At 54.9% G+C, this 68,571-nt stretch overlaps 6 protein-coding genes across 6 annotated transcripts in view; 4 read left to right on the top strand and 2 right to left on the bottom strand.

Moving 5' to 3' along the window:
- Window positions 1-4,145, top strand: part of VOLCADRAFT_105563 (uncharacterized protein) — a gene marked incomplete at both ends in the record, with an annotated part of 8,991 nt that extends 4,846 nt beyond the window's left edge. The window contains 5 exons of the mRNA XM_002952538.1: window positions 1-50; window positions 510-1,251; window positions 2,239-2,363; window positions 3,646-3,726; window positions 3,954-4,145. The exon at window positions 1-50 is cut by the window's left edge and continues 17 nt beyond it. Of these exons, the coding sequence (XP_002952584.1) occupies window positions 1-50; window positions 510-1,251; window positions 2,239-2,363; window positions 3,646-3,726; window positions 3,954-4,145 (1,190 nt within the window). The remainder of the gene's footprint in view (window positions 51-509; window positions 1,252-2,238; window positions 2,364-3,645; window positions 3,727-3,953) is intronic.
- A 2,985-nt stretch (window positions 4,146-7,130) lies between these two features.
- dlc7 (flagellar outer dynein arm light chain 7) lies at window positions 7,131-8,376 on the top strand. The gene has a single exon (XM_002952537.1). The coding sequence runs from the start codon at window positions 7,225-7,227 to the stop codon at window positions 7,540-7,542; it is 318 nt and encodes a 105-aa protein (XP_002952583.1). The 5' UTR covers window positions 7,131-7,224; the 3' UTR covers window positions 7,543-8,376.
- Window positions 8,377-9,879: 1,503 nt separating this feature from the next.
- On the top strand, window positions 9,880-10,260 carry VOLCADRAFT_62668 (uncharacterized protein; the record flags this gene model as incomplete). The annotated part of the gene is made up of 2 exons (XM_002952536.1): window positions 9,880-10,062; window positions 10,150-10,260. 2 exons carry the CDS (start codon window positions 9,880-9,882, stop codon window positions 10,258-10,260), a joined length of 294 nt encoding a protein of 97 aa, XP_002952582.1.
- Window positions 10,261-20,215: 9,955 nt separating this feature from the next.
- On the bottom strand, window positions 20,216-29,311 carry mrp1 (ABC transporter; the record flags this gene model as incomplete). Its single annotated transcript, XM_002952465.1, has 23 exons — window positions 20,216-20,335; window positions 20,458-20,643; window positions 20,782-20,952; window positions 21,162-21,281; window positions 21,441-21,654; window positions 21,744-21,796; window positions 21,974-22,084; window positions 22,254-22,467; window positions 22,799-22,875; window positions 23,060-23,164; window positions 23,334-23,491; window positions 23,736-23,961; window positions 24,244-24,375; window positions 24,485-24,742; window positions 25,299-25,420; window positions 25,493-25,694; window positions 25,884-25,992; window positions 26,112-26,281; window positions 26,442-26,611; window positions 26,941-27,052; window positions 27,230-27,321; window positions 27,771-27,996; window positions 28,382-29,311. The coding sequence occupies 23 exons, from the start codon at window positions 29,309-29,311 to the stop codon at window positions 20,264-20,266; spliced, it is 4,230 nt and encodes a 1,409-aa protein (XP_002952511.1). The 3' UTR covers window positions 20,216-20,263.
- A 1,849-nt stretch (window positions 29,312-31,160) lies between these two features.
- Window positions 31,161-38,932, bottom strand: VOLCADRAFT_105559 (uncharacterized protein). Its single transcript, XM_002952464.1, has 11 exons — window positions 38,635-38,932; window positions 38,325-38,403; window positions 37,187-37,279; window positions 36,668-36,755; window positions 35,757-35,833; window positions 35,065-35,202; window positions 34,254-34,394; window positions 33,781-33,876; window positions 33,151-33,245; window positions 32,707-32,778; window positions 31,161-32,337 (listed from the first exon to the last, which is right to left on the bottom strand). The coding sequence occupies exons 1-11, from the start codon at window positions 38,853-38,855 to the stop codon at window positions 32,133-32,135; spliced, it is 1,305 nt and encodes a 434-aa protein (XP_002952510.1). The 5' UTR covers window positions 38,856-38,932; the 3' UTR covers window positions 31,161-32,132.
- A 366-nt stretch (window positions 38,933-39,298) lies between these two features.
- VOLCADRAFT_105558 (uncharacterized protein) lies at window positions 39,299-66,542 on the top strand (the record flags this gene model as incomplete). The annotated part of the gene is made up of 35 exons (XM_002952535.1): window positions 39,299-39,367; window positions 39,964-41,136; window positions 41,451-41,570; window positions 42,061-42,166; window positions 43,700-43,714; window positions 44,659-44,941; window positions 45,311-45,383; window positions 45,841-46,200; window positions 46,447-46,524; window positions 47,064-47,163; window positions 47,493-47,569; window positions 48,245-48,402; window positions 49,274-49,400; window positions 49,605-49,809; window positions 50,077-50,135; window positions 50,652-51,035; window positions 52,883-53,020; window positions 53,440-53,586; window positions 53,970-54,117; window positions 54,460-54,593; window positions 54,993-55,139; window positions 55,658-55,702; window positions 56,152-56,177; window positions 56,697-56,870; window positions 57,949-58,023; window positions 58,521-58,710; window positions 61,533-61,569; window positions 61,709-61,778; window positions 61,999-62,194; window positions 62,771-62,852; window positions 63,658-63,836; window positions 64,956-65,090; window positions 65,480-65,629; window positions 65,877-65,972; window positions 66,369-66,542. The coding sequence occupies 35 exons, from the start codon at window positions 39,299-39,301 to the stop codon at window positions 66,540-66,542; spliced, it is 5,730 nt and encodes a 1,909-aa protein (XP_002952581.1).
- Between the last annotated feature and the right edge of the window lie 2,029 nt (window positions 66,543-68,571).

Here is a 68,571-nt window from a genome sequence, read left to right as displayed (position 1 = left end):
AGGCAGATGAGCTGCAAGCGCTACAAGCGGCGGTGGCATTAGCTGAGGAGGTGGGTCACGTGTTAGAGGTGGCTCTACGCGCGTTGCGTGCGCATTGCATGGGATCATGGCTTAACCATGTCGCCCAGATGGTTGCTGTACCCTGATGAGCTTGTCTCTCTGATGGCGCGCTTGTAGTTGAGAAGCCGTCACGCTCTATACGCGTAATTATATAAAAACACTATCATTTTGATTTGCTATGTACTCACTAACTGTAATTACTTTCTTTAATCATAGACTATCCTTTCTTTCTTTTTCTTTTTCAAAGTAATGACTTGTAAATTAAGTGACTTCACCATAAAAAGGTATAGCCCTTGCCATACCTGTTCCGTAGCTGTACCTCCTCCGAATGCTTCTCTATCTTTGGGAATCGGGAATTCGGTCATCATCATCATCATCATCATCATCATAAATTCGCATCCTAATGCCGAAAACTACCATGGTGTGATATCTCGTTTACTCGTCTGCAGGCGCAGACTCGCAGCCAGGAGGAGGTGGCCCGGCAACGAGAGCAGGTTTCGGAGCTTCAGCAGGTTGCCGCTGCGAAGGCGGCGCTGGAGCAACGGGCGGCAGCCGCCGAGCAAGAGGTAGATTGGTTGCGCCGCCAGCTGGCGGCGACTAAGCAGGAGCTGCAGCAGAGCGAGGAGGCGAGACGGCGGCTGAAGCAGGAGATGCTGGACCAGGCCGAGGAGTTTCAGCAGCGGCAGGCGCAGGAACGCAGTGAGGCGCGGCAGCGCCACGAGCAGGAGCTGCAGCAGGCAGAGGCGGCGCGGCAGCGCCACGAGCAGGAGCTGCAACAGGCAGAGGCGGCGCGGCAGCGCCACGAGCAGGAGCTGCAACAGGCAGAGGCGGCGCGGCAGCGCCACGAGCAGGAGCTGCAACAGGCAGAGGCGGCGCGGCAGCGCCACGAGCAGGAGCTGCAGCAGGCAGAGGCGTTGCGGCGGCGCCACGTGCAGGAGCTGCAGGAAATAGCGCGGCAGCTGGAAGACGCGCGTCGGGAGGTGGCGGATCTGCGAGGGCAGCTGGCAGCGGCATCACAGGGCGGACGAGCCGCCAGGGGTGACGACGCCAGGGTCAGTGGCGCTGGCGGCGGTGGCGGTGGAGGCTTGCACGAACCTGGGCTGGGTTACATCGGTGCCGCTGCCGCTGCCGGGCATGATGGGCGGATGGCGGTGATGTCGGCCGCGGAGACAGCCGAGTCGGACCGAATTTGTGAGTCCCTTGGGGGGGGGGGGAAAGGGGTAAAGGACGAACCGCTGACACGATTGAATCAGACACCTGTCAGAGCTAGGGGGATTGCGAATATTCCACACAGGATTAGACAAGGCAGTTACTGCATTACAGGAGTACTTTTTGAAGTTACTTACGAAGGGAGGGAGGGGCATGAAAGGATGGGGGAAACGTAGGGGAAGCGTCGGAGGGCTCAAGGATTCGGTTTCGTGCGCTGTTGTGGTTTAGCTTTGGAATGGTGGTATGGCAAGGATTATAGCGGTGACCAAGGGCCATCAATGTGGTGTGATGTGGTGTGTGTTCCTGATTCATAATCGCTGTGAGTTTGGACCCGAAAGGGACAAAACCTGCTCTTGCGTCGTTCACGTCATGCCGCATTACGAACTGAGATTTGCGAGAGCGATTTTTTCACTTTGCGGTCGCGTCGTTCGGTGAAATGAAATGAAATGCGTGCTCCCTGGAGTCCCTGCTGTACGGGTCATGCGAATCCAGCCCTTTCCCGTTTGCATTTCGGTCACGTCCCCGTCGGGTTGCGATCTCTCTTCCCTTACGTCGCTCTTCACACCACATCCTGGTTTCCCGCCACGTCCTTCTACCCGCATAGCATGATGATGTCGCCGCAATGACATACATATAGCTATGATGCTGTGCTGGCAGGGGGCTCCCAGAATTCAGGTTCCAGCCAATGGCACATTATTACTAACCCTGCTCTTAGAGAAAAGTGTTCTGAGAGCCAGCAGCAATCAACGAGCCAGCAGCAATAGATACTTGTAGTAGTGCCTGGGTACAGCCTGGGTGGTCGAGGACTGGGTATATGCAATGCTTACACATGTATCCATGACAGCAAGTGTATACAGGCAAGTATATGCATCAATAGGCAGTTGTAATGTGCTACATCCCCATTTTCCGCATTTTCGCATAAGTGATTTCGCGCTTGCTGAATTTGTTCTGAAATGCCGTGCTTCCCAGACATCGAGCAGCTGGAGGCCACCACAGCTCGTTTGCGTGCCGATGTGATGCGTCAAATGGCCGAGAGGGTCGAGGAGCGGCGGGCTCTGGAGACGGAGGTGGAGTTGTGGAGGCAGCTGGCCAGGGTGAGTGGGTGCTTGTGTGTGTGGGGGGGGTGAAGAGGAAGAGGTAGTATGGCCAGAACGAAGGAGTCAAAAAGAGCTGTGTGGGTAGTGGGATGTGGAGAATAAGGAGGAAGAAGTGGGGAGGGGAGGGTTGGAGTGGAGTGGAGTCTGCTGGTGTACTGACTACATATATAGTATAGTGTGTAGTGTATATATAGTATATGTAATTACCACATGTGCTATCTTTACTAAATCCAGGCTAAATAACCTGTTTGTTTTCTGGTTAGCTAATATTGTTTGTATAATTCGCTTTCCCAAAGAACCAGTCAGTGTACATTTTTTTTGTAAAGTCCACCGGACTATGTATACTAGTGTAAAAAGCCGGCGTGTGGGGAATTTTCGAAGACTTCTATACCCGGGCCACGTGCCCCAGGACAGCACGGGACCGTTACCAGCGTTGGTTGGGACGGGAGGGCCCTGGCGGCTGCTGCTGCTGTATCCGCAATGCATGTAGTTTGGAGTGGGGGTGGGGGTTGGGGTGGGGGGTAAGGATTAGGAAAAAGAGCAGACCAACCACGCGTTCAGCACTCGTTCTCGCGTTCAGCACTGCACTGCACTGGAGAGTCACTTAGCCGAATCCAGTATAAGTGCTGTTATACTTGCATCTGGGCTGGGCGGGGTCTCTGATAGCAGCGCCGGTAGCCCGCGTGCATGCGGAAAGGGGGAAGGGTAAGACGAACCACGGTGACGATTGAAGCAGGAGGAGGAGACGGGTGTAGCGGTAAGGTAGCTGGGGGAGACTGGCACAGGTCGTCAGGTGGTTGATGGTCGGGGCCATGAGGCGGGAGGGAGCTCTCCGCGCCATTTCCTGCAGCACAGATGTCATTCAATCCTCCCCCATGAGGTTTTCTAAGGTGCCCAATATCCAATAAATAGTTGGGGACTGCGGGGGTGCAGCTTGCAGCTAGGAAGTGCGAGTCGCATTTTCCCCGTCCCCACAAAACCCTGATTCTTTTAGCTGCTTTCGAATTTTAAGCCTTCTCTTTCCCGCGCTTTCCTTCTTTGCTCCTTTTCAATCCCCTTGTTTTCGTCATGCACCACCGTCTTCCGGAATCCGGAACACACAAATGTACATACATATATACACACGTGGTGTGGTGTTATGTGGTGTAGAGAGCCCCGGCTCGTGTCAGCCTTGAGTATCCCCCGCACCACGCCTACCAGCAGCCCCAGCCGCCCCAGCAGCAGCCCCGCTTTGCGGCGGCCCCGACTGGACCGATGGACCCGAGCGGCGCCCTCACAGGTCGGGGTCGGGGGCTGTTGGCGGTCCCTGGCTGGTCCGCAGCTGGCCTGGGGGCGGACGGTGCGGGCGGAAGCGGCGCAGGTGCGGTCCGAAGACACCACCAGCAGCAGCAGCAGCAGCACCCACACCACAGACTCCAACAACAAGGGCCGTCACCGTCGCCGCTTGCCCCGCACCGCCATAGTCTGGACCCCGGGACAGAGCCAGCATAACATTGGTACTTGGGAGGTGCAGCGCAACCCCATGGCTACCAGCAGCATGTAGCTCGGCCGCCGCAACCACCACAGCCGCCAGGACTGCACCCGCAGCAGCAGCCAGAGCTACAGCCGCTTATCAGCAGCAGCAGCCAGAACCGCAATCGCCACATTTGTTGGTTTCGAAGCCCCAGTGACGGCGTCACAATGACGGCCTTTGTGGCGGCTTACTGCCGCCAGCGGGCGTCACCCCGCCAGCGGCCGTCGCCACACCAGCCTTTGCTGGCCGGCCTCCTGGCGACGTAATGTGACGTTGCAGCAAAAACACCGAGCACTGGCACCCCGCGGAGCTGGATATCTGAAATGAGCCGACGGCGGCGGCGACGGCGACGGCGACGGCTACCCACTCCCAGCCGCGCGTCCATGCGAGCTGGTGCAGATGGCTGATGCGGCGGAAGGTGACCTAGAGTTGTGAGGGGCTTTGGAGGCATATGATATGTGCTTGTGCATGATGGAGGTGACCATTAAAGCCGGAAGCCGAAAGCTATGTGCCAAGCAAAAACCCAAGGAATATTTACTTCCCGGGTCTACTTCTCCGAAATTCTTAATGGGAAATTTAGGTAGAGTCAACTTCAAGCTAACGGTCGTAGGTCTCCAACGTCCAACGTGCTGGTGTGGTGTACAGAGAGCTTAGAAAATAGTTGGCTGTCCCCCTTCAGCAAGGGGGGGGAGACATTCCCCCCGACCTTATTGGACATGTTTTGATGGAAGCGTAGAATGTGTCGACAGGTGTTAAGAGGCCTTGCGAGGGGGTGCCGCGGGGAGCTTTTGATGACCTCTTGGACTGCCTTTCAAGGGTTGGTCCGGGCAGGTGGTTGTGTTGGACCCACCTTTACCAGAAGTGTAAAAAGGCGTTGATAAGGTGCGTGGGGTGACAGACAGGCCGGGGGGGAGAAGAAAGGATATAGCGGAGCGTAGGAAGTCGCAGCCCACGCTGGAGGCTCACTTGTGTATTCGGTTTGTCTTCCGGAGGATTGGGGCCATGACCAGCATTGCGATACGCGCAGAGGCGCTAAGCGTTGCTGAAAAGTGGGTAGGCGCTTTGGCGACGGAAAATTTTGCAAGGGCTCCCGTGAGGAAAGGGGACTCGTGTGACGAGCATGGGACTCGAACCGGGTCCTGGTCGTATTGAAGTGCGCAGTGGACATTTTTTGCGCTTTCTACGCACATTTGCATAAACATGAATTAAAGCATGCATTAAGTGTGTACCGTCCAAACGTTGAGGCCCTTCACGTTGACATGTACTGCTACTTTGTCAATTGCTATAACTTTTTGTTTCATGTTGCACACATGCATGCTTCATGCTATATTTCTTTAAGAAATTTTAAGTGAGCTATAACATAACTTACGGTATGTCCTCTAAACTCTGTTGCTAACGCGTTGAGGGACAAAACAATCGAGTGCTGAACCTTCCGCCCCGCCGAACCTTCTCCACGGCCGCCTTCCGACTTCCTGAGGAGGGAAACTGATCCTCGCGACTTGAGATTGTTGTCATATGTGCATGGCGCTCGGACGATGCCGGCTCTTGCCAGCCTTTGCAGCACTTTCCCCGTATCTTGAACATGGTCCCTTCGGCGATTTCAATGCTGTCGAAGCCTGGTGGCCAGCGCAGTGGAGTACGTGTTGCTCGGGCAAGGTGCCGAGCCGCAAGACAGCATTACTGGATTGCGATTTGGTCGTCTTGATGACAGATTTGAACTGTAATACTGTATGTCGTGCGCGGGGGAGGGGGGCGGTTTTCCGTCCGTCACCCGTTCCAGGGCGGGAAAGAACATAGTGTTGCGAAGGGTGGAGGGATCGTGGCGCGACCTTTGGGTTCTTGCGTCTGCAGAAACTGCACCCCGATACACTGGCACGCGGGCGGGGAACGGCCGGGGAGCGTTGCGGCTCTCTGCACATGCGGCATGTTCTTCCGTTTTTCTTTCGGTGCCCTTTTCACTGGCATACTTCTTTGTGCTGTGTTGGCGGGGCTGCGCTTCTTGAGGGTGGCACCTACCGCATGCGGTGGGTGGGTGCAGTGAAGTCGAGGGCGCGAGGAGGTCCCCGCATGTGAGGCAAAGTTGGCTTCGCCTAGCCGGTCGACAAGGATTCCCGCTGTATGAGAGTACTGAGCGTGTCAGTAGATGTCTCAGGCCGCACCTTGGCGAATTTCCTTGACTATTGCAGGGCACTGGATGGCAAAGGAACGGCTGATTGATGATGCACCTGACGAAGCACCCTGTTCCCTGCTTTTGCCGTGGCCAGAAAGCTGTTGGTCCGCGCCTGGTGGACGCGGTGGCAGTCGCCAGGGCGAAGCATTGGCCCCTCCGCGACGTTGGGGGAGCCTGTACCTGGAGGGGACTGTACCTGGAGGCCCGAACCCAGGAAACCCTTTGGTTAAAGCTCTGCAACGCGATGGACACGCGATGCACTTGTTCGTACGCTTATCTACGAAACTGCGCCGCCCACTTGGCAAGAAAGGCAACCCGGAAAGCTGTTGCATTTTTTGTGAGGCTTCGTAATGAGCATGTTTTCATTTTGATACGTATTTACCGGCTTGCGGTGTCGAGGTTTTGTTGGGCGACTGACCAGACAAGAGGTGCGCTGATGTGCGGGTCTGGCCAGGGAAAAAGACGCGGGAAGTTGGAAGCTATTTTCCCGGTCCCCAGCTGAAGTTATTCCCGCATGTGGGTCGCGGTCGGTGACGGAACGTTGCACGATGGGTCTCTTGCCTTTCAACTGTAACAACATTACGGTGCGTGGAGAGCGGTCACAAACTTTTCGCATGATGAGTGAGATGCATGGCAAGCTAAGCACTCGGAAATTTTGGTATCAAGAGTCCGTGACCGGCAAATGGCGCTTGACAGGGGCTACTCGAACAGTATCCTACCTGGGCGTGCATTGTGCGTGAACGTGTAAGTGAGCACGGTTTGCAAAGGTGGACCTAGGATCCCACATATGTTGCCAGGATTGATTTTGATGAATGTCTCGCTTAGGGCTGCCTGGTTTGATCGCGTCTTTGAGTGATAGGGTTTTGAGATTGCGGTTGGCGGTTATGACCGTGCTTAGCCAAGGTCATGAGGTGCATATAATCCTTTTCAAGCCATAGTTGCTCTGTAGTCGTGTTAATATAAATAACGATTGAATTTCTAATAGCTTGTGCTGGCGTACCAACTGATTGGGACTCGCCGCAAGGCCCATGTGGATCCTTAACATACGCTGCTCAGGCCTATGCTGGAGTGAAAGTTAACTTCTGCTTTCCTACAAATTTTTCGTTTAGCTCTGGAAGTGTTTGCTTCTTGAGACATAGGCAAGAATACCCAACTTTTGTTCCGCGCTTGTAGCCATGGTAGACGTTGCGGCTGTTGACGAGACGTTTAAGCGTTTACAAAGCCATAAGGGTGTTCTAGGGATTATTGTTATCAACGCGGACGGCATCGCCATCCGCACGACCTTTGACAACGACTTGACCGTCCAATACGCGGCGCTTGTCTCACACTTCACTATCAAGGCGAGGTCGGCCGTCAGGAAGCTGGATGGTGACAATGACCTCAAGTTCCTGCGGATACGCTCTAAAAAGCACGAGATTATGATAGCGCCAGAGTTCGAAAAATCTCACGAATATTACCTCGTGGTAGTACAAGACCCGTCAAGAGAGACGTAGACATTAGACAAGGTTGGGCTGCGCGGCAGGGATGCCCGGGGAGCCACAGGCTTTCACTGGCTCACCTGCCTGGGGACTTCAGCTTTGACAGTAATTCGGTGCGTAGACGATGGACATGGGGCAGTTACGAGGCTGCGTGAACAAGGATTTGGTGTCGGAGCGACTTCCTATCTGGTTCCTTGACTTCCGGCTTTACGCCACAATGACGGTATGTACAAGGACGTTCCGGAGGTCTGCCTTTCAAGGCACTAGGGAGTAGGCACAGATGCCGGTGTATTTGTTGCCAGGTCTGATGGCTTGTGCTTGACCCAAGTTTGCCGCGGCGAATAACAAGCGTGAGCAGCTCCGGTTGATCCGGACTGACAAGGGGCAGCATGGGGATGTTTTGGCATGCTCTCTGACTTTTTATGCGGTTGATAGCTCCCTTCGCGGTGCTATTGCTCTACTGTAATATAAGGACCACTTTAAAGGCGTGCCCATCGCATACCCTCCGAAGGACAGGCCGTGGCCCTCCAAGGCGGTGAGGGCATTGCTTCCAAGCATTACAGGTCCAAAAGATCCTTGGTTACATGCTGCTTGCAGCTCGGATCGGCAAAACGTCACCACTGGGGCTACTTGCGCATTGTGGTTGTGGGTACCTCTTAGCCAGGAAGGCGATCGTTGGCGCGTGTTTTGTATCATAATCTTGTGCGGAGGTGTGCAGGCCAGCCAAGCTGCTGCTAGGTTTCTTTACTGCACCGTTGAGTGGGCACCATACCAGACACGCTATTCAAACTCCGCCTGTTAGGGGTCCACAGTGTGTGGTGATTTCAGCGAAGTAACGCTTCCGGCTCCACCGCTTGCAAATCATGGCGTCACGCGACAACAGCGGACATATTTAAACGGTCTGACATCGCGACGCGCTGTCTGGGTTTTGCAACCCGGTAACGAGACGCAGAACCGGATTTGCGCCCGCATTGCAGGTCGCAGTTGATGTTCAGGTGCGCGGATGCACAGCATAGCCTTTGCGAGTAAGGAGTTACGCAGTTCCAGGGTTTTAAGCAGTTCCAGGCTCAATGATTGGGTCCATGGCGACGTGCCTTGGCGATGGCGACATTTGGCGGATCCCGACGCAACGCCGAGGTCGCAATCGGCCTATGCGAGGTTGTCGTTATGACAACATGTCAGCGAGAACGTGCGCCAGAAGCATCCGTTTTTGGATAATGCACGTTTTCCAAGCTGAACGTGAGACATGCATTCAATTTTCACGGGAAAACGTTTTTAACCCATGAGCGGTACAAGCGCCCATACCAAGTGCGTATCAAATCCCTCCCAAGTTCATCCGAGCTCGCACGAGTTAAAAATGGCACTCTCTTTTGAGCGCCCTTGGACCACGGCCCCCATTACGGCGAGTTTATGGTTTCCATTTTCTCAGGGGGCACCTTGTCCTTCGTAAAAAATCGCTGCCTGCATACAAGACAGGGCATTTTACACTGTTTGCACGTATTAACACCATTCTTTTTGTGACGAGCGTGTCAAGACGCGTCAGTAACACACCTACCGAAGCATGCCGGATCCCTCGGGTATAGGGGATATTCCCCTGCTAAAGTACGCACTCTTCCCAAGCGCGTTCGCGGCATGATCCAAGGCAACGATGGAAATCCCCAGCGATAGGACCCGTGTTCCTGAGTTGTGCCCGCCTGGCCCGCCTGAGATGCTCTCGAGCGATATCGGTTACATACTTGGGCACACCAACAAAGCGTAAATCAAGCTGATGCTGTTTTCGGTAAGTAAAAACTTTCGTTTTATATATAGCAGGGTTATCTGTTTTCTTATTGCATTAGCGCATGAGGGGTGCACGACCAGTATGATTGCGGCATGCGAAAGGTGATGGACGTTGCTAGCGGCTGCAGGCAGGAGCCAGACGGACGCTCGGAGAGCTAAGTTAAGCTTGTCTGTGATACTGTACCGAAGCAATTCCTATATCCAGTTGATGGGGATGCTGTATTCCAAACAATTTTAGATAGCTTACTGCGCATTCGCTGCATGAGACCAGCGCAGAACGAATTACCATTAAGCCTGAAAGCTATGCTAGAAATTTGTGCAACACGGCAATATGTTTCTGCGCAGGACTTTGTCAGGCAGGACGCCAGTTACAAATGTACGGCGGAGTACTACAGGCGGTAGTTGCTGAAATTTTACAGAAAGACAGCCTTACCAATAATATGCACATCCATCCAAGTTTTAATCTAAAACACATATCTGCATTAACAGGCTTGACGCATAAGGATAGGTATGATACTAGAAACCTAGCTTCACGACTGGGCGCTGAGATTCCCTCAGCGCCCTAGTTACGCCATGAGTAGTTTCCTGTGCGCTTGCTTTTGGTCTCCACAGCCTAAAATTCCCGAGGAGTACCTGCGCCCTCAGGGACTGTACTCGCTCGAACGAGTAGACCTGAAGAAGCTGAAGCGCTTGATCCGTAACCAGCAACTTGCGCCATGCCACCCTGGTGCGGAGGAACCTACGACAGGGCAGGACGTAAGTTCAAGCGCAGTTAGTGACCGGTTGTCCCTTCTCGCATGGTCAGCACCCTCACCCTTAGTGCATATACATACGCAGCTGGAGGAATGCCCGATTTGTTTCCTTCATTATCCCGTCCTCAACAGCTCGTTATGCTGCCAGAAGCGGGTCTGTACAGAGTGCTTTCTTCAGGCAAGTGGTGGGCTTTGCTTATGAGGCGCTAAGGCATGCTTGATGCCTGGCAGAACATATCAAACCTATCTTTCAATGCCGCGCTGTTTCCTTGTTTCCGCCTTGCAGGTGCAAACCAGCACGCCTCCGCATCAGTTGAGTTCGTGTCCTTTCTGCAAGGTGACACGCCCAACAGGTTACCTTGTCAAGGTAAACGTATCGCGGTCTGTTCTTGTGCAAAACGTTATTGGGGTTCGGTATCTAACTTCTTGCCCGTTTACGGAACGTGTCGGCTGACATTTCGACCGCGTTCGCAGCTCATCGGTGCCAGAACTGCAGAAGAGAAGGAGCAGGAACGCGTTGAGGAGCAGAAAGTGATTGAAGCCAGAATTCGCGAACGGGAGGTGCGGCCTGGGGCGGGGCCAAGTTGTGTCCTCGGGAACGTAGTGATTTCTGGCAATAGCTTGTAGCACCTAAGGTTTAAAACGCATTGAACCCCCGCTGGTCTCTATTGGCTTCTGTCTGGGTGCTTTACGCGGTTTCTTGGTCGTGCCCAGCTTGCTTGCTTTAACAGCAGTCCTGCCAAATATCTGCTGCGGCACAGTGCCTGATCACCTTTTCCCTTTGACCCACTTGGAGCCTATTATAATTGGTTCCTGGGCACCGACGCCACCCCTTTTACCTTTGTGTCTACCTTTTTCCTTTTCAATACTACGCCATTTGTTGCGCTTCTCCTCCGAAGCGGCTCCACCTGCTCATGTTCCCTGGTTTCAATCCCTCAGCGCTTTACCTCCCCACGCCAAGTAATCATTCCATGTTCGCACTCGCCATCCCGCGGTAACCGGCGCCCTCCTCTGACTGGGCCCACCCTTACCGCGTGAGGCGAAGGCCCGGCTTCGCACTCGTGGACCAATACTCCCCTGTCCCGCACCGTCACTGCCCCATGGTGCTGCTGGCAGGAGGAGATACGGCGGGACCAGGAGCGCGCCTTACAGAGGCAGCAGCAACAACAGCACCCGCAGCACCAGCAACATACCAATGCAGCTGCCACTGCGGGGTCTGAGAACGGCAGCAGCGCTACCCAGCAGCAACAACAGCCATCTGCAGGTGTCATGGCTGCCGCCGCCGCGGCGGCTTCGGCCCTGGATCCTTTTGGAGGAGGAAATGCGGCCAACGCTGCTTCATCGGCGGCTGAAGGCCGGGCTGCTGCCGCACGAGGAGGATCCGCCGCTGCCGCGACGGCGGTGGCGGCGGCGGCAGTCGCTGCTGACCATTCCGCGCTTGGTATCAATGGCAGTGTTGGCGGTGGCGGTGGGGGTGGCAGTCATGGTGGGCACCACTACACGGTGCATTATCACAGCGGAGACCGCCACCGCTGGTCACAACCTGCTGGCACCCCTTCTGCAACAGGGGGACCTAATGCCACTGTAGTTGGAGGTGGAGGTGGAGGTGGTGGTGTGTATCCTACAGCTTCGGCTCGGCGAGCGGCAGCGGTTGCTGCCATTTCGGCTGCAATTCAACAGCACCAGCAGCAGCAGCAGCACCATCATCATCACCAGCAGCAGCAGCACCCCGGTGATCGGCACCGGTCGGAGGTAAGGGTCTGGGAGCGGGTGGGGGGGGAACTCAGGCTGTGTGGACACTGAGGTAATGGGTGTGGACACTGAGGTAGTGGGTGTACAGCTCCCAGCCTCCCCAGCCTCCCGCTGTGACTGTCGTCGTCATAAGACGACCGCTGGTGCCGTGAGCAGCGTTGTCGCAGTCCGCATGGGGTGTTGATGGTGTGGCAACAAAGGCTGTTGTGTTTTTGGTTGGGACGAGCAACGGCTGTGTGAACTGAGGGCTGCTGCTCTGAGCTCTTGGGCCCTGTGGGCTCCTCCCGTCCCTGTTACATGTGCATGCAGGCCGCCGTTGGGGCCGGTGGGCATCCTGAAGGTCCTGAGGGCACTGCGACGGCGGCGTATGGCAGCGGAGCTGTCGGTCATCACCCGCGCCGAAACCAATACCAGGTGAGTACCATGTGACATTGACATGATGGGGCGCCATGAGGGTCCGTAGTGGAGCTTTATGTAGGCGGGGCGGGGCGGGGCGGGGCGGAGCGGGGCAGTACTCGGATGTCTTGGGTAGTTTACAAAGAACGGAGAGGGGGAGGGAGGATGAACGTATTACAGATGGTTGTTTTGCCGTTTCATGAAACCCCATACCCTTTATCTTGATGATACATGATATTAACACATATAACAACAACAACAACAACAACAACAACAACAACAACAACAATCAAGTGTTCGTTGTTCGTTGCTCGTGGTAGTTGAACAGCTGGCCTTCGAGGACCAGTGTGCGAGTACTCGCTTTGTGTTGGTCTTTTCTGTGCAACCGTGTCTCGGCTTTTGCGGTGTGTCGTCTCAGGCCCGTGGTCCCCCGTGTGTCCCTTGCCTTGCTGGCTGCGTGGGGCCCTGGTTTTTTGTTGAGTGTGTAGTGGAGCCCCCTGAGTAGAGCCCCTGCCCCCGGTGGTGTTTTCTTTTTGATCTTGTTTTGGCGGTCAAGAGGGACGAGAACGCGTGAATAGGCAGGCCAGGCGAAGTGGCGCCTTTCGTGCGGCTCTCGCATAGATCGGTTCGCAGTCTTCTGCGCCGCTGTGTTGCCTAGCCAGGGGCTGGGAGAGTGTCCCGGTTGGCGTGAGTGAGGGATCGAGGCGCGCGCGGAGGAACAGACGGACGTAGAGCCGCGCGCCCATCCCTGCGCTGTGTTTCGGCCCGGTCAGGGCCCCCGGTGCTCGTCCTTTATCGGGCGAGCCGCCCACAGTGTAACACCCCATCAACAACAACAACAACAACAACAACAACAACAACAACAACAACAACAATCAACCCGTCTGGCTGTGCTTTGTCGACACGGGTTGGGCCATTTGTGCATTTCGGTTTTGCGTTTCTTCCCTTGTTGAGGTCCCGACCCTCCCCATCCCATCCCATCCCATCCCATCCCACCCCGGGACGGGACGGGACGAAATGAGGATGCGTGTCTATGGGCATGTGTTGCACGTATGTGATATGTGTGTGGTGTGTGTGCTTCCCTTCCCTTTGCCAGGGCGCGGGGGGTGGCGGTGGTGGTGGTGGTGGTGGGCGTCGCTACCGTCTCACCGACTACGTGCCGGCCGGGGTGGTGGACATCGCGATGGGCCTAGACGACATCAACGACCTCATGGTGGGTCACGACTTGGAGTGTTGTAGGGGCCCTTCGCGCTGCGAAGCGTGGGCTGTGTATGTGATATATATGTATATACGTGTGTGCGTATGTGTGGTTCTGTTGGAATGGACACATGCCCCGGTCCGGTGGGCCGGCAGGGGCTCGTTCGTCGCTTACGGTCCATCGGCCTTTGGGCCTGTGCCGTGGAAGTGGTCTCACTTGGTCCTTACGTGGCGCTGCGTGTGCCCTGTTATGCGCGTGCAAGCACAATCATAACAGTGCAGTCGTGACCAACCTGCAGCGGGGGCAGCGACGGATCTCGAGGAGGACCTTCAGGGGCTTAAGCGACCAAGGAATGCCTTGGCCGCCTTGTGCCGCGCGAATGTGTTGGTTGGCGGATCCCGCTCCTCTCTGTTCGCACCTAGCGCGCATTACAGTGCTACAGTGCTAACGGGGTACATCCTATCCACGCAAGCATTTCAGCCCTAAGCGCACAGGAGGTGTTTGGACACACAGCCCACCCGGGCAGTTACGATGCGGGGGGGTGTACATGGCAGGGAGAACATGTCCGGTAAGGCAGGTGAATAGTTGGTGAAAAGCCCGGAAGGTCGTGTCACTCGTTTGGTTGGGTGCGTGGGTGCGTGGGTATCTCCCCCCGTGCAGTTGGAGCAGGCGATGTACGAGTCATTGGCGGCGGCTGCGGCAGCAAGCTCACCCCCGGCCGCGGCCGCGGCGGCGGTGGCGCCGACTGCCGGTGGTGACGACGCCTCCAGCGCACCTGGAGCCGCCGCGGTTGACGGTCCCAATGCAGGTTTGGATAACGACGCTGCCCTGGCGGAGGCGTTGGCGGCCAGCCTGAGCGGCGTTGGCGGTACGGATAACGCAGCTTTGGCAGAGCGCCAGTCGCCAGTGCCGCCAGCGGCGTCGCCGTGGCCGGCGGCAGCCGCCGGCGTTGGTGGTTCCCCGCCATCGGGTCGACCCGTGGGTCGTCCGGGTTCGCGGCAGACCAGCGTCAGGAGCGGGTGAGTGTTGCCGAGCTCGTGGGCCCTTTCCGTACCGAGGATACCCCTCCTCCCGCAGTCCGCACAATCTGGAACATGTGCTTTTTTCGCTTGGTGCGTGTGTGTACATACACACCCATGATTCTCCCCCTCCCTCCGTCTCTCTGCTCACTCGTTTAAAACGGCGTGGATGCGGGATGCGACCCTCCACGACGCCTCTTCATCCTCTACCCCGCGGGGCTGTGTAGGACCTGGTTGATTCCGTCCCCGTCTCTTCCCCCCCCGAACCCCCCCCACCAACTGGCCACCAGGCAGCTGACGGCTGCAGGTCAACCTCCGGGTGGCGGCATCAGCTCCTCGGTGTCTGCGCGCAGCATCGGCGGCGGCGGAAACAGAGGCGGCGGCGCTACTCCGGCCCCGCCGCCACCCCAGCAGCCCTCACCGTCTTCTTTGACACGCAGCGTACGTGCTAACGCTGTGTCATCGACCTCTGCAGCATTCGCTGCGATGACGCCGTCGCCCCCGGCGCTGGAGGGCAGTCGCACGCAGCAGCAGCAGCGGCGGCAGGCCGTCGGCGCAATCAACACGCCGCCGCGTGTTGCTCCTACCAGGCCGACAGCTCCGAGTCACCAGCCATCATTTCCAGGCCGTTTCTCCACAACGACTACAACTTCCACAACGACCACAATGTTATCCTCAACAGGTGGTCCTCAGGTCAAGGGGGGTGAGCACAGGGGGCTCGGCGACGGCAGGGGCCAGCTCAAGAAAGCAGCGGAAGTGGGGGAGGACGAAGAGGAGGACGGCGAGGCGCTGTTTAGCAGGCGCACCGGAGCTGTTGCGGCATTGGCGTCTCCGGTAGCGCCCCCTTGCTCGGGGCCCTCCTCGGCCTCCCGGCGGGCAGGAGCCGTGGAGTGCTCCGTGCAGGAAGAAGATGAGGCGAGGGAGGAGGCGCAGGAGGAGGAGGACGACGATGACGCGACGTCGGTGCCCGGCAAAGCTGACGCCGCTGCTGCTGCCGCGTCTGCCGTTGTGCTGCAGTTCCCCGGCACGACTTCGCAAGAGCAGGCAGGGCTTCTGGCCGCAGCGGCAGCGGCTGCTCCAGTTGGCGGAGCCTCGGGCGCTATTTGCGAAATGATTTCCTCTAGCGCCGGTGGCCCCACCCCGACAATGATATCGCCCGCGCAGTCGGACAGTCCCATGGGCGCGCTGGTCGCCCACGCGTCGGACCTGTCCATGACAGCAACCGGCAGCCCGGGGGGCCGTGGGGGAGAGCTGCTCGGCGGAGCTGCCGTGAGCGGCTGCGGCGGCGGCATCGGCGAGCAGCACGTGACCAATCCGTTGTACGATATCTGGTCGAATAGCAGCAGTGCGACGACTTGCAAGCACCCCTGCTTGGGTGGAACGGGGCCGGAGGAAGGGACTCGCCGCGGCGCCAGCACCGGCGGCGGCGCCGCCGCCGGCAGCAGCAGCACTGCTACTGCTGCAGCGGCGGGCCCTTCCGCTGCAGTCCTCGCCCACTGGGGTGTCAAGTGCGGCGGCAGCAGACAGTCGTCTTTGGGCTCCGAAGGTGGCGTGGCGGCAGGGCAACCTGTTGGGGTTCCAGCAGGGGAGCAGCAGCAAGAAGAGCCGAAATTACGTCCGTCTTCGGCTCTGGCCACATCGCCACTCGGCGACAGTGCTGGTGTGGCCTCCAACAGCCGCGTCACGCCGGCCGCCCAGGCGCAGCCGTCTTTGCGGCCGCGCGCTCTGGTCCTGGACGACGAGGGGCCTACGAGCCCTACAGCAGTTGTCGCCGTCCGCGATTCAGGGAAGCCGGCGTCGCCGCCAGCAACTACGCCCAGTCCCCACCTTGGTCTGCCCCCGCTGGGTTTGTCGCCTCCTCCCGCGCCTACTGCCGTCCAAAGCAACCCGCCGGCTGCCGAAACCTCACTTGCAGATGCCGCAGCGGCCGATGCCGCCTCCGCCACGACCGCAGTGACGATACAGACCCTGGCGGCGGAGCTTCTTCGCCACGGTAGCGGCGCGGCTACTGCTGCCGTGGCAGCGGCCGCGGGCTCTGCAGACGGCGGATCGTCGTCATCTCTCCAGGTGCTTGCGGTCGGCATGGTGTTTCAGGTTCCAGACAGCGCCGGCGCCGGCGCCGGCGGCTCCCAGCAGCGCCATCCTCCGCATGTACAGCAGCCGCCGAAGGGGCCGGCATGGGTGCAAAACCCGGATGGTAGCTTGCAGGTGCTCCTGCCTGCCGGGGGCGGCAACGGCGGTTGTGGCATCGCTGCTGTCGGCTCCGCTGCCGAAGTGCAAACGAAGCAAACAGCGCAGCACCGGCGTCCCGTCACCGATTCGAATGACATCATGTACTTGCCGTACACCGACTACGAGGTGCCGGAGCTCCAGCACCTGCCAGAGCTGGGACCGGTGGCGCTTGACGTGCCGCCGGACGCGGCGTACATCGCCGACGGCGGTAACCAACCCGCGCCGTTGGCGGTTGAGGGAAGGAGTCCGCCGGGCGAGGCGGAGGCTGTGGACGAGGCCTTGGTTCAGGAGTGCGAGACGACCGACGCAGATCTGAGGCGGCTGGTGGCGGAATACGACGCAGTTGTGGCGGCGGCTATTGCCTCCGGTGACCGGCTTGTCTGCGGCGGCGGTGGTAGCGCAGGCGGAGGCCAACTTCACCCGCAGAGCCACAACGGCGGTCAGTAAGGGCGCCATGAGTGCGAGTTGTCATTGCAGCGGTGCTCTAAGTGGCTTGGGGTTTATTGGTGCCGCAAGGAGTCCTCGATACCTTGAAAGAATGATTCCTTTAAAGAGAGTGATGCAGATCCAGATGATCCTATGGCCTGTGCACTCTTACTTGAAGGGAAGGGCAGGGGTGAATCTTGGATTGGCGCGGCCGGGGTACGGGGAGTCGAGGGTTGGGGGCCCTGCGGAGGTGCGTCGGGGAAAATGGGTTGGTTTGCAGAGGAGGGAGGCAAGGAACAGGGCCGCCCGCGTCCGTGTACCGTTCTGTCCGATACATCACCATCATGCACCGGGGTCGGAAAATTCCTGGCAGGAGCAATGTGACCACAACCGTCGTTGTGTGCACTGGCTTGGATTGCCGCCGTCGCCGACCGTTTACCAGATATAGAAGCTTTTACCATATAATGATGTCGCACAGGGCGAGGCCACTACGCGCACGAGGCAGGTCGTGCGTTTCGAATTGACATTCACAGACGAGTTGAAACCCTGTGCGTGAGTGTGATGTGATTTATCTGGCCCCTCGCATGCACATGTAGCTGGATTGGTCATAGGTGCAATGCGCGGGCATGCCTGTTGGGCAGGCCGGTAAGGATACGAGAGGCCTCGCTTGTGCTCCTTCATCCCCAGGGAGGAAGAGCGCAATATCAGTAGGCGGATCTCGTTGGAAGGTACTGACTGATGGACGGGTTCGTGGCATGCGTTGTTTAGTGTTTACAAGGCACGTGGCAAAGAGGGCAATCGGGGTCAGCAGGAGGCACTTTATGGGCAGGCTCCTCTCTTTCGCGCCTATTCCCTTCACAGCCCAGTGGTGATCAGTAACGCTGCACCTTCAATCCAACCGACATGTGGGCCCTGCTACTCGTTTTCTTTTCCCGGCTTTGTTTGCTTGTTGTGACGCATTCGGGCGTTGGCCAGCCCGGAGTTAAAAGGCAATGTCCGGCTACACGCTCTGCTTAGGAACGGGCAGTATTAGTGTCGTGCGTCCTCCTGAAACCGTCGAATTGACGGGCAGAAGCGACGGCCCTAAAGGTTCCTGGGTTACCTTATAACTGAGGTGTAGATTGGGATGCTCCGTTGTGCGCTTCACAAATTGGGCAGAGCGGCGGGCGGTGAGGCATGAGTTGCCTTGCTGTGGGTCCAAATCAGTGACCTGGCTGGGAACTGGAGGGGTTGGATAGCGGGGAGGGGCCCTAGGAGGAGGGGGATGTAAGGGAGTGGCATGGGTTGACCACCGCCTAGGGGGCCGGCGTACTACATGTGCACTATTGGGCCCAAAGCTGATTGGGCCTGTACAACCACAGACGTACGTATGGACTTGTTTGGCCATAGTGCGGGCTGGTGCGCGCGACATAATGTTGGTTGTTCGGGAAGGCGGTAGGCCATTCTCGGAGTTCGTTGTGTCCTATCCTGGTTAATCATCGTCGTTTTTAACGGGTGTGTAATTGTGTGCGTCCATACACAGCCATGCGTTTTCATGTAGGTGGCTTCATACGAGTGTGCGGCGCTGCCCGGGCACGTGCTAGTGTTCCTCCACTGCAAGCCATTCTGGGTGCCGTTGACTTCAACGTCACGTGTTACTGTGCGTACCATTGATAGTGTAAGTGAACATTTTCGTTGGTTTGGAAGCATTGCCTGCCTCAAATGCGTGGCGCAGGAATTGATTGAGCCGTGAGTGCTCTATTTCCAGGGGTGGCTCGGCTTTTGGGGCACGCGGGGCCTCACACGCTGATTGGCTGCGCCTGGCTGTATGTCTGGAAAACTTTCGTTATTTGTGCTGCGTTTTGTGCAAGGGAACAGCAGTGGCAATTGGAGCTACACGCGGTGGGCGACGCTGTGGCAGGATGAGGGGCTGCAAGCCTTAGGCTTAGCGCAAGAGGCGAAGGGCATGCGTATCATGGTACGGTACGAGCCCATATGTGTTTCCGTGAGAACCTTAGCCTATCCCCATTCTGCTACGGCATAGTCCAGGCTAAGCCGTAGGACATTAGTAATGGGCCTCGGGCGCTTTCCCGACGACTCCCATGATGGCATGTGATGCTGTCGGTCGTCCCTCTGTCAGAGTGCACGGTGTCAAAAGTCGACGGGGTGGAGGTCGGCTGGCAGCTGAAGGGGAACCGTGAAGAATGCCGTTCGCTTCCCTTGTGTCCGCATCGCTAAGTATAAATTCATTCTGTTACCTGCTGGAGAGATTAGTTTGCGTATGGTGACAGCATGGCACGTGGTTCCGTAACATGAGGGAAGCCGATGTTTCTTCATTATATAAGTCAAGACGGCAGAATGCCGGAAGTAGTGCGCAATGATGTTGGCATAAGGTGTAATAAAATAAATATTCATTTCCGCAGCGTTTACATGATCTTATTTGTACCAAATGGGTCGACGGAAATGCGTACCAAACCGTGTTTGACCCTTTTCCAGCAAAATCAAAACCATTGCCATCGTTTACCTAAATATGGCCGGTAGGTAAAAACCGGCATCATCGCATGTTGATCGTAAACGATAACCTGTTCCTCCACGTCGCTCGTTGCACCGTTCAAATCATGCCACTTTAACATTCTCACAAAACATAAATCCAAGCGTCTGCACGCCTTATCATGCAAACAGACAAATTACTGCAAAGGTCACCTGGAGCAAAGAACCGTACTTAAGCCAGGCTTCGACAGGTCAGTGCTAAGGCATGAGGCGCTCCATGGCCGCCTGTAACGTCGTCATGGCACCGTAGATAATGTCACATTCACACGTGGGCCGCAAACCCTGTCCATGTTATTAAGCTAGAGGCAATTAAAACCCGGTCAAAAGTTAAAGAAGAAAAAATAGTCAAACCCACTCAGGGATTCGGCCATCAGAACGTTTAGGCAACCTACAGCACGCGCTATCCGTCCACACCTGAATCAACAGCACCAACCAATGAACACCATGGCCACTGATGTGTCACTCTAGATACCGCCAAAATTGAATCCCCTACTGAGGACACGTACGCAACCCGCCCTGAGCACCTGCCTGCTCTTCGATGTCATGGTAACTTCCGAGTAACCAAACACCGCTGCCCTCTCAAATCTGCCCTCCACTCCAGTATGCGCGCGCGGCATTCGGGGTTTGCCAACACAGCACTTCTCTATAGAACACTACTCATCCTTGGGGCCCTCAGCCGCCATGCGGCGAAGCATCTTGGATGCGTGGGGACCCGTGTCCTCGACCTGCGAGCCGAAGGGCACAAGGTACGCGTAACTGTGTTGTTTACACCCGTCAAACTGCCACACCCCAAAATTATTGACGTCGTGCTGGTCTGACAGTCTGCATGATCATCAGGTCTACTTACCAGCTTCGTGAAGAACGACGCCGGGTTCTGCAGCAGCGTAGTCGGCGTTTCGAACTCCTTTAGCTGGCCCGCCGCCATGGCCAATATGCGGTCCGAAAAGATGATGGTATCTAGACGGTGGGCAATGGTTACTGTAGTACGCTCAGCGAAGGCCTTGCGGATGGTCTTCTGGATGAGCGCGTCAGTCTGCGGCGAGAGAGAGAACAGGGGCCGAACGGCAAAGACCATGAAAAGAAAAGGCGTTGCAAATGCACGCGGATAAATCGCTTCCACAATAACAAGCGCCTTCAGTTTCCTTCCATCGATACATGAAAAGAAATATACCTGCAAGTCCATAGCGGCCGTCGCCTCATCTAGCACCAAGATGCGGGTCGGTTTGAGCACGCAGCGCGCCATGCACACCAGTTGCTTCTGGCCCAGCGAAAAGTTGGAGCCGCCCTCCGCCACTGCGCTGTCCAGGCCACCCAGCTCCGTGACAGCATCTTTCAGGTGCACCTGCGGGACAGATGAAACGCAGCAGTGAAGTCAGGCGAACACCGATTACGTGACGCCATGGGTGAGCTACTAACCATGACCCAACGTGGGGCTCAGACCATCATCCATAGCCTTTGGGTCCTTAAAAAAGCCACAACGAGGCACAGCCACATGCCAAGCAAGCGCCAATCGGGTCGCATCTATCCGCTACTGCCTGGCGGCCGACTTACCAACTCCAACGCTCGCCACAGCTCTGAGTCCGGCAGCTCGCCGAACGGATCCAGGTTGGAGCGCACCGTGCCCTTGAACATGACCGGTTCTTGTGGAATGATGGCAATGCCGGCCCGAACCTGCAGGCCACACGAGGAGAGGAGGCAACTTGCGTAAGGTCGCGCTTATACTTTCTACTCCCTCCTTGCATTTTAGTTGGTCTCGCAGTTCCAGTGCTCATAAAGCATGTACACATATGGCCATATCATCGTATGCAAGCAATAATGAAACCCACCCACCTGCTGTAGCTTGATGGATGCAATGTTGACCCCATCAATAATGATACGTCCGTACGCCAGCTCGAACATGCGGAACAGCGCCATTAGCAAGGTAGTTTTGCCACTGCCGGTGCGTCCTACCACGCCGATCTTCTCCCCGTCGCGGATATGGAAGGACACATACTTCAGGGCCAGCGGGGCGCCAGGGTAGTAGCGCAAGCACACCTTCTCGAACCTGCCGCAAACGAGCCAAAGGCCATCCCACTACCTTTTTAACATGCTGTAAAGATGACGGGGTCATTCTTGTGCACCCAACGGCCCTACCTGATGTCTCCCTTGGTCGGCCAGCCCTTGGGCGCCTCTCCGTCGTTCATCACCTGCAAAATCACGAGCAGCAGTCAAGCGTGCGTCGACACACATGCATGCACCGCACCGCCAGCACCTGTCCCCAGCAGGTAACATGGGAACGATGTCTAAAGGAACGAAACCTGTCGATGAAGCTGCGAGCCGCCCGCCATGGGTAAGGTAAGAGGCTTTGAATCCGCAATCCCTACCTTAATCTCCACCATAGACGCGTTGGTGGTTCCATTTCCGTTACCGTTGGCAAGGTCGTTAAGGTTCCCATTACTGGCACCCGGCAGTGCGGCTGGTGCTATGTCGTTCTCCTGCGGGTGTGCAAAAATATTCCACCGAAAGCAAAGAATCTCTGCAAGTCCGACAATCCACTTAGGGCAAATTACACCACGGGGAAGTTACCTAGCAGAGCTTGATGATGGCGGAGCTAAACAGCACTGTGCCAGCCAGCGAATAAAAAACCTGGTAGCTGCGACACACCTGTGGCACGTTGACGATGAAGGTCGCCACGCGCTCAACAGCATCCCACATGGACACGGTGTCGGCAGCACCGCGAACCACCCACGTGAAGAAGACCAGGACCTGGATGGTGTTGGAGATTGCCAGACCAACTGCCGCGGCACCCACTTGCTCCTTGTACGCCACGGACAGCAAGCAGGTGGCGACCACCATGATCGCTCCGTAGAAGTCGCACCTGCACGCAAATGAAACCAGGCATGACAGCAAGGGAAAGCGGTCAATATGAGGACCTCACAATTACTACCTTTGCAACGCAACAATAGATGAACTTGGAATAACCTAACACAGTGGTAAAAGGCACCAACCTATGGAAAGGACTACTAGGGCAAACAGTCATGACCATGTCATGGCCGTTCGGAGTTTCAAAACATGTCATTGTAAAGTCGTGCACAACTCGGGTCTACACTGCCCGACCCGGGAAGGTCTTGCTGAGTGAGCTTCCCTCGCACTGCTCGGCGACCAACTTGGCCTCAAAGCCCCCCAACCAGATGAAGTGCTCAACCTACCAGAAAGCCAGCCAGAGGTGGCACTGCTCTGTGTTGAACAGAGCCAGGTGGTGCACGTTGATGCGACGGATGTTTTCCTGGCAGCAAGCGGATGGATGACGGGACCAAGGGTAACAATACTTAACGCATAGAAGGCATCCACCATCCTTTCGACCTGTCCACACCAATCCTTTCATATCGAGGCTCGCCCGAGTGCTTACACCTTTCATACACCTTTAAGGAAAGGCGGGGTACGGTCTGCCGAGGTCTCGGCCAACCCACCTGCACGAAGTAATTCTCGGCGTCGAAGGCCTTGATAACCTCCATGCCCTGCAGACTCTCGTCCACGTGAACGAAAACCATGGAGGCCGTCTCGCCAGCCCAGCGCTGCAACAAATGTTGGTACGCCGGAAAAGGTTGACAAGAAATTGAAACCGCGTTTAGGATATGCATTGACAGCTCAGGGTCAGTTCACGAAGCCTCAAGAGATAACAATAAAAGATCTGCGCTCTATCCTTCAGATAGCAAACAACACTGAGTTAGAAACTTCGCCCACCTTCAGTATAGTCGCCGCAGGCAGGTATAACTGTTGCATCATGGCGAAAGCCAAGAACAACGCAGCCGTCAGCGCAGCATAGATGTACAGCGACGCGGTCACGATGCCCAGAGACGTTAACAGAATCATCAGGTAGATCAGAGACATGTGCAGCGTGTCTGCAAAGAAACGTGTGGCATTGGGCAGCAAAGAGATCACACAACAGGTGTGATTTCTTGAGAACAGTCCGACAGAGCAGATCCAGGGAATCTCAATAGACACACCAAAGAGGGGAGAACCCAGGGTCAAGCGTAGCCCGCTGCTGCCACACGAGGCTTTACGTCCAAGGCTGTCGGACACTTTAATGGCCCGCATGCATTAAACAGGAAATACAAATACGTATCACACCACACGAATCCTTACCTGGAAGCGTCTCATCAAGGGTGTCTTGGTCTTTCGCAAACGCGTTCAAGATGTCGCCCACCGGTGTACGCAGGAAGAAGAGCAATGGAGCGCGCAGCACCCGGTAAAAGAGCTTGTTGTGCAGACGGGTGGAGCCGTGCAAGTGCCAGAAGGAGAAGACACCGTCACGAGTCAGCAAGCAGAGGACGAAGAGCATTACGAACGCGAAGTAGCCCAGAATGTAAACCTGTAAGGAATTCGTGACGGGGGTCGGATTTAGGATGCGAGAGCAGCGCACGTATTCGTAGGACAAGTGAAACGCAGATTTTAAACGAGCTCCTGCGTACAAGCAATACATATTCGAGTCCGGGTATTCACTAGGATTGGGGGCCCAAATCAAAGGGCAGCTGACATGAAAAACAACGCCACAACAGTAAATCAGTGTCGCATACACAACCAGACTTGGCCGCACGACGGTGCAACCCGAACGGGATGACCGTGCGCCGTGCGCATGCCAGTCATCGCGCACCTCGTTGGCCTTCTGCTTGGAGTCAAACTTAGGATTGAAGTTGCGGACAGCCTTGTAGGTCCCATCGGGGTAGAAGCCGAAGCGATCCGGCTCGGCCCACCAGCGGATCCACGTGTCGGAAAGAATGCGGACCTACAGGCCATGACAAATACAAGTATGAAGGTAACCACAGAAGGCTTCGACGTGACCCTGCCCACCACTGGTCCTGGCTCCATGCATTCATGACTCACTGCACACCCACCGTCTGCGTGAGCATGAAGACGCAGATCGAAAAGATGAACAAAATCGTGCCGCCCGCCTTTACGTACACCTTGAACGACTGGGCAACAGAAACTCGTCGCGGCACGCCGTTGAAAAGCGCCGCAATCTCCTCGGGAGTTTCCTCCAACGCGGCTGCGTTATGCTCCTCACTCACACGTCCCAGGACCCTCGATCCGCTGCGGCGCTCCCCAGAGCGACGCTCGTGCGACTTTGCTTCTTCCTCATGCTTCGCTGCCTCCTGCGTGTCCCGAGAAATGCAGTGTGAAATGTCACTCGACTTGGACATGACTCAAGACGGAAAGGGGCAAGGGCAAGGAGAAAAACACTATCCGCTTTCCTGCCTCCAAGTCCCTAATGCAACAAAAAGTGCTGATATCCTCGCCTTGTTCCTTATTCCGTGGTCTTGGTTTGACCTGGACAGGTGTATCGTCTGGTCTAAACGTCGCTGGCGTCTTCTTATCGCGAGGTTGCCTGCTTTGTCGGAGGAGATTAGCTCGGCTTGAAGGAAAGCTAGGCTAAGGAGAGACCAAGTCGCTTCGTGCCTCAGGCCACCACCCACTCCACGACTGACTCCCGTGTCAAACGGTATGGAAGATGGCCGAATCCGAAGATACAATACAACCTAAAGAACTTCCAACACACGCAGGGACGCGGAAGGCCTGTCATCCATGTCAACCCTCGATGTCAATCCCATATCATTCGCACTTCAACTATTCTCCCCTCCAAGCACACAAATGTGCTGCCAGGACAGAGCCTCAACCTTCAGCGTATCTGGCAAGCTCTGAGCCACGCACCTCCTGGGCGAGCTTGTTGAGCGAATCCGACACCGAGTCAGAAGGTCGAATGCCGGCCTTGCTGGAACGCTGGAACGACTTTCGCCCTTCAGCGCCGCTGCCCTCCTTGTGCTTCCAGGAATCTGACAAGTTGGCGTGCGGGTGCGCGTGCCCATGGGACACTGCTTGCGAATCCGCATGGGAATGGTGGTCACCGGCAGTTTCCTTGCCATTGCCCGTGACGGCGTGCGCGCCATCCTCCTTATTCGCGCTGGCCGGCTTCTGCACGCCACTCTCACCGGCCTCCACGGTCGCGAATAGCAGGTGGTCGACGGGCAGATGGCGGTTGAGCGCCTCGGGGTCATAGGGACCGAAGTACAGAGACTTGCCGCCGTCCGTAATGCAGATGTTCGTGACCTGCAATAGGGTGGCACGAGATGAGATAGCAAGTGCCAGGAAAGAAACATTCAGCATACATGACTTCGTACTTTCTGATTAATGCCTGCTTCAAGGCAAAAGGAGGTAGCTGCGCCAAGCATTCATAGCAAGACACACCGGCGGCGATCTTCAGCTGGGCATAACCTCGACCGGCCCCCTGCCGCGTACCTCAGGCAGCAGCTCAAGCTGGTGGGTAATCCAAATAACCGCCTTGTCCTTGAAAATGCCCTTAATACACTTGTCAAATATGTGACGAGCGGTATGCTGGTCCACGGCGCTGCGTAATTAAACAAGCGCAGTACGTTAGGGGGAGGGTCATGTGGTAAGGGAAAGGTTTTGAAAGTGCTAAAAGCCATAGGAGATCGATTCAATAATCCTGCACCCCTCCTGCCGGACCTGAGCGGGTTGTCCAACAAAATGAGGTCACAGTCGTGGTAGGCTGCCCTTGCCAAGCACACGCGCTGCCGCTGGCCGCCCGAAAGGTTGATGCCGCGCTCGCCTGCCATAGTCTGGTCACCCTTGGGTAGGATCTGAAGGTCCAGCTCCAGAGCACATGCGTGAATGACCTGCAGGTAACATGGAACAGCCGCCGAGCCATGCATCTCACACACGAGCACCGGACTACCATCTACCCACGCCAAGAAGTGGATACAATTTCAATCTGTTTGGCTGCGAAGCTCCTTGGCTTATCCAAATGACTGCGAAGAAACTCATCCTTACACACACCTTTTTGTATTTCTCCTCGTCGAAAGGCAGTCCAAAAATGATGTTGTCCTTCAGCGTAAGGTTTTGCACCCAGGGGGTTTGCGGAACATATGCCATGGAGCCGCCCACACACAGGACGCCACTCTCCAAAGTCATGTGGTTCAGGATGGCTTGAAAGATGGAGGATTTGCCTGCACGGATACGTGATTCCAAGGCGGGATGGCTGGCTTACGCGAAACGTGGTCTAACGAAGGCAAAGCTTAGGATAGACACCAAAACCATGACCTTCACAAGCATAGCAGTGGGAGAGTGATTAAGTACAGACGTGCCCATTCTTTAGCCCGCCGGTCATGAATCGCCGTTGTTACTAAGCCCCAACAATCCCAAACTTCGACATTGTGAACACTTCGTTGCGGCCATATGGGCCAGACTGCGCCTGTCCCTTCGCCTACATGGAAGCCTGCCCCTTGCAGCCCCTCCTGTGGCACAACAGACACCGCACGCACGAGCAAATCCTTACCACTGCCAACGCGGCCGACAACTGCCACCACCTCTCCGCTCTTGACACTAAAGTTCGGAATTTGCAGGCGGAAGTCCTCCTTGCTACCAGGATATGACAAGACGGCATTCTCCTGCAATATTTAATGGATTTTATCTGTTTATATCTTCAAGAGTCACCAAAATTTCCGTGTTCCGCAGGGCATTATGCAGATGCGATGGAAGCATCAGTGATTCTAAATTGTTGTCCTAAAAAGTTCGCCCGCCGCCTACGCGTGCCTCGACGCCCCTGCGAAACGACAATGACTTACGAACTTGGCCTCGACATCCTTGCTCTTAGGGGGATCATCGAACTCATCCAGCAGTAAATATTTCTCCAAACGGTTTAAGGAGGCAATAGCTTCTGCAGAATGCACGCATGGTTGCCGCAGGGAATGCATGTAAGAGCAGCTACGCCACGTGAAATGGAAGGCATCAAAAAAGCGGCATTATTTGAGGTCCAGACCTATGACTGTAGTTGCCCGCCATATCTGCGGAGAATAAAGTGGATCACAAAATCTATACACATGCCCAATCCCCGTGGACCCCGAACTTATAAAACCCCTGTATGAAATTCTAGTCGATGCACGCAATAGCCCTTCACAATCAAAATAACCCTTTACCCTTTGCAAGTACTCTGCACCTCGTAGCAAGGCACTGAACAACCGTCTAACGTCGGCTCTTACGTAGTCCCGCTAATACAGGTCCGTAGATACAGCGACTATCCTAAAGCTTCTTTTCCCTTGTTCAAACTACACGATGGCTCCCTACAGGTGCATTTCCCATTAGGAAAGCCTCATGCCGTCTCCCCACCTGAAGACCCGCGCAATGCCTTAGGCAGCACCACCAAAGGAAAGCGCAGGGTGTTGAAGAGCGACAGCACCGTAAAGGCGAACGTCGAATCAAACGGCCCTTTGTTAAATACGTAGGTTGCATAGATCACCAGCGCAATCAGTGGAGGCACCGCGAACACCACGCACAAGTTGATGGTTTTCACCACAGCGGTGCGGGACATGAGGCTGATCTCCTCTGCACGTACCTGCAGGAGTCATCCAGGGTCAATAACACAGGATGCTGACACATAACTGTTTATCAGGTAACGCAGAACGTCATTTGCAACTGCCTGCGCGCTAGGGTATGCAGAATGGGCAACCTAATTAGCATACCGTAAACCAGCGGGGTGGCCGCCAACAGTGCGCCAGTCAGCTATACGGTGAAACAAAATAAAAACTCGCAATCAGCACCCTATAGTGGAATCCACATGAGGTGAGCGGGAAAGGGACGGTAGGTGCAAAGGGAAACAATTTCTGTGGATGCAGCCCCTCACTACCCATCAGTGTGATACGCCTAGAAAGTATACATGGGTATTGCACAATAATTCAGATAGTTATACTTGTCCATAGACGCATACGTCCAACACTTACGTCCGACACTTGTTTGGCAAAGGACTTCTCCCAGACGTAGAACTTCACCAGCTTAATAGCCAGCAGAACTTCGTGCATGCGCTGAACTCGCGCATCAGAGACCTCTACGGTTTCAAGCTTAAAAGACGCAATGCGGTAGCCCAAATAGTACTGAAGCGGCAACACGAAGACCACTACACCCAGGGCTGGTAGGCCGTATGTACCGTTCGTTAGGTACAGCAGCAGCGCAATAATAGCGCAAGCCTCCAGCGGAGCGGTCCAAACATTCTGTAAATGAAGAACTCCTTCGTAGAGTTTTGCGCAATCGGTGGCGACCAGGGAGACGACGTTCTCCTCGTGCACGGAATGAATTTTAAACGTCTTCCGATAAACAGCCGCCATAAGAGCTGCGCGAATTTTTATTCCAGCGCGAACGCATTCATCTCCCATGCGCTGCAGCGCGATGCCGACGAGAATGGAGTCTAGAAAGAAGGCGCAAGATAGAATCCAGCCAACACCCTTGTTAGGGATATCCGCCTGATTGTATAAATTGGGATTGCGCTTAATAGGGGTTACAAACTGAACGAGAGAACGAACGAAGTAAAAGGCACCCAGGAGGACGAAGACGCTCCAGGTAATTTTCCACGCAGCCGCGACTAACACTTCAGTCCCGAAAGAATTCCGCAGCGCACGGGAAAGTGATGGCTTCTTCTTCGGGTCTCCGCTGCTGCGAAGCTCCAACTCCTTCGCCCATGCCACATCGAAGCGGCATGCCGCTGCCTCTGCCGCTTGGTCCGCTGGCATACGCAGCTCATCCTGCGTGATTGTGCCCTTACGGCCCTTTGCCACCACAGCATAAACCCAGCTTAAAAAAAGGCGTTCGATAAAACTGTCATTTCTAATGTGTCCGTTGCCAAGGCTGGCTTTATCATACTTCGTCAAAGCCCCCATGATTCACACACCGCGGCGCCTTTAGCAGGCCCCTCGCCGCTGGGGCTAAACCTTTGGAAGTAAAACGAACGACCTAGGGTTCAGCTATGGTCCGAACAACGTTGTGGCGAACCGTCACAACCTGAAAGCCAGCTCGCAGTCAACCCTAGAGCTTCAAGATTTAGGAGAACGAGGCTAAAATGGGTAGGTAAAATGACTAATATGAACAGTGTGAGACGGGAGATCAAATCTCTGCATGGTGCCAACTTGCGGATGATTGCTCGCGGCTTCTACTGCTCCGAAACCGGCTGCTTTCCTTGTCCCTACCACCATAAGTTCTAGTAGCTGATTTGACCAACGACACCAGTGTCCATGCCAATGTAAGCAGCTGCGTGAAGGCATTTGAGCCTTTCACAGCACTGTATTCCTGCTGCAAAATGCGAAAAAATCCTGCTGCAAAGCCACCTACGGTCCTGCAATTTGTAAGCCGCCGGGTACGCCACACTGAGATTTTTGCGCGCTCTTAAAATCCGATTCTCCGTTCCTTAGGAAAGTTATTGATTCGCACTAGAGCAAAGAATAATTAGTTATGGCACCATTCAGTGTTGGCCCCTATCGCAAGGTGGTTGGATAATGTAGCACCCCATGACTGTGACCTTGGATGAACGACAAAAGCATCTCATAGTTTCGCATCAGCTCTGTCCCCACGGAACCTTTGCATCACCTGCATCCCGCACCTCGAACCGACTGCAATGTACCCCCCGTGCCAAGCGGTAGGCGCTTCATCAACTGGGTCAATTCGCAGCCCCAATGCGTCATTCCAATACAATGACTACTAACATGGACGGCCGAGGGTGCTACCCATTTGTGTTGACTCGCTTCCTAGCCCACTCTAGCCCGTACCTGACGCACCACTCACTTCTTAGCCCTAGCATAGGGCCTTCTGAGATGTGATTTGTAAGTCTCCTGTGTGCGTATTCGGCCGCGAAATCTGCACGCACTTCTACAGTTTTGAGGCGTCCCGCTGCCAACGATGCATAAAATTCTCCAACACTTCACTTGCCTCAAGCACCGAAATCCCGTTTCCTTGTAAAGGGGGTAGGGGAGAGGAAAGCTCGAGCCGGTAGAAAAGCCATGGAAGCCATTCACAACCTAGTTTCCCGGCCCCTCGGTGCGTTTGCGGCACGTGGAGGCTTTGCTCAGCTTCGTTACACACCGAGAGGGGAATAAAACCATCGATAATCAGCTGCTAAGCATGCGGCAATTGGAGCCTGGCGTATGGTGTAAAAAGGAGTGTGGAGTTCTGGGGCAGCTAGTGCTGAGGCTGACTGCGGCTGTTTGCAGGTGTATTGCCTACCAATTGCTTGCTATCATGGGGCGACAGAAAAAAGTTTATTCAGGGGCATTTGCCATTGCATGTCAAGGACCGCCACAGACGAAGAGCAACCACGTGCTATATTGTCCCAGGTCTCGCCACGCACAGGTGCATGGTGCGGTGCGTAAATCTGATATCAGGGCGTAACCTGAGTACATATGCCTTCAAGCAGTTTATAATACATTATTTCCATCCTTTCAATGTTAGGCGCGGTAGCTACAGCTCTCTCCTCTGAGCCTCTGTTTTGATGCATTCGAGAGCGGAGGTGAGCTACTGTAGTAGCCGGTGCACTGTACGGCACCATGAACAACTACAAATACGCGCTAACCTTGACTACCAGAATCTCGAGAGGCCTTTTCAGCGGCCAGCTATTACAGCTATACCCTGGATGGGAGCGAGAGCGATTGCGAGCGAAGCGTTCCCGTAGGTGCATAAAGCTCGGCGCCTTCGCCGGTTAAGTTTACTCTGTGTTACCAAGGCGTTGCGGAGGAAGCTCTCTCACCACGTCATTTACAAACCATTTTATATGCTGTACATGTCGTCACCATTGTCATTGCCGTACATACCGGACGCCCTTGAACTGCGCCCTTCAATCACTCGGTTGTTTGCAGAACAAAAGCGACCAGAAAGCCAAAACACGCGATGTTGTTGGGCAACCTAAAAGGGTTGCGTGGCCTGTCGCCTGTGACAAGGCTATTATATATTATATATTATATATTTGAACAGGAGCCGCCAAAAACCTGTGGCAATGCCATTCAAGTTTGGTGTGATTGAGAGTGCAGATCCGAAACCGATTTCCAATTGCAAAATAACGATTTGCACGCTCTGAAAAAAGCATGTGGCACTTAAATCGAAACCCGAGAACATATCTGAAACCCAGATGCGCGCGAATGGCGTACACCTGGGCCGATAAGACCAAAAAGCCGGATGGCGTTAAGGGGTACTTGCAGGCCTGATTGCAACAACCAAACTCATGCTGACAACGCGCAACAACTGCTGCGAGGCGTGCAGCTGCCCGCTCATGCCGCCGCAGTACGTCGCAGCAAACACACCATTTCCGAGCGAGGGCCAGGGTCATTACGCGCACCTGGGACAACGGTTTTATACTAAGGCCCACTTCGTCAAATTCCGCAGCTTCCAATAAAGCAGCGAAAACTTACATCCCTCAGTTCCAAGTCTTCCCATATCTCAATAGCTTCATATCGTGCATTGCTGCAATATGTAGACGTTGCTTTTGCGACCACCTGGAAATCGCGACCTGCCACCGAGGCACCTCACCCAACACACTTTTCCCCCCACGGCGACGCGGCGTTGCGATGGCTCGTCGGTGTCCATTACGCTCATATCCTCACGTGTGCCAGCCCTTTCCGCCAAAGCCAGTCCATTTCAATCAGCCTGCCTGTACCTACAAACGACTAGATGCACTCGCGACGCAACGCAGCTACACAGCGCACAAAAACGACTCCTTCATATGAGGTGGTTGCGTTCGGATCCGAACGCCGTCTCTCCCGCCTCGTCACAGACCACTGGACATGCCCGCTCCATCAGGCTCTCCGTTGCGCCTGCCCTGTTCAACATGATTCTGCCGCCCCTTTCTCGCCCCCCTCCTGCCCTTTCTCTTCCCGGCTCCTGCAGATAACTGCAGGTGAAGGTCTCAAATTCAGAGGCTGTCCTGGAACGACGGACAGGACATTGTCAAGACCAGACCAGTTCACCGCGTCAAGTATATCCGGCAAAATTTGAACCAAGACGACCCATAGACAGGATTCCATCGCCTGCATCCAGCTGGAAAGATTGCATCATCCTGAGCCTTACCCCTTCCTCTTCCCTTTAAACGACCGACAGACGGCCGCAGACGGCCCATCCCGCCCGCACCAATACCCGACATAACACACTCAACAACCAACACAGAAACACTTAGCGGCCGAGACGCAGCTCACCACAATCGCACTGACATTCGCAAGGACCGGACTACCGGGGGCCATCCCAACGCGGAAGTGGGGGAAGAGAAGAGAGGAGGTCTGACCCGCGGGTCGCTCACAGCGCAGGGACGTTGGTGTGCACGTCGGCCGACGGGTAGATCATACCCACGGGCGGGTTGGTCAGCATTGACCTGCACGGTGGAGTGTGGTGTGGTGTTACAGGGCGCATGTGTGTGCGCGCGCGTACGTGCGTGTTTGTTTCAGTGAATTGACGAGGGCGGCACAAGGGCTGTGTGATCGGTCTGTATTTTATTTGATTTGTCCCGGAGTGCTGAACACATACAGGTAAGGTTTAAACTCTGTCGAACGTAAGCGGAGCCCCTTCCAAGACACATAACACAAAATACATACATATACATGCACACGGTAATGACAATCCTGAGCGACCTCAGTCATGCGTCCTTCAAAAACACGCGCACCAGGTTTTCCCGTCCCTGCCCCCTGATCCCCTGCCACCCTACCGCCACCACCACTCGCTCCCTATCCCCCGTTCCCCCCCGCACCTGAGCCCCGCCTCCAGCTTCTCCTTGTTAGTCCCCGTCTGTGTGTACACGGGCTGGCCGTCCTTCAGAGTGATGAAGCACGGCGTGGAACGGATCTGCGCAGGCAGGAAGGTGGAAGGCAGGAGTCATTCACGAAACATTCACACAGGCCGCGTCTTTCCAGCCAAAGCAAGGCGGGGAACATCACAGACTCAACAGGCAAGCGAGTAAAACATCTCCTAAAGCCTGGAACGCACAGAATGCGCTCGTCCACAAGGAGAAAGGGCCCATATGGGGTCTACTGTCCCCTGCCCGCCACCACTTTTTATGCTTGCGCCTGCCGAACGAGTCTATATCTCCAGTGCCGTCAGGTCGCTGGATGCGCTGGGGAGTGTAAGCAGTTACCTAACAGGTAATGAGCAATTCCTCTGCTTCATAATTCCTCTGTAATCAGGTCGGGATCATGGTTTGGTAATTCTCCGGTGCCGTACAGTATACGACAGCAATCTTCCCCTCTCTTCCCTCCTTCCGCCCAACCGCACACAAATACTTCGGTACAGTTAATTCGTGCACCCACTTCGGCTTGTTCTCGTATTCGCGACTCAGGTCATCAAAAAACGCAAACACACCGCTCAACTAACAAACCACTACCTGGTAGCGGTCCTTGAAGATGTTCTTGGTCTGCTTGTTGGCGTTACCAAACAGCTTTACGAACACAATGTGGTTTTTGTAGTGCTCGGCCAGCCTCTGTGGAGAGATGGACGGATGATTGGCAGGTTAAGAGATATGGATAACCGGTAGGTAAGTGGTGGACATGGCCCAAGAATGCATGGTCCACACAACGCAGGTCCCCTCCCCCAACGGAGAAGGTTCTTGCGAAGCAGGCTTGCAGGAGTAGGAGGAGAAATGAGGATGTGAGCGAGCGGAGTAGTAGGGTTGGAGGAGGAGCGTATGGGCGGAAAAGAGGACTACTAGACGTAGTGAAGTGGAATGAAGTGAAGACAGGTGAAACGGACATCAAAACATCATCATCTTGCACAGCTCAAAGGTCAGTATTGCGGGAGAGCTCTCTTGCCAGATATGAATCCACATGCCCATGCCCACAAAGGCCCACAAAGGCCCACCTGCACCGGCCGCTGCATGCCCTTGCACGGCCTGCACCAGGTCAGCGCCGCGAACACGACCACCAGCTTGTTGGGGTTGGCGGCGATGATCTCGTCAAGCTCCTGCTCACTAAAGATGAGTGTCATGTCGCCCTCGACCGCCTGGTGTTGCAGAAGGCAACGAGTGGAGAGACAGAGAGATTTAAGGGTACCCGAAGACGCAGCGGTCGTGACGGTGGCGTTAGGTGGTACGGGGATAGGGGTATATGTGGGTGGGTTAAGGGGTGCAGGGGGAAGTAATTTATTTGCAGTCAAGTCAAAGCAACAGATGCCGGCTCCATGTGCGGGTGGAAAGACCTAGAGGGGTATTGAGCTCCCTGCCAGGCGGGCCGACGGGCGTGTAATGCAGCCATGCGTGTGTGTTTTTTAGCGGGGTTGAGGTGCATGGGGTGGGGAGAGTGCAAGAGGCACGTGCTATGTGAATGCGAACAGGATGCCGGCAGCCAAGGGAGGATAGCAGCATTACGAGCAAGGCAGTATACATCCAGCTGAACACCTGACGTGCATGGGTCCATGGAATGGGCTGCTGCAGGTGTTTTTTTCCCCGGTCCATGGGATGGGCTGCTGCAAAGGGGGGGGGGGGTCCCTCGGGTTTGTCGCTCCCTGCCGGGCCTATCCGGCTATCTTCCCCACATTCTTTTGAAGCCCCCCTTCCACTCAAGGACCGCCTTGAAATATCTCCCCACCACCACCACCTTTCCGCGAGCCCCTTCCCGAAGCCCTCCGTGGACAAAGGTGCCCTAGAGTCATTTGCCCCGGCGCTCCCACTCACCTCAATGACGGATCCCGACCCGGGCGCGTCGTTGTTCGTCATGTAGGCGCTCATGGCCTTCAGGTCCAGCAGGCTGTTACGGAACATGAGCAGGAACTCGTTAAACTCAATCTGGCCGCTGTCGTCCTTGTCGTATTCCTTTCGTGCGGCGTACAATGGAAGTTTTCCGTAAATCGTTAGCAGGAAACGTCTGTTCCACGCGCGTGGGTCTGTTCGTGTGTTTCAACAAGTTTTCGTATGTGTGTGTTATACTTTGTATATGTGCATGTTTTAGCCCCTCAACAAAATGTCCTGTATTCCATGCCCACACCACCATCCTTACATCCCCACCTACACAAGCAACAGTCACGAATGCACCGTGTCCGTGGCTGTGGGACGCTGAGGTGAGTGTATTGTCGTACTCTTCACCACCTCCACCAGCTTCTCCTCCCCTATCTCTCCTTAAATGTATCCTCCTACCTATTTCCCCACCCGCCCTCCTCTCCTCAGCAGAACAAAGTAAAAAAATGATACAACAAGTATGTACACCCTTCTCCTCGCCCTCCCTGTTTCTCAACCCTCCTCCCCCACGCAAGCTCTCTGCGCTGCACGTGCTTCCCCTCCCTTTTCCCCTCCCTTTTGCCTTCCTCCCCCCCCCTGCCCTGGCAGCAGTTCACTCGTGTGTGGTTCGTCTTTTCCCCCTCCCCCCCCACCTGCATGAGATCCACCAGCTTCTCCGGGCTGACGGGGTTACCCAGCTTGGCAAACAGCTGACCCAGCTCGGTAGCACCTGCGGGCGGTGCGGGAGATAGCCGCGGCATACCTTGCGTAAACATTCAAGATGTATGTATTCAAGAGGAGAACGTGTGTGGTTGCGGGTGGTCGTGTTCGGGTGTGTTCGGGGTGTTAAAAGGAAAAGGATTGGAAACGGATAGCACTGAACAGTTATAGTTGTGGAAAAGATAGTAGTAGTAGGGGGGTATATAACAGCGAGCGAGCCCCAGACCCCAAGTAAAAGGCGATAGGTGCGGGAGAGATCAGAGGATAGGAAATCCTGAAGGACGACCTGGACTCAAGCGCACTACTACGCCGCTATGAAATCACGACGTCTCTGTTTGTGAGGAGTGTTTCGTGGGGTGGAGTGAGGAGGTGGGAGGGGCAACCTACGTCTTCTACGACATGTGCTCACACCAGAAGCTACGCAGCGGACAGCACCCAGCCTCTCCATATGCTACGGGTAACTCTTGCCCAAGTTTTTCCCGAGGTGTAGCGCCATTCTTAGGTGCATGTCACCGGTACACTTTTATCCCCCATATAAGCCCCCACCGCGCCGTGGGGCAGGAAAGTTCCGAAATGACAAACAGTGCGTGATTGCTGTTTCGGACTTCACCGGCAGTTTTGGATAGTTACCTCTTACGTCTCACTTAACACACACACACCACCCACCCCCCCACACACGCCACTACGTGTCGCTGGACTACGGAGCTCTCTTCAGTAAGGTTATTCGTGTATCAACATTGGCATTTCCCTCAGATCAGGAAAATGCCCGCCAGCCCACCCCCCCCCACACACCCCTCACCTCCCCCTGGACCCCCCCACCCTCCCCCTTCAGCCCGAGACCCACCGATGGTCCCATTGCCGCTCTTGTCCACCGCCTTGAACGCCGACTCGTACTCCGACAAGGCGCCCTCCAGGAGAATGCCGTCGTACGCCTGCCAACCGGCCGTACAAAGCAAGAGGAAATGAACACGGCTGGCGTTTCCCCTGGTAAAAACAACGCCGCCTACTCGGATCGGATCTAGGATTAATAACCACCACCAACCCAAACCCGAACTATTGAAGGTAAGCTCCAGCACCAGCCAATTCCCTTCATTATAAACGGCGTCATCAAGTTTAACAGTGCTTATGCCTTAAGCTTGATGCCATAGGATGCTGTAGTATTCCGGCATGGTGTTCCGGAACCCCGTAAAACAAGCCAGCGAACCCAAAATATGCTGGCCGCAAGGAGTGTGAACATGGAAGAAACGTAGCGAGCTAGCTGTCACTAGGTAACTTCGCCACCTTCACACACTTCACAATCAATCCTAACACCTTCACACACTCCGAAAATCTTAATGCCAGGGCCAACAGGAAATCCACTCACAATCTGCTTAAACTCCTCGAAGGAGATGACGCCGTCCTTGTTGGTGTCGTACGTTTGCATCACGGCATCGAGCTCCTCCTCAGGGAGCCAGTGCTGGGGGTTTGGGAGGGGGTTGGGGAGGGAGTTGGAAGGTCGGGGGGGTTGAGAGGGGTCAAAGACGAACCACGAACGAGTGAAGCTGCTACCAGGGCAAGAGTGTACCAGACGTAGAACTGACCAGGGGAGTTGGGAGGGGGTTGGGGAGGGGGTTGGGGAGGGGGTTGGGGAGGGGGTTGGGGAGGGGGTGGGGAGGGAAGTTGGAAGGTCGAGAGGGGGGTTGGGAGGGAGGTTGGGAGGGAGGTTGGGAGGGAGAGGGGTCCAGTTAAGATCATTACGACGCAGGAAGAATCGGGTCAACTGCCGGCACAGGTGATGTGTAGGGTCGGGAGGGTTCTGAAAAGGAGGTGAAACACGAGCCCCGCCATAATCAGTGACCTCTGAGCTTGTGAAACGGGAAGCAGAGGATTGAAATTGTCATGGAATTAATTTAAAACATAGAAATACAGATATCAACAGCTGTGGTCACTGGGGGTGTTGCATGTTAAGGTAATCAGGGAGTTCCACGGGATGCGGGTAGGGTTGGGGGAGAAAGGGAATCGGCGTTGTGTGTAGACACAGCCGGCGGCTGTCAGCCGCTGTCACGGTAAAAGCTACAAGCGTTGTTCCACGAGCAATCGTCATCGGCTATCAACTAGTACCGCTATTGCAAACCTCCAGGAGGAGCTTAGGATTGGATGCGGCTTTCAAAGGTACAGAATGAGTACTAAGGATTTCGTTACGGCTTGGGAAGGAAGGTGGTAGTTCTTAGAAGCAGGCTTGTAGTGCCTGAAAGGAAGAGGGTATCCAATAGCTAGAGTAGATGCGTCAGGGGAGAGGTGCTGAGTTGGGTCGAGGGGAGGTTCCGGGGGATTATTTGCGGTGAATTGACAATTGCTTCGCTCGCATGTTCGTGCTGCGCATGTGGCCTATGCCGAGAAGCTACCGTACGTGGTTGTAGGGCACGGCGTTCTGGCTTGCAGTCAGCCCCGCCACCGAGGACCCCAGTAGGCTACCGCAATTGAGGAAGTAAGTCCGCGAAGACTCTTAAATGAAACCATACCTGCGACAAGAGATAGACCTCACCGCTCTCCATCGACTCGAGCAGATTGCGAAGCTCCTCGCGATCGATATAGCCATTCCTGAAAGATCGGGGGTGTCGTCCATATATTGGGCTTGGATGGTAAACAAATTAGATTTGTGGGATCGTGCTCAGGTCCTTCCGCAAGCGCAGATAAGGTCGCTACGAATCCATGTAAAGCTGCCAACCCGAATTGATCAACAAATTTCAAACGATTTGCTCCTGCTCAGATGCACGATCAGCGCTGCATCCACATGGAAACCTCCGCTAGTGCTGCATGCTTTCCTCTTACCCGTCCACATCAGCCATCTTGAAGCGAGTCATTAAAGCCTCAATCTTCGCCTTGCTAGCCTCGTCCATCACGCCTTCCACATCGGCGCGCGGTACCAGGCGTGCAAATCGCCTCGCGACACCGTGGCGAGGAGCTGGGAACGATGCCGCAGTCGACGCGCGGCTACCAGCGCGACTTGCTCCAGGAGTGCTGATCACAGAGCGCACGCGTGACACAATCATGGTTGCGGAAGCCCACCTTCGGTATGAGGTGACGGTTAGGCTTGCGTGCGAAGAATGTAACAGCAAAGACAGGTAATCTCACACCCTCTATTCCCAGCTGATCAGCGACTCGATGTAAGTTTAAAGAAGCCTGATGTTTGAGAAAATCGGAGCAGTGCCGTACGTTGCCGTTGGACCTCCTTTCTACTTTCTACACCTGTGATGACCATGACACCACATTATTTAGTTGTATTTGAAATGATCAAATGAAAAAGAAACATGGCATAGTAAAGCGTTCCCCCCATAAGGTGCCGGGGGGTGGCCACCTTTTGGATCGATTGCTGATCCCCCGAATTGAGCAGTATGGTCTCAACAACAATTACACAGATGTTGATGAAGTGGCTGACTATTTACGACGGACATACAAGGAGTACCAGCGGCGTCAGCTGGGGCCTTTTCGCGCAATGGTGACTCGCGCAATTGGCACTCTGCAGCGCAAGGGCGATGTTGCAAAACCAGAGCTGCAGCTTCAGGTGTAGAGCACCGGCGGCACTCATGATTTTGCGCGTGTCGGCGGGGTGTCGGCGGGCTCTGCCGGCAGCGGCCGGCGGCGGCATACAGTCTTCTAATGCATATCTATCCCTAAATTGAATGAAGCGGGTCCTATGTAGTGAATTACTCTGTGGAGCTTGACAACTTGAGTCATGTCCGTTTGAATGCTTCGACTTTGCTTACAAGTTGGGATACTGCCAAAGCAATCGGGATTTGCCTAGTACATGGTTATTTCTAATCAGGCACGTGGTTGTATTTTTGGCTTCGGAACTTGTCTTGGGTATGCGTTATACACCTATGTCCCGGTTGTCCTAGGCACCTGGACCTCAAAATCAGTTTACGTTCCACTGATTTTCTACGCATAGTCAGTTACCATGATTGTCTCCCAAATCCAGCAAGGGGGACCATGCAGAGGCGGAGCAGGGTAAAGGAAATTAAATTCGCAGTATTCGGCGTCGCCAAACGCGCAACACCATACAAGTGTTGTTCGCGAACTGTGTTTCGTTGATCGCTCTTCACTAGAACGGTATATGGTGCCTCCTAGCTTCTTACCCTGCCTTTCCTCACTCTCGTATAGGCACTCGAGGCTCAACATCTTGGTCGGGTGTCAAGGACGCCTGCCGGCAAGAGCGGAGACCCCAGCAGCAGCAGTGGCAGCAGTCGCCATGATCACGAGTCAAGAGGCGGCAGCAGCAGTGACGACGAACGTGACTGCAGTAGCAGTGGCGGCGGAGGCGCTGAAGCCATCGCTTCCTCAAAACGAAAGCGCAGAAGACGCTCCGAAAGTGGGGCAGGGCCCAGTTCGGATCCAGGATTGGATTCAGATTCGACATCTGGGACGAGCAGCGACAGCAGCGAAAGTAGCGACCCAGACTTAGAGCCTGAGCAAGCCAAGCTCATGGCAGCCGCGGCGCTACCCAACGCGGCCAGCCACATGAACAAGTCGCTGCTCAATATGTACGCACGCACCGCAACACCTGCGGTTGCGCCAGCGCCTCAAGCACCAGGCTCCGCTGCAGGGAGTGGAACTGGTGCCACCGGGTCGTCCCCGCCGGCGTTTGCATCGCCAGAGATCGTTGCGGCTGCGGCGGCTAGGGCGCTCGCGAAGGAGCGGGTAGAGAGAAGGGAGACGGCAATGCGTAAAGCGGGCAGGAACAGCGGAACTGTCCCTGGAGCGATGGCTTCGCGTGCCGCTGCAGACCCGGATGGACCCTCTACCAGCGGCCGTTCTGCTGCCGCGGCCGGCACGGCGGCGGCGGCGGCAGTAGTGGCCCCTGACGGAGCAGTAGCACCGGCTGTTAATGGACTACAGACTGCCGCTGCTGTCGTACTCACAGCGGCAGGTCCCCAGGTGATCAATGCTGCCGCGGCCAGCGGCCCGGCGGATGAAGCAGGTGCCTGCGGTGGCAGCAACGTGGCTGTTGCTGTAGCAGTGAAGCGACCGCGGGAAGCCGACGCGACGGAAGACGTGGGCGGCCCGGCCGCATTGCAGGGGGATCAGGGGCATCGGCCACAACTGCAACATCAACCGCAACAACCTTTACAAACTAAACCTGCTGCGAAACGCGCGCGGCGGCTTGCCGGGATTGGCGGTAGTGGCGGCGCTGGCGGTGGGGGTTTGGGCGGTGCAGGTGGAGGCGGCAGTGCCGTGACGGTCGCGAAGCCGTTGTCTTACGCGGATCTTGGCGGCATTGAGGAAGTCCTGGCGGACATTCGTGAACTTATTGAGTATCCCATAAAGCACCCCGAGGTGGGTCACATCCTTTTCCTGGCTTTCCACTTAGCCGCTGTACATCCACTGAACGTCTACATGTCCACGTAGCCGCTACACGCATGCACCTGCTGACCGGGTAGAATGCTAGGCTTCAACGCCCCGTGCGCTCTTATCGGCATTCCTTATTACCCGCTCATGTGTTTGGTGTCTGTCAAGTTTTAGCTATTGTTTATGGATTTGTTTTGAGTTTTGGACCGTGTAGCTGACGGCAGGGTTCATGGCCTTTCTGCCGCTGTCTGCGGGAATATTTGGGGTTTTCCGGCCCTAACCTGTAACCTTGTATCCGGCAGGTGTACGCCTGGCTGGGTGTGGAGCCCCCTCGGGGGGTGCTGCTGCACGGTCCACCTGGCTGCGGAAAGACTGCACTAGCCAACGCGATCGCGAATGAGTGCGGAGTGCCCTTCCTGAAGGTAAGCCGGGAAGGAAGGCAGCTCCAAGAGTACGTGTGTTAATGATCTGAGCTGCGGGCTGGAACTGGCACGCCAGTAGTGCCTCGTTATGTTTAACCAATCTCTTGCGAAAGCCCGATCAGGCCAAGATATAAAGCGTATATGTAGTTGGTAGGAGCAGACAGAGGCAAAGGATGTGCCTGACATGTCCGGGGTCAGCCAGTCGCAACCTAGATGCTGCAGGCATGGGCTATATTCAGCCTGCCTCCTGATGCAATACGTACCCCTGCGATTAAGCTTGTCGCAGGGGTAAAAGGGCCGATCTTTTCAGCTTAACTGTGCAGTCAGGCTCGCCCCTAGGATTGGACGGACGATTTAATCCTCGCCCCTCCATCCAAGACGGCATGTAGCAGTGAGGGGTACTTCGCCCGCAGACCCCGATCCTTCGTTTGCCGTTCTGGTGCCGCCATTAGCATCACGTTGTTGCGGCTCTTGCTGGTGGTCCACGCAGGTGAGCGCGCCCGAGATTGTGAGCGGCATGAGTGGCGAGAGCGAGGCTAAGCTGCGGCAGCTGTTCGGGGAGGCTCGTGACCTGGCACCCTGCATTGTGTTCATAGGTACGGGCGGCCTATCGGGACAGGAAATGGCTCCCGGGAAGTTGTTATACACTATATAACCCTTATAAACCGGCATTGATAGTGGGAAACGACTCAATGGAAGGGTGTTTTCTCCACGTTACTTCACCATACAACACTGTATGGAACTTAGTCCTTTTAGGGTTATGTGTATCAAACCCTGAAACATGGTGGGAAAGTGCATGGGCGTGGGGAGTTAATTAAGAGTTTTGCCGGCAGGCGAAGATGTCACGGCTTGTCGTGCACAGGCCTTGTCGCGCGGCAGATGCACCCGGGGAGTTCACTTCAGACCTTGCCTCACAGATAATGGCACGTCTTCTGTTCCAGAACCCGTTGATTAGCTAGCTAGCGGTGTCGCAAGGTACACGCAGCCGGCCTGTTTTCGGTCTTCGCCTGGTCCTTGATCGCGGCTCTTCCATCCTCGGGTGCCGTCCTCCATGTCAGCCCCGGGGCCAGCAGCTCGCGAACAGCAAAACACGGGTAGACCGCCGGCTTCCGGTCACCGGTGCCCCACCTTTGCCCGCTTCAGCGTGGAAAAGTGATGGCGTATCGGTGGACGGGGGCCGGTGACGGTGTGTAGCTGTGCATACAGAGCCGGCTACGGCGCCACGGTGATCTGCCCGGACAGTGCCAAGGCCTTCTCAGGCCTAGATCTTGTTGTGGTCAGCCCCCCAGCAGCTCATTGCGGTCCTGCATATACAGCTGAAGGAGTTTTTCAGCACCTGTGTACGTAACAGCACGGTTAATTGCACTCGAGGTAATGAACTTGACCATGATATTGTACACAGGTTTTCTCCTCGAATGCTTGAAAGTACGATGGATGGTGGTGGGACAAAAGCTGTACCAGAGGCCATCCTGGAGGGGAAAGGTAATGACCAGCGACCAAGGTTAAAGATAGGAATGGGGGAAATGTGGCATTGAAAGCATTTGGTCTAAGTAGGTTAGCCTGAGGTTGGCCTGAAGGGGAGGAGCGGCAATTACCAATCCAGAAGGCTTTGGCGCGGTTGCCAGACTTGATCAAGGGAACCGCGGAGGCTGGCGTCCGGCAATCCTACACGGCATAAGGAGGAACTGAGGGATCCTAAAACTTAACTGCGTGCTTCTGCTTACGTGCGTTTGCAAAGCTTGACGACGTGCAAAGCTTTTGCATCACTCTTCCGGGTTTTCAATAGTTTGCAAACTGGGGCAATTAGTATATGTCTGGTGTAACAACAATTTGCAGTAAACGTCTGGGATGACATCAGCTTGCATGTAAACAAAGCCTTGGACTAACGTACCTACCTCCCGAACGAAACCGCATGAAACAACACGCTGTGGCGGGTGCGGAGGTGTTGCTGATGCTGACGGCAGCGTTTGCCCACCGCAACGGAACAGCGCCTATTCTTCATCGCGGCTCTTCCATCCTCGGGTGCCGTCCTCCATGTCAGCCCCGGGGCCAGCAGCTCGCGAACAGCAAACATTACCCATGGGGTCGCAATCCTCCCTCACACCACTGGCTCCTCTTCCGTCACCCAGCTTCGGCCGGGAAAGGTGGGGGGTTAGTGGCTGGGGTTGGAGACGGCGTGTAGCAGTGTGCATACACCAAGCTACACTGCCATGACGATGATTGGCCCGAACAAGTGCAGAAAGGCAACCACAATAACAGAAAACACATGCACAGCTCGTGTGCCTTGACATGAATACCCTGGCTACACACAGTCATGAATTGCCGCTCTGGATGCTCATCATCTAACCCTCACTGCAACAGCCATCTAATTCTTGACCGCGGCTCTTCCATCCTCGGGTGCCGTCCCACACGTCAGCCTCGGGGCCAGCAGCTCGCGAACAGTAAAACAGGGTTAGACCGCCGGCTTCCGGTTGCCCACTGCTCCTTAGCGAGGGGACGCGGGCGTTGCCGAAAGACCTGCGGAGGGTGACTGTGGCGGACATTCCGCCGTCGCAGTTTCATCCAGCGATCCCACATTTGTACCTGTCCTTACCGCAGCCTGTGTGACACAGGAAGGTAGCTCTAGATCCAGATAGCAGCATTCAGGGCATTCTTTTCGTATCAGTAAAAGTTTTTAGTACCCGTAATTTCCTTGGGTGACCTTAATTTTATTCCGTAGGGTTGTCCGTCGTGGCTATTCAGGACAGGATTCGCTACTAATGCGGCCGAAGCTTAAGCGTAAGATGCAGGGTCGTTTCCTGAAGTATTATGAATATTTTGACATTGACTTCTGTGCTATCTTGCACTATGCCGGCCCACGGCGCCCGACTAGGTGTTCCCGATCAGCTTGCCGAGCATGTACAAAAATATAAAAATCTTTGACTTGGTTGCACATGTCAGACACACACCCAGCGCAAGCAGCCTCGTCCAACCTATCCTCAGAAAGTACGAGTTGCCAGATCTCTTGCATCCCTTCCCCCATCGCCCTCCCCTTCGCTCTCTGCCTGCCATCCACATGGGTCTGGCCGCCACGCCACGCGGTCATCAGATGAGATAGACGCCATCTTTCCGAAACGTGAGACGGCGCAGCGCGAGATGGAGCGACGTATCGTGGCGCAGATGCTTACGTGTATGGACGACCTCTCGTCAGCGGGTGCCGGGGTCGAGGCGGCAACGGCCACGGCAGCGCCCAAGCTGCAGAACGTCGGCGAGCGTAGGGAGGAAGGCAGCAACGGCGCCGCCATGGTGCACACTGCACCGCCGCCCCCGCCGCCGCATGTGGTCGTCATTGGAGCCACGAACCGTCCCGACGCATTGGACCCCGCACTGAGGTGGGGTGATATGATAGGAGGCCTTATTGCGGGTGTCTCCGGGACGGCGGTTTGAGTATGACTGTTGAACGTTTGGGCTTGCTGCGCACGGGTGGTGGTGAGCGAGTGGCGGTGAAGGTATGATGAAGGATCAGCTTCCTCGCGGCCGTGTACTGCGTTTCGTGCTGGCTTGCCGCGATATGCGTCTGTAGTGCAGCTCTACCCGTCAGTGCTGACGTGTATGCTTTGTGCGCGTCATCTAGTTCCCCCTGTGGTTCTCTGCTGCCATCCCCTATGCTGCAGTATTGCTTACCTACATCTTCACTTCCCAACAGTTTTATGTCCCCCTGCGGTATTGGTTAATCTTGGTGCGTGGATGGCTGCTTGCAGACGTGCTGGTCGCTTTGACAGGGAGATTGCGCTCGGGATACCGACGGAGGCGGCTCGGGTCAAGATCCTGCAGGTGGGCCTGTTTCTTCAGCCAGCCTCATTAGTTAAGGTCCCGGTATTATTATTTTTCCCACTTCTCAAAAGAGTGCAATGCAACGCCACCACCGCGTGTGCCGGGAGAAGCCCCCTATGCCTGAAGACTTTATGCCTATGGACGTTCTACACGTACAACTGACGAGTGAAATGACCCCCAGATAGACAGGACCTTTCCTCCTGCCGCAAACCTCCTTTTGCTTTAGGCTTGCCTACTTGTGTCATTACCTGCCGCCGGGCTACCGGTGTGTGTGCTGCTTTATCTCCTGATACATCCATCGGCGTGCCATCGGCGGCTCATCACCTCTCTTTCCTCTTGCATTGCCTCCTATCTCCTGTCTCCTATATTGGCAATAGGTGTATCTGAGTAATGACGAACAGGTACTTGACCATAATGCTGTCCTGTGGCCATGATGTACTCGCGGACTTGCACGCAGGTCATCTCCAGGAGGTTGCGATTGGAGGGCAATTTGGACTTGCGCGCCGTCGCGAAGCGAACTCCGGGCTTTGTCGGTGCTGACCTCACGGCCCTGACAAAAGAGGCGGCAGCCGTCGCCGTCACCCGGATATTTTCGCAGCTCGCGGACGCTGCCAAGCCGGCGCTTCCTGCCGGCGTTGCAGCGGCGGCGAGCTCCGTCACTGACGCGGCGGCTGCGGAAGCGGAAGCAGAGGCGGCTCCTTGGCCGCCACCGGTTGTGGTGGCTGGGATGAGCCGTCTGGGCAGGGGTCCCCTGGGGCCAGAGGAGCTGGCGGGCTTGGCCATCACGATGGCGGATTTTGAGACAGCACTGCCCAAGGTAGAGTTCTGATCTTCATTGACTCGTATGTTGTATCCTTCCGCATTCTAAAAAACGGCTTATATTCCTTCGTTTCTCTCGTTTCCGCACCTCTTGAGTCTGTGTTGTGTGTAATTTAATGAGCGCTTTAGCCAATCCATCATGACAATGATGTGGGCTTAGTTCTGCAGAAAAAAACCTTCCTATCCTGTTACCGTTTCCCCAATTTCTTTCTCCAACCACCACATCGTCTGCCCCCTGGCGTAGGTCCAACCTAGCGTCCGCCGTGAGGGCTTCACCACCACCCCGGATGTGACCTGGGACGATGTGGGGGCGCTTGCAGAGGTACGTACGCAGCGTGGCTGATGCATGCGTGGTTTGCCTGCGATTACCTGTGGATAGATGTGTGCGCAGTGTACTAGGTGGGGCGCTACTACTGGGCCGCTGCTATCTGTCCATACATGCAAATACGAATCGAAAGCGGGTTTTGGTTCTTCCAAGGCTCTCCCTTTGCTCATGGCCTCGGGGCTTTGACGGAGAAACCCCCCATTCGTGCGGAACTTGTAAACTTGGCGGAGGAGGATTTCGTTCCCTTCGTTCTGCCTAGTTGAGGATGAGCAGCATGCAGTCTTAACGCATGCAAAGAATAATGTGCAGCCTCTGAGTGAATTATGTGAGGGGTGCCTCCCTGGAAATTAAACGCACGATTATTTTTTGTTTGGCATCTTCGACGTGCTCACTGCCAGCTGCTTCTTGCCGTTGTGGGTTGGCATGGGGGATTTGATGTTTCTGATTAGGGTCTCTCCTCGTCCTGTCCCAATAATTGTAGTTCATGCTGTCCATCTCTTGTGTGTTGCATGTACGTCGATACCTCTTGGTTACAGGTGCGCGAGGAGCTATCGTTTGCGATCACAGAACCCATTCGCAACCCCGAGCGCTTCGAAGCGTTGGGACTGCCCGCCGCGACCGGTGTCCTACTGTACGGTAAGTACGAGAGGACCGCAGGACGGGCGCGTTGTTTCCAATTGACGTTAATCTCACATTCGTTACTGGTCGGGACTTTCTATCTCGCCAGAGGACTGATCCGACTCAGGGAACCGCCCGCTTTAAATTACGACAGCGAGTCGGGAGCGAATTATATAGATAGCCGTGCACGGGTTAGGAAGTGGTGATGGTTTTAAAGGAGGTTTTTCAGCCCTTGACACTCTTGACACCATTTCTGTACGCGTTGACTCGGGACCTTACCCAATCATTTTTCGGTGGTGTCCTGATGTGTCCTGACCTCCGCCCTTCCCCGTACACAACATGTACAGGACCTCCCGGTTGCGGCAAGACGCTGGTGGCCAAGGCCGTCGCGAATGAATCAGGCGCCAACTTCATTTCGATCAAGGTACTACCATGGTAGGGCATCCTTTACCTCTTATTACTACTATGTTATTATGCCTTGACATTGCCTGGGTGTGTTTCATCTTGTTACCGCCTTCTGCTGCTTTTGTTCGTGTACGCGTCCCTCCTCGTGTTATAGGGCTATCGTTGTTCTGATCGGCGCTGATGATGCCGCCCGTGAGGGCGATGTTGACTGCGAGCCATGATGGCCTTCCTGAAGGTCGGGGCGGTGACGCAGCTCTATCAACCAATGGATCCTTCTGAGCCGAAAAAAGGGACAAACTAATAATATCGTTTCGCAGCCCATGGCATCACACGGCCCATCGCAGGCTCGCTGTGATGTATGATGTGAACGCAATCCAATGCATGCGCTGTCTTTCATTTGGTAGAGTTTGGTACATGTATGACATTTCGAGTTCCCCACCCAGCGGGTTGGGCTGCTGAGGGCGTACACAGCTGGGGAAGGACTGTCAGTCCCTCTCGGGAGGTGCAAATTGCGGTATGCTCCCTGGTTCCGGACGCACCCTTGGTTTGCGGCGTCCAATCAGCATTATAGCTGTGAGACCATGGCGGCCGCTGCAATTGCCGCTACGCCCCGCCACCTCTCTTAACCAAAACTGTAAACAAGTTACGTTTGGCTTTACGCATATTCCTGAAAGCCCCTTATTCCGCTTGGCAGGGCCCTGAGCTGCTTAATAAGTACGTGGGCGAGAGCGAACGGGCGGTACGGCAGCTCTTTGCGCGGGCCCGTGCAGCACATCCCTGTGTGCTCTTCTTTGACGAGATGGACGCCCTGGCCCCTAGGAGGGGGACGGACAACAACCAGGCGGCGGAGAGGTGGGGAAGCCACGTCCAGGGCCGGGGTGGTTATTTTATTGAAGGGAGGATTGTATACAACTGTCCAAAGAATAATTGCCGACATCCAAAGCCAGAGGGGAGGGGGAAGGTTCAGGGAAATATGGACACGGTGCAAAACCTCGTCGTACGGAGATGTACTGCAAACTTGTGCGCACAGACTTTGCAGGGGCGCACCCGAAGGTGTGGAGGAGGGTGGGACGTGTGTGTGGGGGGGGTACAACGTGTGAAATGAAGCGTAAACTAGTCCCGCCAAAACAGATTCCAGTAATCAGCATAACCTTCTGTAATTAGCATGGCTTTCTGTTCTGATCGGCGCTGATGATGCCGCCCGTGAGGGCGATGTTGACTGCGAGCCATGATGGCCTTCCTGAAGGTCGGGGCGGTGACGCAGCTCTATCAACCAATGGATCCTTCTGAGCCGAAACAGACAAACAGGCATACACGTCGAGGATCTTCTCACTGATTCATGTACCTGCACATGATGCCTGATGCCTGCGCTGCTTGGCAGCTTGGACGTCGGCAATCGAGACTACTTGCGCTCCTGCATATCATCCCCGAATTGTCCGTTCCCCTTTTAGCAGCCAAATGCGCCAAATACCACTTCCTCTACTGTCTCGACTTCTGCAGTAAGCCTTACCATGTACAATTTCTATGCTTTGTTTCTCTCACAGTCAACCATCAACCAACCAACGCACTGCAATGCTATTTCCCCGACAGCCATGTTCATTTCCTTACTCCCGCTATGGTCAGACCTCTGCATTGTTGATCGGGTTCCTTCCCCTCCATTTTCCTCCGTCTCCAGCCTCGCGTATGGTTCATACATATGACTCCCCCGCCCCTCGCCTGTTAGGGTCGTCAACCAGCTCCTGACTGAGATGGACGGAGTGGACAGCCGTCAGGGGATCTTCATGGTGGCCGCAACCAACCGCCCCGACATGATTGACCCCGCACTGCTGCGCCCTGGTCGCCTCGACAAGGTGTGTGTGCGTGTGTGTGCATTTGTGCGTGCGTGCGTTTGTGCTAGCAGTCGGAAGGACAACGGTGAACGATGTCCGTTCCATGCCCGGTTTTCGCGTTGACCGTGCTTAGCAGCGGTGGGACCCTCAAAGGCCTGTCTTTCCTATCCCCCTGTTTCGGAACGATATAATCAGCTATGTATCCCGGTTCCTCCTGCCGTACAGGTGCTGTACGTACCGCTCCCGCCGCCGCGCGACCGCATCTCCATCCTACGTGCCCTGGTACGCCGCACCCCTCTCGAGCCGGGGGTGGACTTGGAAGCGGTGGCAACAGACGCACGCTGCGACGGATTTAGCGGTGCTGACATGGCGGCTCTGGTGCGTGAGGCGGCCATTGCGGCGCTGAAGGAGTCCATGGCGGCAGGGCCAGGTAAGTCCTCTTGGATCGTTCCCTTTCAAAAATGGGCAAAATGGACAAGGAAATCGCCGGCTCGGCAATCATTATGATAGTTACGAGGGTTGTATGAGTGTGTGCTGAGGTTGCATGCCTTATTTATTTGTGCTGCAGGTGGTCCACCTTTTCGTGAAGTACATGTTGTCAGGATGGGGCACTAAACCAAACCCCCCTCAAATCACATTTAAGAGTCGCTTCGCTCGCGTTCTGCTCTCCTCTGCCCTTGTGCCGTCCTCCCCGCAGCAGCTGCCTCTCCCAGCGTGGGCATGGGACACTTCAAGACGGCTCTGGGCCGTGTGCAGGTAGGTGGCATCAGGACGAATGGTGCAGTGGCGGGGGGAGGGGGGGGCCTGGCAAGCGTACTGGGTTCGGTAGGCTGGATCATCGTGTGTTTTAGCTGTTGCGTGTTGGGTGGTCTTGGGTATGTCCATGATGGCGCAACGGAGGGACTGAAGCCGTTTCTTACGTTTCCTAATACACTCGAATGCCCGCCGTCTGTGTTTTCATCGTTCGTTAATAGCCACTGCCTATTTACGTGTCTTTTTCCAGGTGAAAAATCTACGAACTTCATCATTTGCACACTCTCGAAAGTCGTCCAGGATTGGACTTTCAATCTCCTCTGAATGGGAGGGATCAAGATGGATGGATGGATGGATTGGAGAAACAATAATAAATGCACCAAGCATTGCTTTCCTGCCAGAATTGACATAAATTGATAATATCAAATGGCAGAACTGACATCTGACGGTGGTAATGGGCTCCTCACCTAACTTTTATCTATCCCTTGCATCGTTGCGTGCCGTGCTGTGCCTCTCTAGCCGAGCGTGAGCCGCAGGGACCACAAGGCCTATGAGGCGCTTCGGCTTCGGCTGCGAAGCACCCGATCACACATTCAGCCGGACGCAGATATCAAACCCACGACAGCGGAAGGGGTTGCTGCTATTGGCGGCGGCCGCATTATCGCTGGAGAGGACGGCATTGCCATTACTACCACCGCGGGCGGCGGCAACGCCTTAGGTGTCGGGGGTCGCGACGGCGACGGTGATGCTGTCTTGGGGGATGTCTCAGCGGACGACGCAGGGCTGGTGGCAATGGCGGCCGCAGCTTGTGCTAGTGCTGGTGCTGCAGGGGCCGCAGCAGAGCCGGAGCCTGGGATGGGCGGCGATGGTGGAGCTTCGATGGCTGTCTCCATGGACGACCAGGTCCGTCAGTAATGACATAATGATCTCAGTCCACACCTGCCTTGGACTGGGTTATAAACTCTTGTCATGATGTCGTGGCTTGGGATCCTCTGTTTGGTCGATCCTATATAAGGGGCTTAGGGTTTTGTAAGGGGCTTATGTAAGGTATAGCCCGTGGTAAGTGAGGTGGGCTCTCGCTTCGCATACGCAGACCCTGAACGGCGGTTTACATGGCGTTCGCACTGGACCACTTAATTCTGTTGAGCGCGAAAGAAGCGTAGATAACTGCCGCGGCTTCTTCATCGTCCTTGCAAGGGCACTGTGGAGGTTTAAGGATGTTGGTTGGTGTTCTCACGGCCTGCTGTAATGGTTGGCTGCTCGGATATATTCATAAATGACCTGACATAGAGTTTTAATAGATCTCCGCTTGTAGAGTTTACCTACACCTTCACCTGGGGATCGAATTACCATGCCAGGTGCCTGGGTAATTTCACTTCCAATCTAGTGTGCGCGATGACCTGGTTCGCTCCATGTGGCTATTATTCGGCTTGTAAGGCTCCTGGAATGCAGTGCATGTTGCAACGGAACGCGCGATTGGTTGTGTCCTGCACCTTAGCCTAAGTTACTCCCTGCCGCAGTCCCCCAGTTTCGCGTTCTTTTTCCAAATAGTGATTCCGAGTGTCGCCGTTTCGCCTCCTGCCCTGCATCCTATACCAGGACGGAGAGCAATATCTGACGGGAAGAGAGGACTGTCCAACCTACACAACAAAATCGAGTGGTGGTGCAGATGCCGACGAAGCAGTACTGCGACCCAGCCATGTTGTGCGGGACGAGGGCGAGGGCGAGGGGGATGTCATGGAGATGGCGTAATTGACTGACCGACTGACTGACTGACTGACTGGCTGGGGAGGTGATTAGTGGCGACTGCATCGTACGTGCACCTTGACAGAACTGTGTGTGTTGTGTTACATATGATCAAGGTGTTGCGTTTACGGCAAAGTGTAGAGTGTCGGTTTGTGCGTGTGACGGACAGAGAGTGGGACATAACTGGCCTCAGCGATATATAGATAGTGAGACGAGTTCGTGACTGTAGATTGTAGGAAGGTGAACATGCAAGGATTTCGACTACTACCCTTGGTATGCCTTCACTAGAGTGGCGGTGTGCACGACGTACAGTTTCTCTGGTGTACAGGGGTCAGCAGGCCCGATATTGATGTGCTATATCCTTCCTGCGTTGGCTGGCTGGGACGTGTCCACCGCAGTTGTAAGCCTTATCGTGCAGTTGCGGTCTCGGTCGATCCTTGTGGTGTGTCTATCAGCCCCACAAGGATATAGCAATCCAGTAATCTAGCGTAACTGTCCATAATTATTTTTGCTCAATACTAATTTAATGGTGGTTGGTGCGTTGCTCAGACCAATAACATTTGGGACGGGGAATAAGACTGCACATAATGAACATCCGGCGGGGTGTTGTGGGGGCTGGCCAAAAATATACAAAACCGGGCTTGGGGGGAGGCTTGGCTCTGGTATCTCCATGCCTAGCAAGCTGCGCGTCCAAAGACACTTTAGGTTCATATCGGCTGCTACAATAGCGAGGCGACAACGGCTGTGCATGGCTGGCAGGCTTCGCGGGCGGCAGAGAGAAGCAGGTTCTGGTGTTACAGTAATATTGTACGTTATTCAGGGAGAGAGAACGGCAGTAGTTGCATTCTTACATCGACATCCAACTGCCAACGTTGCGGTTGCTCCAAAACCATGTCTAGGAATGGCGACCAACTGGACGAAAGAGCATACACTCATGCGCACAAACGAAAAGGATGTAAACAGGCCCTTTGGCACAACCCCCTTCGTTGTTTCCTCTCCATCAGCTGTCGGAACGTGTTTCGGAGAAAGCCTTCGGAGCAACGCAGAGCAGTGCAGCGGTGTCTCGGGGAAAGTATTCCAATGCCAAGGTCTTTCGTTGGAGTAGATTGCATATTCGTGCGCGAAAGCCTGGAGGGCTGACGGTATTCGGACTGCAATCGTCAGTATGCAAGCGCCTGGTTATTGCCTCCAAATCACTATGTGATATTGGATTAATCTGAGCTACGGACAAAGTATAGTCTAGTCCAAAGATGTCTGGCTCGGCCACTACAATTGTGCTAAATAGTATTACGCACAGAACTTTCGCCCGTTCTGGGCTCTTTGGAAACCCAAGTGACCAATATGGCGGTCAGACCATCGCTTTTTCATTGGAAAACTTTTATGCAGAGGTAACTTTCCTCAAAATGGCGGGTACTTCCTGAGGCCTTTTTTCAGGACAGCTTGAGAACTTGTTTTGGCACTGTACGTAATTTATATTTACAACCTTGCCTTCCCACTGACGTCGCCCCGGCTTTCGTGGGCAACTCTCCAAACCTCTCAAATTGTTTTGATGCTTCGACAGGTCACCCTCACACCAGCAGCGGCGCAATCCGCCAGTATAAGAATAGAGCCACATCCTATTTATGACAGCACAGACTACGCCTCGTTACAAGTCCTGGTTGAGAAAACCTCTAGCGAGGGCTTGTACGGCGGTGTACGGCTCCTCACGGTGGGTGCCGTGGCGTTATTTGCAGGCACCACGGCCCAGATGTATCCAGTCCAAATGGCCTTCAGATAGAAGATCACATATTCGGGCTTGAGAGGGCTGTGCCTTGGCCTGGGTCCCTACTCTAGCGGTGCCTGCCTCCTTTGTTTTCCAATCTCAATTTCACACACGGGCCCCGATACGGGAGCTCCTCGGGAAGTGAGGCTCTCCGACCGCTCTCCTGCACTGCGAAAGAGTGATCACCACATGCTGGGTTTAGTGAATGCAGTGACAGGTAACGGTACTCAATCAATCCTGCGTTTGGAAGTACGTTTGTGACTGTACGTATGGCACATAAAAACATCGTGGTGTGCCGTCATGCACCTTTTCTGCGCACCCATCCGCAGGCTGCTGTCAAACGTTTTGCACAGTACTGCAAGGAGAAGCACATTCCTCTATCGGTACCCATGAACGGCGGCGGTTTCACGCTATCGTACGACACCAATGTGCCACGTCAAACAGGCCTCGCAGGCTCCTCCGCAATTATATACTCTGGTGCGTGTGGCCCCGGATGGCCCCAGGCGCCCAACAGCTGCGGCAACTCCGGCTAGTTTATCGTTGATGAGTGTTTTTCACAATTGTTGCCAACCCAGTGAACATATTCGGCATATCCCCCCCCTTTAGGAAATATCTCGCATGAGCGCTCAAATCACCGATACCCACCCACCTACCGGGGTTGGTAGCTATGGATGGATGTTGTGATTACTATTGATTGCACTGCTTCAGACAAGCAACAACAGCACCCTTTCGTGGGTGCTTTGTTCTCTTTGGCCGATCCCTTCTTTGGACTGCGCTCAACCTGCTGCGATGCTTGTTGTTGTTGATGCCTGAGCCCAGCCATCAAGTGCCTGATGGAATGGTACGGCGTCGACGAGACTGCATTGCCGTACTCGGCACACCCGCAACTGGTCCTATCTGTTGAGGCCGGGGAGCTGGGCATTGCTGCGGGGCTGCAAGACCGCGTGGTGCAGGTAGGTGTCGCGTCCCGTATGCCTGCCGTACATGCTTCCCAGGAAAGAATTCAGGAGCTGCTGATAGCGCAGTTTGGCCAGCATCAACAATCAGGACGTGTATGTATGTATGTGCTTATGTATGTATGTATGCATTTTGTGTGTACCCGGGAGGATGCAGTGTGTATGTGGCCCCCTCGGCTTCCCTGCATCTGCAGATGAGTGCATGCTGCTGGGTGGGGAAGGGGAGGGGAGGGGGATGAGGAAGGTCACCTTCGACTCCCAGTTCCGTCCTCCTCTCCAAGGGAGTTTTGAAAAGGGCCTGAAACGGTATCTGAGGAGCGATGAAGTGCACTTTTACGGAGCTTCCGGTGCAGACAACCTCCCTAAAAAGGACCCTCCATCACGCCACGCGCGCAGGTGTACGGTGGTGTCGTACATATGGACTTTGACCGGGCGTACATGGCGGCAAATGGTGGCGTCGGGCGCTACAGCCGCATCGCCGCCTCACTGCTGCCGCAGCCGCTCTACATCATGTACTCACAGAACCCTAGCGAGAGCGGCAAGGTAGGTGCGAATATGTGCGTATATGTGCGTATATGTGCGAATATGTTTGAGCCGTGCGATAGGCACTATTACACCCATACCCCCCTCCCTTGCGGGCGGGAATGCGGGGTCCCAGTGTTCCGGGTGCGTGAAGAGCGCCGCCTTGCATTCGCCCTGAACGGGTCCCCCAACACTAGTAGGATGTCTTGTAGTGTTAGGTTCGGCAGCTCCAGCTGACACCTGTATGGTTGGGGCTCCGGTGGGAGGGCGGTACCAGTAGTAACTAACTAACGAACTGCTCCCGCGGCTTGGGACCATAGCTATGGCATGTACGCATTGGCCGATATCGCCTATGGATTGCTATACCCACATCATGGCGGATCAAATCTTTTTATACTACGTAGTAAAACATACATACACAGACATCATTTGTATTCTGCGATGCTCTTGCCTCCTCACTGCCTTAGTGTGTAGATTTTTCAGAGTGTCGATTCTCTCTCCCAAGTCTAGTTTTGTAAGACATATGCATGCGCGCGCAGGTGCACAGCGGTGTCAAGGAAAAATGGTTGGCAGGCGACCGGAAGGTGAGGGCACGTCGTGTAGTCGCAGCTGCTACTCCTGAAAAGCTCTCTCTTGTTATCAAAAGCTCTATCTAGTTATCATGTTCATCTCCAGGAGGCTGCTTTTCCATCCTCTGCCGGCAGCTGCTTCAGTAACCGTAGGATCCAGCATGCAGGCGGTGTGAACATAGCGCCACCTAATCCCAATGCCCTCATCGGTGCTACGGGGCTCTCAACCTTTCGGCCGGTGATCAAAATCCTACCCCTATCGAATGTGCGAATGGTTACGACAGGTGCAGTCCTTGATGGCCTTGGTTGCGGAGTGCGGACGTGAGGGGCTGCAACTGCTGCTACAGTCGCCGTTGATAGCTCAGGTCACGGGCGGCGGGCCGGAGGGGTCTTCATACCCGACCAGCAGTAACGGTGGCAGCAGTAACGGTGGCAACGTCCTACGTGATCACGCGCTCGTGCAGCTCATGAACCGCAACGCCGAGCTCAGGTGTGCTTCTTCTTGGACAAACAACGAACAACGGGAAAACCAGCAGGGAACGGAACGAAAGTACCAAAAAGATGTGTGTATGTGTGTGCGTGTGTGTTGTTTTTGCATGAAGTAAGGTTTCGTTACCAGCAAGGTGCGCGGTGGCCCTTGTTAGCACTCAGCTGCACTCAGCCAACCGTTGCGAGGGACTTTGCGGCAGCAGGGCGGGGTCACCGACGCGATGTCCCCACCGCAAACGCATTCCGCGCAACCTTCGCGACCATGAACATCAGAGCATGAAGGTTATAAGAACACGACTCAAGGTAATATATATTGCATTTCTTGCAAAGCAAGGTCTGCCTTGTGTGTAGGCATTTCTGTCCATGAAGGCCTTCTTCACGGCTTGTTGTACACTCGCGTTTTGAGGTGCCGGATAGGACACCGGTCGAAGCGGAACCGGGGCTGCCAAGGGCCTTACACTACTGCAGACGGAAAAGATACCAGGAGGGGCTTCCCCCCCCTTGGCACTCCATCGCTCAGGCGAGGCCCAGGTTGCGTGTGGTCTCCAGCGCGGGGTCATATCTTCAAGCCGGGTGCACAGCTGCACTGTGGCGTCCTCCTTCCCGCGACCGTGGGCCTTGCGGCCGTCTTCAGGCACCCCTCGGGGCGCTGCTGCGCTGTCCCCCCGCTGCACCTCACATGGGGTGCGGCATGGTGATTCCTCGCTTGGTACACACGGCGCTTTGCACATGGCAGCGAGCTTCTCCCGGAAAGAGGTATTGCTGAGGCTGCTGATTGGTGACTGAACAGAGCCAGTCCCCTGCTGCAGCTGGTGGCCGTGTTGTGAAAAAACGTCAAATACGTAAGATATGTAAGATCTCGCGAGGCTGTCTTAGGTGTTATGTACTAATGCTCAAACGCGCTGAGATGTACGAACGCACTACTGAGGGTTCAAGAAGCTGAAGACGAGCTGGCTATCTAGGCCATGGGATGTGGCACGTGTGACGTTTTTCAACGCGAATGGATGCACTCGCATTGAGAGCCGCTGCACACATGTCTAAAACGGAACAGGAAAACATATCAACAGGACAGGGAACTGGCTAGACACACGGGGGAGGAACGGAAGATTGATGGGGAGAGCATTATTGGCATTATTGCCCGGGGCTTCAAAAATGAATGTGTGCGTGCATGGTTCTGCACATTAGGATTTCTCAGGCACATGCTTTAAAACTGAAGCGTTTTTTTGTAGCAATAGAACTGTAATTAGTGGGGTTGAGAAAGAAGTCAAGGAAGTTCGTAATGGCTGACTGTGAGTTTCTGCGATCACTGTGACCGACCAACATATCACTGGTGCGGAAGTATATAGTAGCTAGAACACAGGGGCACGCAGTCACCAGGTCAGTGGCACAGTGTGACTCGAACGTTCTCTTGTGTGCCGCCGGCCACATGGCGACTGCGAAACAGGCCGGTGGGTACGGGAAGAGCATTTGGTGCCCAGATGCCCTTGGGCCTTCGGCTCATATGGGTAGTTTTACAGGTATGGGGTCACGCACCCCCAACCATGTAACACACACAGACACACACAGGCACACACAGGCACACACACACACACAGACACACACACACACGCACAGACACACACATACACACACACACACACGGTGGGCAACAAAGTAGAGAGCGGGAGCTGGGCAGGATGCATCAGTTGACTGGCAAATCATGTGTATATGACTTATCGTCTTGTCGCTTCGCTATCTCTTTGCTGCTGCTGTTTTGCTGCTGACTCACCCAGGCGCGAACTCTTTGGTGAGGAAGTCCTTGGGGCTCGAAACCTGCGGATGGTGGAGCTGTGCAAGTATGTGATGGGGTGGGTGGGGGGAAGGGAAATGCAGGCGCATGGAGTAATGGGGCAGAGGGGGGTTGGCGAGAGCATCGGCGTGGGTTGTTGGAAAGGCGCGTGGCTTGAGGTGGTGCTCGTTTGCCCCGTAATCCAGGGTGGGGTACCTAGGACCGCAATCCGGGTAATGGGAGGAGATCTGTAGGTAACCCCGGGGTTTCGGAGCCCCTGTGGCGGTAGTTGAGGAATGGGTGGGTATTCCGCAGTAAATACTGGGAAGGAGCTGCTGTGCAGGCAAATCGGTTTGGAGGCACCCACTGATGTATGTATGTATATATGTGTGCACTGCTGTTAAGACACATGGGGCTTACATGCATACAGACCATGCAGGCAAAGCTAGCTGCGTGATACCGCCCTTAGCTTCCTGCTATCAGGGTTCTAAGCGAAGGGTTCGCGCGTCCTGGAGCCCACCGATAGATGAGATCTGGGCCCGCTGCATGTTTTTGCTCACTACCGTTCACTCGCAGGTCGGTGGGTGCCGGTGTCAACTACACGGGTAGCGGTGGTGCAGTGGTGGTGTTCTGCCCGAGTGGCGAGGAGCAGGCGGCAGCGCTGCGGGAGAAGGGCGCGGAGGAGGGCTTCACGTTGGACCGGGTGAGGGTGGGGCTTGAGCGGGCGCCCCTGCCGCCAGCAGCCCGCCAGCAGCTAGAGTACATGGTGCGATGATGGCTATTGTGCCCCTGTCCAGATGCTTTACGGTACACATGCCGCGCCAGCCAGGGCACCCTCAGCATACGACCAGGTGTCTTTCTTTACAAAAGGGTCGCCGATGCCTCACCTGTTGAGCTTGCTTGCATGGTGGCTGCTGACCTGTTTTGGTTGCTTTGCTGGATGCAGTGGTGGGATGGGGGGATGGCGGGGTTTTTGGTATGCACGGGTGTGGGCTGTGCGGAGCAACCCGTGCCCCATGCCACGCATGCGTGAGTTACCCGTGACCCATGGGTCACCCCTGCGAGTGCATGCATGCATGCGTGGTTGAGAGGCAGCGGGGGCCCCAGGGGACGTAGCGACCTGTTATGTATATCTGTCGGCACCTCTGTCGGTGTTTCTCCACCTCACCCAGCGCACGATATGGCGATGCTTAGTTGTATGTCTGTAAAGAGATAGTGCGCCGCACCTGTGTATGTGCGACCTCGTGCCCCACTCGTGCAACAACGCATCACACGCGATATACATACACACATACAGTGGCCTCGGACACATACGGTAAGGACAAGCCCGCAGCATCGTAGCACACAGCTATTACCGATGAGCCATCCGGGCTGGGTTGCTTGACCCCATGTAAGCCGACCATTCCGTCGGTGGTGAGGCGATGGCGGTGACCTGAAGTGACAAGGTACAGATGTGCTGCTGTGTGGTCCAATGTGGCTTGTTTCCAGTTGGCAGCTAAACAGAGGCCAGTAAACATTGACACCTAAGCACCATGGTGAGAAAAATCGAGAAAAATATCTTCGGTGAGGAGCCTTCGACCAACCTGCTCTCCTTGCCGTACATACATAATCTTAATCCGTTGCCACCGCTTCCTTCGTTGCCATTTAAACAGCTCCATCCGGGATATAGCCAATGAGAAAACTAAGTGAGAGTCGTCTGTTAACGAATCCGCTGTTTGGAGTTGGGGATTCCCCGGGAAGCCCGTCAAGGGAGGGTCGACAACACAGCGGCTGAGTACGTGGACCTTACATGGCTTGAGATGCCCTCGCAAAGCAGTGCCTTCATATAGAGGATATACTGAGGTGTCCAGCGCAGCTTGGCCTTACACAGCATAGTAAGCACCTTTCGCCGATATACACAGGCAGGCAGGCGCGCAGCCACCATTTTTTCGGGTAGTCCTTTTTGCCCAGTAATGGGAAATTAATAGAAAGTTTAATAGCTATTGTTGCATGGCCAAGGTCATCAAGTGTGCGGATATTTTCAATATCGTCAGGCCGGCAGGCACCAAGCCACCAACGTCACCCTAGGTGCCTACAAGCTGATTCACGGTGGGGGCTGCGTCCGAAAAAGTTCCGAACGTGTCAGAAGAAAGTTGCAGACGATCCGAACCCACATATCCTCATGCCATACGGCGAAAGGTATCACAGGGAGCCCATAAGATTAGTTCATTCCTCGGGAAGCGCGGCGAAGGTTAGCGAAAGGGTATAATTTCATTGGAAAGGCCAATTAATGGGGAAGGCATTTAAACCTGCGCTACTCGTTAAATTAATGGTGAAATTGTTGTAACGGTGACTTAGTAAAAAAGGACAGGCGGATGCAAGAGAATGCAAGCCAGCCCCACTGTGGCGCGACCTTATGCGCCTAATGTCGTGGCAGGCATTATGGCCAACAAATAAAGACATAGGCATGCAGGGTAAAGAGCTAGGTTGAACTACAAGGTAGATTTGTAGCGCAGCCAGATAGAAAGCTGTTAGAAATCTCGGGTCGCTAAGCGCCGGGTAAAGCACTACGTCTATGTCAAAACACGCTACAACAATAATGTAATAGAGCAATTCATAATAATCATGCATTGGAGGGAGCAGGATTAAGGCGCGCTCAGGTACGTAACATCGGTGGCGGCCTTCGGAGGCTGCTCTGGGCTGCTCACCCAAGCCCTGGCCATCAAGTACTTTAGCCCAGCATAGCCAACGATTCAGGAAGGGCCCGTTAAAATCTGGCCATTTTCATACATTCAATCTGCATGCCGTGGCGTTTGCGTAAGTCCTTGTTCTGCTCAGATGTGCTCCCATACATAGTCGACCGAGTTCATTCCAATAAAAAGCAAAGTCTAGGGACCCATGCGCATTCATGCGAGTCTAGAACTTCATACACCAGAAGGCAGCATGTTGTGGCGGTTTTCCCAGGTTACCACTATGGAGCAAGGCTAGAATTATTGTGCAGCCATTCCCCTTCGCTGAAAATCATAATTTTACAAACATGTTGATTACACATTTACAGTGTTCAGACCAAAAGAAACGTGTTGTTTCCTTGTCGCCAAAGGTAGTGGTGGTTATAGATAGATGCTCGAAATCAAGACGCATGTTTCGTGCTTTCTCCAGGCGTCATTCATGGGGCATGGATACTGGTCCTGATCATCGTGAGCTGGCGTCTAAGGCGTGCATAGACAAAGTACCACCTAACGAGGGCCACATGGCGTACGGGTGCCGTGCAAATTAGAGGTTCAGGTTTAACAGCGATTCTCAACAATAAAACTCAAGCCTGTATAGCTTCCTTCTTATTATAAGGAATGTTTTTTCGGTGGGAAACTGGACAAGCTCGCGTTCGCACCGTCGTTGGAGGTTTGAGGAAACCTCCAATTCGTGACCTCCGTGCAACGAAGTACTTTTGAATTACCTTCTTTCATCGCTTTTGAGATTTATGCAGCATACGACCTGGAACAATTTGGCATCCTATCGACTTAACTTACGCTTAGGTTTGCGTCATAGATCGATCGCTAAAGATGCAATCGGCAATGTCTATCTCCCCCAGTAGCTCTGTTTCGTCTCCAGGCGGGTGGAAGGCTCGGACCCAGGCCCGAGCGACATGGTGAGGGTTGTTGATGGGCGGCGATTTGCTGTCGCGTCGCAGCGCCCTGAATCCCGCCAGGCCCCTTTTTTCGCGCGCTTGGGTCCGTGTCTGTTTTTCTTCGTGACGGCAATTGACGCGACAATGGTTACGATTTCAGGCCTTGTAGCAGCTGCGGAAGCCCCACACGCCTGCTTCCCTCAAACGCCGTGGCAGGTGTCGGAATCCAGGTTAGTTCAAATGCCCATTGAAATATGGGTGTGTACGGGCTGTAATCCGGAACAATTCGACTCTTCAGTCCCTCAATTCAGCTCCTTAGCCTGCACTCGTCTGCATGGCGACTCGATCTCCATCTAGCAAAACATGGTGGCTTGAGTTGTCTCATTCTCACAGAATGCTGCCCCACAATCACTAGGTACCCGCGGCTACAACCAACTCTCCGTCAACCAGCTCCACTGGGCGCGGAGGAGCGCCGTCCACATCCTATAACGGTCGATCGACCTCGCCTAATATTCGCCCCACAAACGCACCTCTTCAATTACTCGTCCGCGCGGCGAAAGAGGCGCGAGCTCTATCGGCGGCACCCGCGGAGCTATCGGAGGTTTCTTCCCGTCTGGCGGCGGCGCAAAGCTGGCCTGGCTTGCAGGTGCGACGCGCAAAATGTCAGAGGAGCGACAGCACTCAATCGGAGCGACAGCTCCTCAGCGGGCTGCGTCTCCTACCCAATCTCAACCCTTTGCGTGCAGTGTGGTAGCGGGGTTTGGGATATTCGCATTTCGCCACAATTCTCATCTGCCATTGGCAGTTGCAGCAGCAGCAGCAGCAGCAACAGCCACATCATCAGCATTAATGAGATCTGGAGCACAGCGCTCAGCCTTACCCGCCGCATTAGTAGCAGCCACAGCACCGGCGCCGCTCTCAATGCTCCTCGAGCCCATTGCTCCTTAATATATGGGGCAGACGACTTGGGGGACGTTACCGATCTATCTGCGATGATGTACAAAACTACAGCATTGCTTTGCTTCATTTCATCTCGTTTAGTTTTGCGGCCTTGATGGAAATCAGGGGCCCCTTATCACGGACTTTGGGAGGGTCTCACTCGATCCCGATCCTGATGTTTAGTAGATAAACTCCCTGAAAATCCCTTTCCCCATCTCTCGCAACCCCCCTCCTCAACCACACACACACCCCGCAACCCCCTCATGGACCTGTGACCTCGAAGGTCATTTCCCTGCAGTTCCAAGGCCGACTGGACCAAGAGAGCTTGGTTGCCGTACTCAGGAAGGCAGCACAACTAGCAGCGAGTGAGTATTAGTGGGTGGGTATGAACGTGTGCGTATATATGTGTGTATGCGTGCGTGCCGACATGATTTTGACATAATTTCACATCCGCATGTGGGCATCATGATTTCACTTCTTGACGTGCACTAAGTTTACGCACCTGGGTTTGCAATTTGATGCATGGGGCTTACATGGATGCCTGAAAGGCTGATGCGTGGGAGCCACAGGGAGCCACCGGTTACCTAAAACCGAAGCGTTACGTAGATATTCTACGTATGGGTTGTCGGATTCTAAAGAGGCCTCTTTTGCTAAAGTGTCAAAAAGTGACAAAAGCTACTATGTTGTTGTGGTTGTTACAATGGACTCCAGACTCGTGTAGAGTCGATTTAGCTGGCCGGCGCTGGCCATGAATTGCACTTGTGACGATCAGGGCAATCAAGAGGCCCACCCAGACTAAACAACGCGAGTCAGACAAACAGCAAAGGCTATGGCCACGGGGAAATTTACCAAAGCAATCAGTTTCGCTACCGGGACTCGAACCCGGGTCTCGAGAGTGAAAATCTCGCATCCTGACCGCCTAGACTATAGCGAAGGTGTGCTTATTAGTGAATTCGATCAATTACATAGCCACATACGTACCTACACGGACTGTGGCGTAGCAGTTGCCCACTGCAGTTGCAGTTTGCTCATGCAGCAGCACAGCATTCCCCACCTACATCTACACTACCTACCCACCTACCTACCTGTCAACATACACATACATACCTTGACCCCAAAAAATTGTCTACCTGTCGCCCCTTACTCCCAACATCCCGCCCCAAAAAGCAGCGTCCCGCGACGGTCGCTCCTCCCCGAGCGCCTCAGACCAGTACGCGTGCTCGCGCTTCTTGGAGTGTGTGGCGGTGAGCTGCGCGTCACTAGTGCCAGCCATGACGCCGAACACGGTGGCGGCGGTGCTGGGTACTCTGGGGGGGCTGGCGGACTGCGGATTGGTCAACATGCGGCAGGTATGTATGTATGTATGTTGTTACAGGGTGGTTAACTTCGCCAGCGGCCCCCTTTCCCGGGGCAGTCCCTGCTCTCCCCTGCTAGAGGGGCACCCTAATCCGTCACCCCATCCGACTTCAGAATGTATTCGTTGGGTTCGGCAACTCACCACCAGCATCCAACCAAATCTAGCGGATCAACGGCGCATCAACTTAGTTCCTGGTCAGCTCGCAAGTTGATATTATCACGTCCTACACCGTCCATATGATGGGGGGCCACCTCCCATTTCATCACTCCTCAAACACCCGAGGAGCCGGCAGGCGGATTTGAACGGACATCCAAACAAAATGTATGTATGTATGTATGTATGTTTTTGTTGTTTTCGTGTGCAAATTCTTAGGGAGAGCGAGGGTATGTTGATAGCTTGGGTTGTAGGGCTGGAGCGGAGGCGTGCTGGGGGGAAGGGGAGTGAGGAAAAGAGAGGTCGGGAAGTGGTTTAAACCCCACAAATACACATAAAACCCGAAGGCAGAGGGGTATGCGCACACTGCAACGGTTGCTCCCAACTGATTTGGACGACTCCGACAGTTGGTGGTGATTTGGACAACGTGTATTCGTAGCTGAAAGATTGGCTTTTGCTGCTTCTCACGTATCGCCATGTTGTTACGTCCTGTTACGTTGATGTCACGTTGATGCTGTAAAAACACACTCGCTCTCACATACACAAACTCTCTCACACACACATACGCACACACATACATACATACGCACACACATACATACATACATACATACATACATACATACATACATACATACATACATACATACATACATACATACATACATACATACATACATACATACATAGGAGACCAGCGGGCATAGATCCCGTCTAGTTGGAGCGCCAAACGAGCGCTGTTGCGTGCCGGCCGTCGTTTCCCGTGCGGCCTGACCCGGGGGCGGAGTGCATGAGACTAGCCGGCCGGATGCACCCGCCCCCCGCGCTGTGTTTCGGCCCTGGGCCCCCGGCTTTTCAGCCCACAGTGTAATCAACGTCATACATACATACATACATACACACAAACGTGTTCCGGTTAGGTTACCCTCCTCCTCTCCACGTTCCTGCTCCCCTCCAGGTTCCCAATGTGGTGGTAGTTCTCGTCCAGGCGCTCATCCTCGCCTCCTTACCCCAGTTACACAACTACACGGGTCTGCAGCTGGCCTACTTGCTGAGGGGCTGTGCCCTCCTGTCGCCAAGCGGCGTGCCGGAGGTGTGTGTGCGACATCATCATGGTTGGGGCTGATGTCGTACCTGTCGGGGTGTCTTGTTCGGGATGCAGTTTTAGTGTTGCGTTTGCGCGTAGTGTTTTGTTGTCGTTGCTGTAAAGATGTCGGTACAGTGCATTGCATCCTGAATTGCCGAGAGGCAGTTCGTGGCAGCCCGAAAAGCTGCTGTCTTGCTGTTCTCACACGCGATTCGTTAACGTTAAGAAACACACTGTGATTGTGCACATTGACATTTAACGACATAACGACATATTTGATTTGATTACCATTTTGAAGTATTTGTACAATGGTATTCGTTAAAAGTTTATGTAAATATGGTTACGTGGTTTGTTCTCCCTCCACAACCCACTCGCTCTCATCTCCGTTTCTGAAGGTTTGGTTGGACGAGTGGCGCTCCGTAACCTCGGGTGCCGTACTCGCGGACATGTCCCCGGATGCGCTCGACGCGGTGGTCGCCAGCTTGCAGGTACTATTGATACATTCGACGTGGGAGGAGGTGGACTTTAGTGTCTGCCGGTTGGCGGTTAGACACTTGGGTGGTTGGTCAGTGGGAGAAAAATATCCGGAACCCCTTACTCGTCTACCTGCTCCTCTCACACCTTTGTTTTTTCCCTCGTCCCTTCCCTCCCCTCCCCTTACACACCCATGCAAACAAATAAACAAACATACGTACTGCATAACAACGCACTGTAAAACACAAACAGACCCATGCCTCCCCCTCCCTGGCCGGTTGCACTTGCACCCTCCCCCCCCCCCCGGAAAATTCCCAGGCCCTGTATTCCACTCAGAACTGGCTGCCTCATGACGCCTGGTTGGGGGAGCTTCTGCGGGCGGTTGAGGGACAGTTGGCGGCGTACGACGGAGAGGTAAGCCCCACCAGGGGCTACTGCCACTGCAGCTACTGCAATGAAGCCAGCGTGGGAGGGACTCGGTTTCACGCAATAAACACCCCAACGCGCCGTGTAGGAACCCAAATAGGACCACCAAAGCCAAAATAGGGGGGTACTTGCCGTGACGTCCCTGCTCCGGAACCGCGTCCTTGCCCCGCACACCACTACATTCCCGTGGGGTGCACCCGCTCCCACCTGCCTCGATATCTCACACACGTACATACAGACATGCACACATACACATACGATCTGTAGCTTATACGCACATGCACATAATATACTTGCACACATACACAGGCACATCTACGCACATAGTCCAACACATACATATTCACACACAACCCAAATCCACCCAACTCCTTGTCCTTGCAGCGTCTTCGTCAGCTGGTAGTAGCTCTGGCTGGTTTGGGGTTACGTCCCCACACGGACTGGTTCGGCAGCTTCCGTCGGGTTTTCGACTCCCGGGTGGCGGCGGAGGAGGTGGCTCCTCACGATGTGGCGGGGGTGCTGTACGCGCTCAACAAGTTGGATGTCGCCTTTGCGTGATGGGAGGGGGGTTGTAGGGTGCTTTGGGGCCCGTGGCAATGTGCCGGTGTGTTTCACTACCATCCAGGGAGGGGCAGGTGTGCGCAACCGGCCCGAGCCGGGGGTTGCGGATCGCGAGCTGTGAGGTGGTTGCTAAAATGTATCAACTGCTATACACGCACAGACACGTACATTCGCCGTTGGTTGGTGTGGATTGACGAACAACCGCCAAGCGACCATAACTAACCCATCGCCCACCATCGCTACTAGAATTAGCAGGTCTAGCTCGTCGTACTTGTCGTACTTGCCATGTCTGCTGCGTTAAGATGGTGTTTTGCAGGAGGGTTGGGATGAGTGTGGGGGCGGGGTGTGCCCGCGGGGTGAGGGATTGGAGGGATGTGCGGAGGAGGTGGTAAGGGAGGGATTGGAGGTGGGGTGTACATTCTCTTGGCCGCGAACTTGATGATGCGCGCGGCGTTGGGCGTGCTGTACACACAGTGTGTGAGTGTGTTTGTGTGTGTGCGCGTGCGTTTTTAGCGCAGGCGCAAGCGTTACACCCCACAAGGGTTAAAGTTGAGTGTTTGTACGCCTAAGCACGTGTAAATGTGTATGTGTCTGTTTTGTCGCACCTGAACGAGTGCATGCGTGTGTGTATCGACGTGTGTGCGTGTCACGACATTAGAGCATGATGAGAGTGTGAGGAAATAGAGAACCTCCACGCAGCCAGGTTCAGATGAAGGTGCACCGGCAAACCCCTAGGACGATGTTCCTCCTCCCCCTCCTCCCCCTCCCCCCAACGATATCGGCCCTATTGGAGCAACCGAACAATCTGTAGCTCATCCCGGGGGTGTTGTCGGTGGCCTCGCTGGTCTTAAGGGTCTCTTCGGGGCTTTGGGGGTTTGGGGTTTCGCCGCCGCTGCTGCTGCTGATGGTGGTGGTGGTGGTGGTGGTGATGATGAAAGCGGTCGAGAACTGTGGCATAAGGCCCCAAACAGGAGGGGTCTCTTGGGTTTGGGGGTTTGGGGTTTTATTGCGGTTGGCATAAGGCCCCATCGGGTCTTTACAAAGCACATAGAGGACGCGAGAAGCAGGGGGCCCGCAGTGCCCTGCATGTGCACCGGGTTCCGTGAGATGCACCTGGACCACCTGCTGACCACCTGGCGGGTTCGGCTTCACTTGACTTCACTTCGCTTCACTTCGCTTCCAAGAGCGAAAGAGCGGCGGTGAAAGTTTTCTTTCTGTGGAGAGATCCTAAGCTCGCAGCCATTCGCCCCCGTCTTTCTATCCCTTGAGCGACAGGAGGTCAGGTCGGGGCGGGTACGGCAGCAGGTCCGCTTCGTACTCTTATGTATGTATGTATGTATGTATGTAGGTGCGGATGAATGGTTGCTTGGTGGAGCCAGCGGAGGAGGGGGAGGAGATGGTGGGGGCCCTCCGGAACTCTGGAATTTGGGTTTACGTTTTGAGGGATGGGGATATCTCAGATATCATAATAACGGCTCCATAACTGCCCCACCCTCTCCCGTCGGTTTCGCTTTCACGGGGCCGCTGTTGCTGCTTGTGGTGGTGGTGAGCTTAGGGAGTGTGGGCGAGTGAGGGGTACAGCGTAAAGGGGCTACAGCCTTCCGAGGGTATGTTGCAGCGAAGGGGGGCGGGCAAGGCAGGCTTGACGCGTTACGCATATGTATGTATGTATTATGTTGGATTGGAACGTCAGTTAAGCTAATCAGAAATGGCACCTCTTGTTGCGCTGCGTTTAGGGGCGGTTCGGGTTTTGCAAGTGCCAGGTACGCGTGCTGACTTTAGGAGGCAGAATCCTTGCGTATGTATGTATGTATGTATGTATGCGTGTGTCCTTGTGTATAGCTGTCATGGGGCGTTGGGAGACCTGTCGATGAAAGTAAATTAAACGCACGAGGGGGGCTTCCGTACTCGAACGAAATCATCGCTGGTGTCCACCTTCAAGATAAGAGATAGAGCTACCCGACATACACGCGCACCGTGTGTGACTACGGCATGTAGGTGCGGCATGTACGATTAAGTCATGTGA

Source organism: Volvox carteri, assembly GCF_000143455.1.
Source record: "Volvox carteri f. nagariensis unplaced genomic scaffold VOLCAscaffold_30, whole genome shotgun sequence".
NCBI classification, from domain to species: domain Eukaryota; kingdom Viridiplantae; phylum Chlorophyta; class Chlorophyceae; order Chlamydomonadales; family Volvocaceae; genus Volvox; species Volvox carteri.
The sequence above is the reverse complement of the archived record's forward strand: the minus strand, read 5'-3'. Positions and strand labels throughout refer to the sequence as shown.

Excerpts from the sequence above, each read along its gene's own strand:
- dlc7 (XM_002952537.1), top strand. The coding sequence starts at position 7,225 with ATGGTAGACGTTGCGGCTGTTGACGAGACGTTTAAGCGTTTACAAAGC.
- VOLCADRAFT_105559 (XM_002952464.1), bottom strand. The coding sequence starts at position 38,855 with ATGATTGTGTCACGCGTGCGCTCTGTGATCAGCACTCCTGGAGCAAGT. Across the intron at positions 35,834-36,667 it reads GAGCGGCAATGGGACCATCG|GTGCTACCGAGCTGGGTCAG; the intron begins GTGGGTCTCGGG and ends CACCGCCCGCAG. Across the intron at positions 34,395-35,064 it reads GGTCGGGATCCGTCATTGAG|GCGGTCGAGGGCGACATGAC; the intron begins GTGAGTGGGAGC and ends CTGCAACACCAG.